The sequence below is a fragment of the Lutjanus erythropterus genome, chromosome 21, assembly GCF_056507025.1.
Source record: "Lutjanus erythropterus isolate fLutEry1 chromosome 21, fLutEry1.hap2, whole genome shotgun sequence".
NCBI classification, from domain to species: domain Eukaryota; kingdom Metazoa; phylum Chordata; class Actinopteri; order Lutjaniformes; family Lutjanidae; genus Lutjanus; species Lutjanus erythropterus.
Window position 1 is genome coordinate 12,618,276 of NC_139337.1, and position 72,089 is coordinate 12,690,364.

General features: G+C 39.0%; 1 protein-coding gene and 1 long non-coding RNA gene across 3 annotated transcripts; one reads left to right on the plus strand and one right to left on the minus strand.

The window, feature by feature from the left end:
• Window positions 1-16,680: 16,680 nt before the first annotated feature.
• slc35b3 (solute carrier family 35 member B3) lies at window positions 16,681-27,617 on the minus strand. Its single transcript, XM_084747452.1, has 10 exons — window positions 27,411-27,617; window positions 25,706-25,942; window positions 24,570-24,691; window positions 24,293-24,447; window positions 21,899-22,006; window positions 21,575-21,672; window positions 20,755-20,847; window positions 20,295-20,406; window positions 19,016-19,085; window positions 16,681-17,704 (listed from the first exon to the last, which is right to left on the minus strand). The coding sequence occupies exons 2-10, from the start codon at window positions 25,919-25,921 to the stop codon at window positions 17,554-17,556; spliced, it is 1,125 nt and encodes a 374-aa protein (XP_084603578.1). The 5' UTR covers window positions 25,922-25,942; window positions 27,411-27,617; the 3' UTR covers window positions 16,681-17,553.
• On the plus strand, window positions 27,582-47,758 carry LOC146307389 (uncharacterized). Of its 2 annotated transcripts, XR_014772725.1 has the most exons (4): window positions 27,582-27,711; window positions 32,515-32,620; window positions 43,180-43,283; window positions 46,563-47,758. It is a non-coding gene; the product is annotated as an uncharacterized LOC146307389 (long non-coding RNA). The 2 variants fall into 2 exon arrangements; XR_014772726.1 differs by lacking the exons at window positions 27,582-27,711; window positions 46,563-47,758 and adding an exon at window positions 27,736-27,840 and having other exon boundaries at window positions 43,180-43,687.
• The last annotated feature ends 24,331 nt before the right edge of the window (window positions 47,759-72,089 follow it).

Here is a 72,089-nt window from a genome sequence, read left to right on the forward strand (position 1 = left end):
TTTGAGAATCACGCTGTAAAACAAATGCACACTGGCACTTTAATGACAGTGAAGGAGGTAGACTCTGAACAATATATCACAATGCTTAATAATACCTTCAGTGAAGGCATGACGGCTCTGTCAGTTTTCCATTTTAACTTGATTTTACAGACATGAGCTTTGTTTTATGAAAATCAAAGTATGCGTGCTTGTTGACCTACATGTTACATGCATATTTTTACACTTTTCACATTATTCTGATTGAGAATTCCTTTACAAATGGGTGCAGTAATTACAATTCATGCCTATGATTCAATGAATCATTTAACTGTGTAGTTGTGAAGCCCTTGAAAGGGTGAGTTGCGGCTAATCCTCAGTAATAGGCATAAATTATGAACAGAAGATGTTGACCGATTCCTGAATTATCTCTGGCCAAAATGAGACGGCCTAATTGGTCATTTTGAGCTTCTGAAGACCTCCAGTACACCACTCCTTGTGAACATGCTTCTGGGCCTACATTTCCCATGAGCACCCAGGGCTATTGTGTGCAGATTCATAACAATTTCTCAAAGATTGACCCATGGTCATGGCCGCTGGCTTCTCCTCCCTCTCAGGCTTAGTGAGCATGTGAGGCCACTAATTAGGGCAAAGGGGAGATTCAAGTATGCCTCAAACTTTTGGGCCCATTTTCATTTTCATCTTTCTCCTCTTCCTCTCTGGGGATGTTCTCTCATGGCTGAATTAAGCTGGGCCGAGTTCAGCCGGCCATGTACAGTTAAATCCTTCCTGTGTCTTCATATCCCCCTCCGTTTATTCATTTGGTTTGTGGGCAAAAAGCGGCCTAGGTTATTAAAGCGTCCTCTCATTCCTCCTTCCATCCTTCTATCCTTGACTTCACTCTCCTCTCGCTGCTCTCTATCTGCCTTTATTCCCTCTTCCTCGCTGTGTCTCTGGTACCAAGGGCGCCCACAGCTTATAATAAAAGGCATAGGATTTTAAATTAGAAATTAATTTGGATAATTTGTCTCCAACGAGCACACTCCTCCTGCCGTTCCTGCCAGAAATATGTTAATATATCATATTAAGTAATTTCTGGGCCCAGATACACATGCTTATGAAGAGAGAGAGTGTGTGTATGTCTCCGTGTATGTGTGTGTGTGTGTGAGAGAGAGAGAGAGCACTCATCAAGGTTGGATCTCTAATTAGTTAGGTTGTCTCTTTGGGCATGCTCAGTGCAGGCGCTGCTAGCACCCTGCTAGCACCTTAGCACTGTCACCACTTAGAGCACCTTGGAACCAGAGATGACAAGCTTAATATAGGAGAGGGTGGTGGTGGGAGGAGAGGGGAGGGCACCACAGAGAGGTGGAGGGTGGGAGGAGCAGAGAGCAAGAACTGGGTGGAAAAAGAGAGGAGAGAGGAGGTAAAATTGGTGAAGGGGGGATTAGGGAGCAGCGTAAAACATTTTAATGACAGATGCCTGCCTCAGTAAGCAGACAAGTCACTTTTCTTTGTCGCACATACTGCAGTCTGAGTTTGGTAGTTTTGTTTTAAAGAGGAGCTCGACACCCTCCGAAAATCTTTAGCTGACCGCCATTGGTTGAACTTCTCACCTTGCTGCAGTGGCGTACATGTGTACTCCAGGGTCACTACTGTGGCATCACTGTTGGTTGTGGTTAAAGATGTGTTTATAGTCAGTCACAATCAGTTTGATTTGCAGGAGTTATAAGGTGACTGTAACATTATTTGACTATGTCTCAATACATTTTCACCATGCACTATAAAAGATTATGTCATGACCCGTCTTGTTGTCTATTCTAATCTCGCAATAATTTTGGAGCATTGGAACACACTGCAGTGGAAACAAACAACACTAACTCTATACACTGTAACACTGATATATTATAACCATTAAACCATTACACAACTCGATGCATTTAAATCCCACATTGATTCCTTATTAGCTCCATGTTTGGTCTCAACCAGCTCCTGAGGAAAACGTCTGGGTCTTTAGTAGGAAAATGCTCCACTATGTTTCTCATGTTTTAACTGACATTTGGTGCCGGACGAGTCGTTTTTTCCACTGAAAACCTGCAAGAAAATGATGCCACATGACCAGCGAGTGTGAAGCAAAACTTTACAGTTGTGGGCCACAAAATGAAAACAATCAGCTGAAAGATGCAATGAAACTTCATCAATGTGGGCTGATTTAAATTTTTGGATTCTTTGCTATGAATGACCTCTTATGACCCCATGCAAGCAGTCATGTGATCCATTGTTACTATAAAAATATTGCTTATATCTACTTTAATCTCAAACAGACTAAAGTGAGCTGAGGTTGGGCTGCTGGGCTGATTTGGACTGAGAGTCACTCTAGGAACATAAGGGAGGGTGAGGGGAGAAGAAGGCAGTGTTGTTTGTGTGTCAGCTCGTTATGTTGTGTTTTGGGGACCATGGCTTCGGCATGTCACCGAGCCAAAAAATCCTGAACACAGAAATCGGGAGCAGCAGTTTAACTCCACAATTCAGTGATATTTCTCAGTCTTTTCACATGTTTTCAGCAACTATGGTCAAACATGTATAATGTGTGTAGTAGAAAAAACTCTAACTTTCCTTTACATGGACTTCAAAAGAAGATTTGGTCTTTGGTCTTAGGGGAGACAGAACACAGAAACTTAACCAAAGGGAAGCTTTTGGATCAATCGACTGGATGCTTTGAAGTATCCTGGTCTCATCGAGGATATGGACTTTGTGGTTTTTGTAAAGGTTTTTTTTTTCTGCAATGATTTATTTTTTATTCTTTATAGGCCTCCCTGTTTTTCTCACATAGTATGTTTTAAACTTATCTATGGGTATTTATCCATCATTTCTGACGTATGAAAATTATTTCCACTTTCTTTTTCCATGTTATCTTATGTTTGTGTAGTATTTGTTTCACCTGTTATGTTCATGTGGGTCATGTGATCGCCTCCTATTGGCTGTTACTAAACAGTAGTGTGGTTGCACCTCTGATTGTTTGTTCAAAACCCTGAAGAAGACTTGCAGCAGTCATGTTGGCAGTTTAAATGATTTAGCCACTACAATAAAGGTCTTTTAATTTTTCCTTCCTCGTCATCACGTTATCACTATTTTTTTGGGTTGCCTGTACTGTCTTCTGCTTTTTCCCCTGTTTTCCTGGAGCTCTCAACATATTGTTCCTTTTATCAGTAGATTTGGTTGATACTTTATGTCCACCCCTAGCAGCGAGTCTGAATGTGTGATGGCGCCTGTTGGTGCACCCACAGTGCAGTGTTCTGTGTTCTCAAGATAATAAAAGGTAATGAAAGAGGAATCTGTCACTGATGCTACTCAACCTGCCTGCTTAATCAGCATTTGTGTGTGTGAATGTGAGTCTACACTCTGCTGTGTAAACTCAGTTGTGTGGCTTTATATAGACCTGTGCTGGTCCAGCATGTGTGTGTGCACTTCAGCCAAAAGTATATGAGCGTATTTCTGTGCTCTGATGAACTGAATCATTCCCCCACTATGCAGAGAGAGAGTAAAAAACGATGGACATAATACACTTTGCTACTGCTGCACACGCTGGGAATTGAATGGGGAGAGAAATGTCATGGCAGCAATGGGGGTGGAGAGTGTGCTGAGTGGAGCTGGTGTGTGAGTGTGCGTGTGTGTGCACGTGTAAGCGACTACAACCTGAGATCAACTTCACATTAAGAAGTGCCCTGTGGGTAGTTTAACAATGAGAGCACGGGCTGGCTGGGAAGAAATATGCATTGCAATGAGACAGAGAGCGCGGCGAGGTGATAGACGCACATATCATGCTGTGTGTTTTGACCAAACACTGTTTAATCTGTTATGGATTTTCTCGCCCTCTCTCTGTCTCCCACCCCGCGTGCTTGACACTCTTTATGTGACTCTCCTCAGGTCTAGCGACTTGCCATGCCTCGTGGCCCGTGATTAAACAGTGTGTCATGATTCAAAGTCAAATCTACCTCCGCCGTGCAGCGGGAAGCTGTCATCTTGCATGTTTTAGGAATCAAATTAGTTTCCAGAGTCTCCTGTAAGAAGCATGTCCCCTCCTCCACCCCCCCAACCCCTCTGCCACCAAATCTTTGCAGTTAGTCAAATGTTTTCAAGAGGAACCCAGCGGACTCTACACTCTTGGAAGTAAGGGTTACCGAGGAGTTCTTTCTGAAGGGCTGAAGTTCTACCAGAACCATTTGCTTGGAAAAAAACATTTTTTGAAATGATTCAGAATAGAATCCATCCATAAAAACCTTTTTGGAAGAAAGCGTTCTTCAAAGATTCTTGAAAGCGTAGGTGTTACAGCACATTTTCTCAATGGTATTTACCAGTTCTCATTGGTAATTGTAAGTTTCTTAAATCAAAGAAATATAAAAGGGTTTTCAGCAGAACCCTTTAGGTGGGTTCTGGATAAAACCCTTATAAATAATAATAATATATAATGCATAAATAAATAATAATAAATAAATAAATGCATTCTTGGTAGAACACCCTGGCTGTGTTCTAAATGAATGCTTTGGAATGTAAAAAGCTTCTTGGTAGCTTCTTCTAGATGAAACCCTTGGAATATAAAGATATACTCAGTAGAATTCCCTGAGTGGGATCCAGAAAAAAAAGGAATATAAAAGGGTTAATGGTAGAACCCTGAGGGTGGGTCCTTGTTAGCACCCTTGGGTGGAAAGGTTTTGGTTAGAACCCCCAGAGATGGTTCTTGGTGGAACCATTGCACCATAGAAGGGTTCCCAGTAGAACCTCTCATAGGGGGTTCTGGGTGCAAACCCTTCATAGATAGTTCTAGGTATAAACTTTTATGTTGGATTATAGGTAGAAGTCTTTGAAAGAGTTCCAGGTGGTTCTACCAGAAACCAAAAAGGGTTCTCCTATGGGGACTAGCCGAAGAACCCTTCATGGTTTTAGTTATCACTTTTATTTATGAGAGTGTATTTGAGGGGTGAGAAATGTGGCATTCCCAATTACAAGTTTTCTTTGAATCCTCAGTTGTGGAAAGACAAACTGCAGTTAAAAGGCCCTCCAAAGCGTCTTTTGCATTATTAACAACCATGATGTAACCACAAAACAAGTTTTAGGAGGGAGGGGGGAGCAGACAATTAGGCAGCCGTGCCTCATGATGAAAAAAAAAACAGTGCAGATAATGCATTTCACAAATGTTTAATTAGACCGTATTAATTAAAGGCTTTCCTCTTCCCTTTCTCTTTCTTTTCTATCTTTTCCTCTCTCCCCTTCTTTCTCTCTCCCCTTCCCTCCTTCTTTTTGTGATAGATCTGCAGCGTGACCCCCAGTTAATTGAAACCCAGGAGACTCTTCTTGCATAAAATCAGATTTATCTATCCATAAAAGGATTTCGTTAAAAATAGTCCAAATCCAGTGGCTCACAACTAAAAGCCTGCAGCTACCGAGGCGAGCCTGGCTCCAACCCCTTTCGCCCTCTCTCAGTCGCCACGCTGAAACAAGTGCTGCCTACTGCTAACTAGCTGGGGACCCATTAATTAATTGCAGGAAAACACAGACATTATGTCTGTGGGGCACATTTTTTTCTCCCCCCCAAAAGAAAGAAATGACTGTGTGTGTGTGTGTGTGTGTGTGTGTGTGTGTGTGTGTGTGTGTGTGTGTGTGTGTGTGTGTGTGTTGTCCCTCATCCACAGCTCTTCTGAACTGTCTCGAATGTCCCCCAGACTATAATAAGAGGAAAGTAATGATGGGCCATAGTGATAATGAAAAACCATGCATCAAACAAAACACTGATTCTATGAGACAGGTCAAATGAATAGCGAGCAGAGTGGCAGAGAGACGGTCCAGTGTTGCTGTTTTCTATCAAGGATGAGGGATCGGTCTGTCACTGGTAAACAGAATCTGTTTGTGGGCAAATATTTAAAACTTTTAGTGAAGATAATTCTTCTTTTAAACGCTCTGTCACTGAGAAGGAAGTAATAATTTGGTTTGTGGGATGGGCAACTGATACTTTTCTATATTGAAACTGAGAAAACACAATGCAGGTTAGCAGCTATGAAAACTTTAAAGCAGTGGTTTTCAAATAGAGGTACAGGGACCCCCTGGGATCTGTTGCACTCTGCCAGGGGGTCTGTGAAAAGTTGAATCTTTTCACATCTTTTCATGCCTCTTTATTTTTTTGCACCAAATTACAGGGAATAGTAAAAAATAAGAGCATCAATATCTGTAACAACAAGCAGTATCAGTATTGATATCTGTATCAAAGTCCTAATGATCCTTCCAAAGTTGATATGTTGCAAGTATTTAATACATCTGATATCTTTTTAATACATTTCTCATATGTTGTTCTTTCACATAAATTAAGTAGATGTGTAAAAATCTTTTGAAAATGGGAGAATATTTCACACCTTGTCAGGGATCTTTGCCTGCGACAAAAATTGAGAACTTTGCATTTAAATGACCAGTGTGTAGGATTTAGTGGCATCTCGTGGCGATCTTGCAGATTGCAAACACGTCGTCTCATTCTCGACTTCCAAGTGTGTAGGAGAACCTGAAGCATAAAACATCATGCAGGAATTTGGTGGAAACAACCAATTTTTTTTTTCTTGTTAACTGATGGTAATTATGTAAGTTTTAGTAATCTCAAGTTAAGTTAATTCTAGAAATCTAGATTGTTCATTCTGGCTGCAACATGGCAGTTTCCATGGATGAGCTCCTCTGTAGATATTAACGGCTAATTCTAAGGTAGCAAAGGTACTAATTCTTATTTTCAGGTGACTATATACTCATGAAAACATAGTTGTTATAGTCCATTTTAGCCAATAAGACCCCATAAATCTTGGTCCTTTAAGATCATATATTTGTTGGCTGTGGTCCCCTGCATGTTTATCGCCACCACAGTGGCCGTTTGGGACCAATGGTGGCTCCTGTCCAAATACCTTTGGATTTATAGCTCTATGGTCTCCCCCTCTTCCGCCCCCACAGTGAAAGAGGTGTTGTTGTTTGGATCAGCGCCAGTGATATTGGTGCTACCACGCCCTCTTTAGTTATTTGGGATGCAGGGGAGGGGTCGGAAGCCGGGGTACCTAATTAAAGCGGACTGGGATTTCCAGTGAATGCATAGTAGAAGGAGGGTTCTGCCTGGGGGGGCTATTATTGATGCAACACCCTAAGGACAAGAGTCACATATGGGCCTCCCTATCTGTAGGCTTTCCTTTTTAATTCACTATCATTAAGCATATATAGTGCCACCTCGCTCCCATGCAACTACTGTGGGAAACAACAGCAGGATTACAACCATGACGTGCATGTGTTTACTTGTGTGTGTGTTGTGTGTGCATTTATGCATCTATTTGCGTGTGAGTGTGTGTCTTGTTTGGCGCTGAAGTGATACATGATGCGGCTGTGTTGTCCCTCCAATCAGTGCTCCCAGCCTCCCCCCTTCTCCTTCTACAGGAAATTAATAGGCGGCTGCCACTGATGCGTTAAATTGCTTTGCGTTGGGCGCTGCAGACAACTGGATTATTTATTCTTTATATTCTCCATATTGGAACAACTGCCTTCTGCTTTGCTATTGTTTTTAAATGAGATCTTGTTTCCCAGTGTAGCGTTAAAAGATACTGTATGTAATTGTTCCAAACCGTCACATGATTGGAGGTTTGGTATTCCATCTTGTGATGTTTGATCAGAAGTTTCTTTTGCCTATTTTATGAATACCCTCTTTGAATAAAATTATGCCCAAAATATTGATTTAAAAATATAAAATAAAAATGCAAAATAAAAGGCCAAATTTTGCCTCCAGTTTAAAATGAAACTGGTGGATCGTCAAAGCCTTAGGGTTTCATAAACTACTGTAAAAAAAGATGAACAGAAGAAAACAGCTTAAAAAGGATCATATCTACATGAAGTGTCAGAAGCAGAGGCAACATAGAAAGAGTTTGTAGCACAGACTAGTTGAAGGCATCATATTTTAAAGGTCCATTACATAGGATTTACAAAGGTAAAAAGTTAATTTATGATTCCACAACACAGCACAGGGTTGTGTAATGAAATGAGAGTTGTAGTTCCTTCATACTACACATACATATAACAGATACAGATCAGAGTATAAAGAGGATAAAAATAATAAAATATAATAATATATACTGCTTATTTGCATATATAATTTTTTTTTTTTAATTTGTGTCAGGTTGAATATAAACAGCAGAAACAAGATGGCGATGATGATATGATTGACATCTTCACATAAAATCAGGGAAACATTGTCCATCACCTTTGACTGTGCTGTGAACCTTCTTGTCAGCTCGGAGGAAGATCTTCCAGTCCAGTGCAACTACTTGATTCAGGACGTGGTCGTGGAGCAGGTCTCTGTAAGATGTGGGAACAACAGTCTCTGGTTTCATGTTGTTTGCCCAGCTAGATTGTCCTCAACGTTGCACTCCTTACAGTTAAGTTAATAACTTATGGACAGAAAATGAAGAAGAATCACAGTTCATCAAAGGTGTTGCAGTTGTTCTCTTACCTTTTCACAGCAGTTCAGAGATTTTAAAAAACCCTCTCTGTGCACACATAAGTGATCCACGTAAGCCTTGATGAATGTGATATAAAAACAGAGCAAACATAGGATGGATTAATGCTTTATGGGTCTACTTTTAAGACTTGTGCCATGAAATATCCACCCTTCCAAAGTGCCCTTGAAGAACACATTTTCAGTCACACTGATTCTGGCTGCATGAAGTGTTGCTTTGTCATTAACATTTTGGGTAGGAGGCAAAATGATAAAAAGTTCTCGTTGGAGATCAATAAACTATCATGTTGTGCAATAGATTTGACCACTACAGTATTCTTAGACCTCAGCTCATATAAAATACTGCTGCCAGAGTCTTGATCAAAACAAGACGATTCAACTTTGTAAGTTTGATCACACTGGAGGAGACTTGCAAACTTAAGAGACAAAGTGATGGTGGCAAGACATGATTTTCTGCTCCGAGTTGATCCTGGCCCAAGAAATTTTAAACCAAGCAAATTTCATAACTACATAACACCATAGTTTGATTGTCAGTGACTCCCAAAATGACATATACGAGCACTGGAGAGTACTGGCAGCGACACTGATTACATTATTTAAGTCATGTGACATGGATCATGTGATTAATGATTAATTGGTGGAGATTTTTTTGTGTATATGTCTTTGTATAACAATGTTAGTAACATGGCTGAAAAAAAAAGATCACAAAAAGATAAAATATGTTAAACGTAACTGCATACGTATATTACTATCTCTATAGTTCATACACTCGCACACCAGCTGACATAAGCTGACATTTATTTTATCCTTTAGTCTTTTCTCTCATTCTCAGCTCCCATGCAGCTCTGCTCCTCTCCTTCTGCTCCCACCATGTAGTGAGGAAGGCCTGCTGTTTCATTTTACAGTGAAGATCTCCTCTACCCCCCCACTGGACCACTGTCAATGGGAATCTCCTTCAAAGCCCTGCTGCCGCCCGGCCTGGCATCGCCTCACTCTGCCTCTGCACATATGCATGTCATGTGGTGTCAGCGCCAAGGTGTACTCTGACGTTATGGGGCATGATGGTAGCATATTCCCTGCTGATAGCGATGATTGCCATGCTCAGGTATAGCTCTGACTGTGTGTGTGTGCCCTCTGAGCCTGCCCTTCACGTTATGGGTCTATGCCTGAGCTGACTGGTTAGCCCCCCTGCACCTACACGAGTCCGCAGTGAGGATTCAACATGGCAGCTGCAGGTTTATGAGGCTGCCGACTCTCCTCCCCTGTTCTCTATGCTCTATTTCACCTGGTTCTCTATCCTCTTGCCCCCATTTCTTCCCGTTCTTCCTCTAACCCTCCCATTTTTCCATGTGGCTGAGCTTCAAATAGAAGGGGGTGACTCACAAAATGTGCAAGGTATAGAGAGGATCAGTGCTCTGCTGCTCTATTTTGCATCCCACAGTTCAATTTATGTGGATGCCTGTTGGGAAGGGATGCAAAATGGGGTCTACCAGGCATCTTTCTAAGTCCCGCCCCTTCTGCTTTATGCTTCAATAACAGCTGAGCAAGCTTGGCATCTGCAGGGACCTTGATCAACAAAACTGGTAATTTAATGACATTGTAAAGTGGTGTGGGATCATGAGAGCTGTTGACTGAGGCAATAATCATGTTAATGGACAAGATAATATTAAAATTTTATTCACATAACAATTGGTCGCGTGCACCAACTTCTTTTCTCAGTCTCTGTGAATTACTGCAACTAGCTAGCAACAGCTAGCAGGAAACGCACTGTTACCTTAAATAAATGATTGATTTCTCTGTGTCTGAAGATTGATGGAAACATTAAGGAAAATGTAAGTACACAACTCAGCAAAATATAACAAATATTTAAAGCAGAATTGCTATGTATTACAGCTTCAAGACATACAAATAGTCTGTTTGGAACAATAATGTGTGAATATTCAAATTTTCTATATCACACTTGTATAAGTTGCAGATTGGACCAGGATTAACTTCCAAACTATTTGTGATGTCACAAATCATGCTTGTAGGCCCATCCCTTAAAATCATCAATGTCGGTGAGCACAAAGAAACTTTCCACATTCAGCAAATGAATGTGAACACAGACTTCTAGTGTCTAACTCTACACATACATCATTCTGCACAGTGTAGCTCAAACATTTAACTGTAGAAGAAGAAAATTATATTTTTGACTGGAGGCAGACTTTAAGTTTTCAAAATTTTAACAAAGTAAGACATAAGACATAAAGACCATCAGGTAAGATCCATGAAATCCACAAAACTTATTCAGATAAGGCCTTGGAAGAGTTTCTCCACTTGTATTAAAAACAGCACTGAGTAATATTCAAGTTAGCTGTGATTTAATATGACATTTAGTAGATTTTCCTCTAGCACACAGCGCAGACCAGGCAGCACCCATGGGAATCTTCTCTCCTGGTGCACAGTTAACATTCCGCATTTGTCCGGCACTCTGTAATTTATTGGATCTCATCTGTCCGGGCTTTGATTTATATATTGATTTGAAAAATAAATAAAAGTGATAGGAACCTGCATTGGGGTGTAATGATGGACTGTGTCGACATGCAGGAGTAGGGATATGAAACATTGGGAGGAAATTAGATATTATGCCCTCAAGACAACTGCAGCCAGCAGCACATTCATTATTGGCTGGATATTTATTATTAAGAATTTCTCTTCATGAGTGACTGCTGCAGAATATTTCGGCCCTGCTCGAGCTACCAAAACGGTGTGTGTGTCTGTACAGTATCTGGATGTGTTTGCATCTGTGTGCACAAATGTTTGATGTCATGTTGTCAGTGGATGTTGACAAGCTGAAGATTTGGTTTGTCTCGTGTTAGATGCTTTCTGGTAACACAACCCACGCACTCACATACGCTGAGCTCCTCAGGTGAAACTGAAAAATACATGCAGTACATGTATAAAAAGCACTGATTTTTGGTTGTGCAATGCACAATCACACCATCCAAGTCCATATTTCAACATGACAGGACCACATTCATGGAAACAGTGGGGTAGAAAAACACTAGACAGCTGTTAAAAACCAACAATCTTTGCCAGGACTTTCACCACCACTGCTCTGCACCAGTTTTAATCACAGCACAGTGAATTTTAAACAGCAGTATAGAGAAGGGCCGCTGTCCAAGCCTCCAGAATTTTTATTTCATTTTTTTCCCCCTCCCACCTCTCCGCTCTAATCCACTTCAATTATGTTTCCTCCCATTTCTCCTGATCACTTTACAGCTCAGCAGCACCTGTGCTAATTGTAGTGGTGATGATCGCTGATATGTTTTGCATTCTTAAAGGAGTTTGAGAGGGGGACGACAGATAAACATCTAGCCCCGGGGCTTTTGGAAAGCGTGGCTCAGCCTAGCAGATGGCCATCATATTATACGAGGAGAGCTTCTTGCTGAGGCTGGGGTACGGGTGGGTGGGGTGTAATGAGTCTGAGGTAGGAGGAGGAGGAAGAGGTGGGGAGGGGGCTGATGTGGAGATGGAAGGAAGGAAGGAAAGCAGGAGAGAGGGAATGAAGGTAGGGGAAGAAAGAAGAGATAAAAAGAAAAACTCCATGTACACGGACAATGGTCTGAGGAAGAGGGAAGAATGGAAAGATGGAACAGAAGGCATTCTTTAATTGACAGTAATTGTCAGTAGCTCTATTTTTAATAGTTCTTTAGTGCTGCAAGATTTTTGGAAATTATTTGAGGAAAATATGCACATTTGTGTTCTTCTTTAGAGTTACATGAGAATTTCGCTAACACTCTCATGTGTTAAGAGTCAATTTGAAGCTACTGCCAACAGCCAATGTGCTGAGCTTAGACTGGAATCAGGGAAACAACTAGCCTGACTCAGTCCTGTGGTGATGGCATGTTTCATTTACCTCGGACGTCAGAAGTTGGAGGTGGGAATGACGTCACACCTGAGATGACCACCTTACAGTACAAGTTGGGAAACAAAGTGAATTTCTCCATGAAAGCCTTTGTTATGCTTGATAATTATGCACTTCCTGAGTCTGACTTCAGTCGATGTTCAAGTTGAAATTTCCAACTGAGAAATCTGTCGTCCTGGTTAACCCGGAACGCACAGTAACAAAATCTGCCTAGCAGCACCAGTAGCTCACACATTAGCACTTACACTGTGTATTTTTGAGTTACTGTAAAGACGACGTGGTTGACTAATCTCATGGTAAAGTAGTGATAGTAAAATAGTAGATAGTAGATAGTAATCATGGTAAAATAGTGATTCCCACACACAACTTTGATTTTACGTAAGTGACATAATATGTTCATTTGTTATCTTAAGGTGCTGGTTTCCCTGTTTCGAGTCTTAAGCTAACCGGCTGCTAGTTGTAGCTTCATATTTATCCCAGACTTTGCAGATGAATAAGTTTCCCAATAAGTCTCCCAAAACAATGAAATATTTCTTAAAAAAATGATGACAGATTTGAAATGTTCTCATGTTCAAGAAAAATATTGATAATGAATCTCAACATATTCAAATACTGACAACTGCAGTTCATCACACAGCATACTACATCAAAGTCTACATAAATCTGTATCTACATCTCTATATTTGTTTTTGTGTGTACCCCCTATTTAGCCAAGGACGACAGGGATTGTGTGTGTGTGTGTGCGTGTGTGAGAGAGAGAGAGCAGGTGTGTGTGCACATGTCTCTGTGAGAGCGGCTGCGTATCCCTCACCTCGCCACCTCGCTGCCCCCACTGAACCGATTGCACCCATAATGAATGGGCTGCCAGCCCTCCCTGCTGTGGCTATCTGAGGTCGGACCACATATTATATGGCAACCTATCTGAAGTGGACCGCATATTATATAGCAGCCTATTTGCTGGGATGATGAGCTCCGGACACCTCCCATTATTTATTAGGAAGGGCTGCAGCCATGTGAGAGCAGAGGTTGGATGGACCAGGTTACCAGGTGTGTGTGTGTGTGTGTGTGTGATGGGGAATGGGGTGTTTGATGAGGAGGAGGCAGTGGGAGAAAGACAGAGAAAAGGGGAGAAGTAAAGTCGAGATAAAAGAGAACAGAAGGAAGCTTTTGTGAATATATTTCAATATATATTAAAGGAGCATTATTTAGCAATTATGCTTCCAAAAATGAGCATTGCCGTCTATATAGGGAGTTGGACCCATAGGTGGCATATTAAATACATTGAAATCCTATTTAATATATGGTCTATGGTAGAAGTTAGTTGTTCCCCCTGCCCCCTCCTCCCCAGACACAAGGAAGCTCAGGCAGGCATTAATTTGAACTCTTATTATTGTGAAATGGGCAAACAATGACATAAATTATGAACTGCAAAAGGAATTTCAAAGGGAGACACTGCGGCTGTCACATTATTGTGTGAGTTGCGAGCATTTTATCTTTTAAATGTTTCCTTAATTCCTGACGATATATCATGGTTATTTTATAGTTGATCACAGTAAATATATTTCAGCTTTCTACTGTAATTGTGAATTTATTGCTCCTACATATTATTTTTTTTTTTTTACAAATTTTCGTATATCAAACTATACTTCCTTTAATCATACAAAGAATTACACACATTCACATTTCATCCTTTTATAGCCTCACTAAAGACACCTGCACGCCTAAAGTCACTTATGATTAAAAAAAGAAAATTGTTTGTCTAAAACAATAAAAAACAGCTGACTTCACTGGATGGCAAATTCCTGTGTGGCTTTGAAAAATGGTCCAAATCCTCAGCGTTCTAACAGGGGTCAGCCTGCTTTGTTAGGTGCGTTCTCCTGGTGCTAAAAGACAAATGATGTACTTTGCCTTAGGTCAACTGGGCTTTCCCATCCCATAATGACCTTTCAGGGAGCTGGAAGAGAACAGCCATTCCCATAGCGATGAAGCAGTACTGTACGCTGCACATCGAAGGTGTATATAATGGCAAAGTAATGTTTTAACACTGCAACATGACCTCCCAACCTCTAATGGACTGTTTCACTGTTCATCCATCATATAAAAAACAGTTTAGCAAGGCGCTGTGTGTCGTAAAAATATTTTTTTCCCTTTCTGTGCTTGTGTGAAACGCGAATCTGCAGCCAAACAAGAATGCATCCAAAGCCATTTTCTGTTTTCAACTCACTTACGTGCTCCCAATATGTTCAACAGTCGCCACTTTGCTTTTTGGAGGAAAAACTCTCACTGTGTGTGTGTGTGTGTGTGTGTGTGTCTGTGTGTGTATGCTGCTGTACTGCCAAAGGTTCCCTGGAGGAGAGAGGATCTCTGTCAGTTTGTCATCAGACACAAGCTGCCAAATTTTATGAAATACCAAATTACTAATTGGCCCAGCGTTAGGTTTCCCGCCTGGAAGTGAGACTGTAATATCTGGGCCTCTATTAGGATCACAGAGAGAGCCACTCAGCCGCCTCCTGCTGAGCTGGCAAGTCTCTGTCATTTCACACCATGCTATGGCAGCGACACACACACACACACATGAAGCGATCATCAAGGACAAACGACTTCTCAAACATTTCCAATTTATTCCTAGTCTGCTTAAATATTTGCAACCAGATTTTCAGTACTGGACATGTGACTTGGATGTTACACTTTATTGACCTCTGTGGGGATAATCTCTTGCTACCTATACAGTGTATCTCCACTCAGAGGTCAACTTGCATGGTCAGCAGACACAATATTGGCGCTGGATTCCTGCTCCAGGGCACTTTGACAGGAAGGATTCTGGGTCTGAGGTTGAAGGATGGTGGCTCTAATCATTTGGTGAACCTACAGCATACAACCAAAGGTGACCGGTTAAAGTTCATCTTAATATGAAGTGTAGCATTATTTGCCATGCTCTATTCGTAATTATATTATATTGCCTCATTATGATGTGTTGGGTGTGGTATTGTTTAAAATATTAAGACAAGAGTACCAATATTAGTGCTCTTACTAATAGTATGATATCACTTGATACCTTTTTTTCAAATTCAGTACTTTCTAACATTTTGGTGACATCTCGGCAAACTGGACTGCCAGCTCAGTCAAATACTGCGCACGACTTCACCACACTGTAGACTGTACATGTATGTAGCTGCTAGCCGAAGCTGAAGTCACCTAAATTAAAGAACGCTTGCCGCGATTGGCTGTGAGCGAAACCATACAAACACTCATGTTTTTCTAGATCTGGATACAAAAAGGATTGAATGCAGGTATCATTTGATTTGAGAAGTTTTGGTGTGCGATGATACAAAATGTACAGAATCAATAATTCCCATCAAATGCATTAAAACTATAGTACCAAGCCCGATTATTAAATGTAATGAGTGTAAAGTACAGATATTTTTGTTAAAATGTTGTAATACATAAACAGTAGAGTTGAGAAAAATAAATACTTGTGGATAATTACACTCATAATAAAACTGTTACAATGGATTTCCTGTTTATATGAAGATTTACAACTATAGTCAAGACAACAGTGCCTGTCAGAACTGCATTTCACATTAAAAAGGCTCTGCTGTTTGCTGTACGATCAGCAGTTAAGAGGACTGGACAAGCACAGATCTCTTAGGCAGTCACTATCTACGCACTGGATTATATTTTCCCCATTAAAACCAGATGCACCATGATAAATGCAGAGATTTAGTGAAGTAAAAAACAAAAACAATGACAACAACAACAACAAAAAAAAAAACTATGCAAACACCCACTGTTACCCAGTTGTGTAAATGTGTTACTGGGTTACTGGTAGAAACAGTATCATCATTGAGGAATAGAGAAAAAATAAAAACTTGGTGTAAATCTCAACATAATATCACTGAATGGCCCAACAGAGGAAACTAGTGTTTTGCTGAAGAAGCAGGTGTGAGCTTCATCACATCATCATTTAGAGCGAATGGAGACACACACACACACACACACACACACACACACACGCATGTGCATAGGATGGATCCAAATGAATAGGACAGCCTCGGCACAGTGAAGACTGCTGTTTATTTTCTGTCTAGCAGTGCTGTCTTTTTTTTTTTAGGACTCCTAATCAAACATGCCTAAGGCCACTGGATGGATAAACACACACACGCGCGCACCCACATAGACACAGTTTGGCAACATTTCAACTCTTCTCTCAAGTGGTGCAAGGGGAGAGAATAAGGGTTGGCTGATGAGACACACACAAACACAAAACACACTGGACTTTAAGAGAAATGTCTCAGTTTGTTTTAATGTAAAAAGAGTGGTACCCTTTCACCCAAACGCATGGTTAGCAAATTATGGCAGTTGACATTTCTGATGTATTGATGTACACAGGAGTAAAATGTCACTGTATGATCCCATATTTTCACGAAATAGGGCACAGTCAGATATAAATTACCAATAAACTATGAAAAAAGACACTTTTATCAAGACAATGATTATGTAAAACAAAGTTTAGTTTTGTCTTCCTGGCACATGCGAGGGCAAATATGCCTTTGTCTATCAAGATGTATTTTTTTCTTCTTTTAGGGTGGGGGCACGAACATTCATTTTCAGATATGACAGATTAACATGTCGCTCTGTGCTCTTTTCTCCCGACATTTCAGTTTTTCCAACCACTCAAGGGTTTAAGTGTCATTTCCAGTGCAAAACTGTGCGATTTGGTTAGCTAAGGCGCTGGCTTCCCTTTAGAGAGTCTTTAAAATCCTCAGTGTTGTCCTCCATGTTGGGAATGTTTCTGTGGGGCTCTGCTTCAGAACAGCCCATTAGCTTTGATTCCCTTGTAAAAAACAGTTTGAGTTCCTTCAGTTTGTCACAGAGAGTCTGAGTAATTGAGACAGTTCTACACCAGTGCTGTACTGGTATACAGAGGCTCTATCAGCCATCGTGGTTCAATCGTGCATCAGCTGTTTTCGAGGCTGATTGGTGGTCAAACTCTGTACACCCATCCTTGGCTCAGTGTTGGTGGTGATGAGGCACGTAGCTCGGGGGCACGTGCTTCAGCGAATCCCCTGAGACAGGTGGGCCAACTCTACATCTGAACAGACGTGCGGTCTGCCAGAGCAGGACTTCCACGACGCCTGTGGGTGCCCTTCTATACGTTTTGTGAAAGGAATCGGACTTTCTTTCCTGTCAGCAGCCAGCTCCTGAGGTCCTTGATGGAGGGGAGCTTCATTTTCTCTCTGTTTTTACTGTAAACATTCAAGAAGATGCCGAAGAGCACCAGAAGGCCGCCCCAGATGTACCTTAGGAGGGAGAGACGGACAGGTTAGATATTTTTGAGGGACAGCAGAAATAAAGTGGACTGCAAAGTACAAACAAGGGCAGATGCTAACGCAGTAATTGGATATAGAGTATGAAGCAGGGTTCAACAAGATAGTCATGGAAAGACAGTTTTCTAACAGATTTCCTACCTAAAAGGTACCCTGTGGAACTTATGACCCCAAGCAGCACCACGGAGCAATGTTTTTAAGAGTGGGACCCTGTATTTTTATGCCTTTGTGCTGTCAATAGCTGTGGACAGAACTATAATGTTTTCAGGTTGCCTGTATTTACACATGTCCTGTTCTTGTGAATATGAAATCTCAGGAATTTCTTTAAATTTGGTACAAATGTTTAGTTGGACTCAAGGATGACTTGTGTGTGACCTCACGTTTTTGATCGTAGCTCAAGAACTAATACGCTAATTATGACAATATTACTCACAAAGAGAGGTCAAAGGTCAGCTTCACTGTGACATCATAATGTTCAGCTCTCTATTTGTCCTCTATACTGTTCTGTTAAAATAGTCTCTAGGTGAAGAAAGCTTGATTTGATGTAAATCATATGCTGTGGCCTTGAGAACTTGTAGGAGATTTTTGATGGATGTGCTAAAAATGATGGAATATCTTTTGGAGGAATCATGTTCTACTACATTTGTATAGCAGCGCATACTTATATGATCTACGGCAAAGAGCACTGAAGCTGTTGAGGTGTCTCATAATGGTTAAACACCATATTAAGACACTTTATGTTAGCTTAGGTTGAGTTAGGGTTGGTTTTCCCTTTAATTTGTCACCCATCTGTATCTAAATTACAGTTTCCAATAAAGATAAATAAGCCAAGTTTGATGTTTGGTCAAACTAGTTGTTTAGAGACGATACTGTACATATACTGATAATAAAATCTGGTGGTTTAAAAAGTGCAAACTGCAGCCAGGAAAGGGACTGAGTCCAGCAACGGTGGAGGGCACACACCAGCTGCAGGGAGAATGAAATTGGCCATGAAGATACAAAAAAGTTTTTTGTGTCGAAAGTCACGCTGGAGAACCAGAGCAGGAGAGGTACAGCAGCAGAAAACGAGACCTTTCTGACAGCACAGAGGAGTTGGAGGGTGAGCGAGAGTGGAGGACAAGGAGAAAGAGCAGAGGAGTAGTCAAGGTCTGAAAATGGACTGAGGACATGAAAACCAGGGGGCAGGGGAGCCAAATCAAGTTCTATTAGTCAAAGGAGAGGTCAGTGTGTGCTTACTTTAAACTAGCAGAAAACTGTTTAAAGTCAAAAGGTGGCAGTACTTACTGAAAAGTGAAAGGTTTTGCGAAGAACATGAAGGAAAGTACGATAGTCATGGCCTTTCTCCCGGTGGTCACTGCAAAGGAGGAAAACACATCTGTGCCTTCACTTAATTACAAACAGCAAATAAAAGCTCAACATGTGTGACTTTCAAGACGTTACAGGAGACATTTCTACTCTACAGCTGGGTAATTTACTGTTAATCGTTGTGTGTGTTTTTTTTAAATATATTGTGAATTATGCGACAATTTTCTGTCTGAACCAGTGGTTCTCTTTTTCTGGCATGCCCCCCTCCAGTTGCCAAAAACAAGTTTATGTCCCCCACCCCATAATTATTAGTGATCATTAACAATGATTAGGGAAGCAACTAATAAAAATGAAAAAAAGAAATAAAGGTCAGCACAACAGCACCAGTAAACTCTTGTTTGTTTTCCCTCTATAAATCATATTTATGCCTTGCAGTGGCTCTGCCCCCCCCCAGTCTAGACTAAAATTACAAATCAATTACAAGTGAGAAGAGAAGAGAAGTATCTGCACATCATTTTCCATTTCAAAATTCCATATTTCTCCAGACTCAAATTTCCAGATAGATTTTTCTGATCATATTTAACATCTTTTTACAAATAAGGAGTTTATTGTGTAAATAAATTGATTCAAACTGTTAGCATGTATGTTAGATTCTGACTATGTATGCTATTATGTTGCCAAATAACTGCCAGATGATTACTGGGTACTGAAGTTCAAACAAATTGATCACATCTACACAGAAAGTTGGACAATGTCCCACTGTCACATAGCTCTGTTGAAAGAGGAAGTAAAGTGACCGGTGCTACCTACGCTCATACTATCGTCTGTTAACATACTGAAAAAAAAAAATCCCCCATATTTTTAGTCTCTTTCATAAATAACAGATGCAAATGAGTTGAAATTAGATAAATAGTTCAATTTTCATGGCGACTGTGCAGCCTTGTTTACTCATGTTGTTTATTATGAACGCAGCCATGAAGGTTTGGTTTCGTTATGCAGAAACCGTTTTGATATCTACATCACTGCATAAAATACACACATCTTTACAAAGCTTAATATTTGGTGTTGCTATTCAAAGGTATTATCATATTTTCTTTCAAAAAGGCCTGCACGACAAAATAGGACCAATATTCTATTCTTCCATACTTTAATTTTGGTTTCCCATGCTCATTTAGACCTGAAAATTACTCAGTCCAAATTCCGCACATCTCCATACATACATGCGAAGGCTGAGAGAAGAGAAGAGAGATGCTCTGACCTGTCACTGCAACCAGGGCACCAAAGAGCTTGATCAAGGCCAGCACAAAAGAAATGCCAAAATAACCCGTAAGAGAGAAGAAGAATGCATAACCGTATGTCTTCACAGGATGCTGGAAGGGAGGAGAAAATATAATTAGACAATGCAATAACATCAGCACTGACAGTAAGCAAATAAAGTGTGCCATTAAATAATCTTAGTGGAGTATAAAGCCTAAAATAAAAAAGCAGAAGCCTGTCACAGTCCAGTTAATCACACTGTACAGGATCAGTGATTTTTATTGTACTATACATAAGAACTTGTTATTCTGCATATCTTAAAAAGAAGATTTGACTTCAGCAACAAACTTAAAGTTGAGCAAATACAAACACAGTAAACAACCTCTGTGATAATATCAGTCTGTGGGCGGCCACACAAAGTGCCAGTGGTGTCTAGTCTTACTGTCTTAAGGGATTCTCACCTCTGAGCAGAACGCCACTGCTGGCCCCAGCCCACCCACACAGAGCAGGCCCGTCAGTATGTAGACAAAACCAATGGAGTACGAGTACAACACCTACCAACACAACACCATGCGACCAATCAGTGACATCATAACACAAAATAATAACCATTATCAAAATTCTAACAGCCTCATCGCGGGAACCCAGCACTCTGGTTTGGATGACAGTCAAATCAGAGCTTGCCCTCAACACTGTCTGAACAAATTAGGACTGAATAATATGGGAAAATAATCTTATTGCCATTTTTAAAACTAATATTGCAATTGTACATGTTACTATGAAATGAGATGACGCCTCGAAGCCTTGTGAACATTAAAGCTGCAACTAACAATTATTTCCATTATGGAGTAATTTGCTGATTATTTTCACAATTAGTTTATAGAATGTCACAAAATTGTGACAAATGCTTATCCCAATTTCCCAGAATCCAAAGTTATTTATTCACATTGCTTCTTTTGTTCAACCAAGAGTCCAAAATCCACAGACACTTCATTTACTATCATAAATGACAAAGAAAAGTAGCAAATCTTCATATTTAAGAAGCGGGAACCAGTTTATTTTTCATACCTTTGCTTGAAATATCATGGTTAATTGAATATCAAAATAACTGGCATTGAATATCAAAATAACTGGCAACCAATTTGTGGATTAGTTGACTAATCCACTAATCGACAAATTGCTGCAGCTCTATTAAACATGTAAGAAGTTCATCATGATTTAGCTTTATACTTTATAGCTTTAAGAAAACCTGTACTTTTTTCAGTTAGATAAACAGGGTACCATTTCAGAGTTGGAACCGTTATGGAGTTTCATGGCCTTCTCCTGCACGTTTCCAATGGCGGCGTCTGCACACAACGCCAAGGAGATGAGGAGAACACCTGTATGCCACACACACACACACAAGCAAATCGATATCTGAACACGAGCTCAAAGTGTACAGAGATAAGATAGTGGGTCTGCACAAAACATCTCCACGTCATACACAATGCCACACATACCTGTTCCTAAAGACAAACTGACTATAAGGATATTTCATGAAGATGTGATTTCACTGCTTGTAGCACTTCCATGAAACAGTTTGCTGTGGGATCTAGAAGAAATTACCTGTCACATTGAAGTTGGGGGCCACTTTGCTGTCAGCTAGCGTAAACCAGATGAGTCCCAGACTCATGCAGAGAGCAGCCGACACATCAGCCAGATTATAACGTTTACCTGGAACACAAACACAAAGCACTAAATCTTTCCGAACGTCTATCTGCAAATCTGAAATCAGAATCACATTGTTTCCAACTTCAAAAAGCAAAACGAAGAATAAGCTTTAGAGGTTATACGAAATTGAAATCTAATCTGAAATGTATGCAACTGGTAAAACTTCCAAAACCTTTTGCAACATCACAAAAACAAAGAAACCAAACTGAGACATTTCACAGGCAGAGAGTAATTCCCCTCCAGCACAGTTTGCAAAGAAATCTTCAAAAGGTGACCGGCCTCTTTTTAAATAAAAGAAGTTGACACTGGACTCAGGTAAAAATGTAACTAAAAGTTTTTACAATGAGTATTCTTGACAATTCCAAGTTTTCTGAGGTTGTGCACATAACAATGCACCAAAAAAGGCTGTGTGAAAAAGAAAAAGTTGGGAAAAAAGACAACAGGATGAAGGAGTCTTCCAAAAACAGGCTGACGGATAGATGCCTTGAGGTTGACAAGGGGACGCAGCATCAGGTCGGCCGTGGTCGGCTTTGATTCCCCGACTCGCCTTTGAAGGGCCTCACATCAGATGCAAACCCACACCCCTCCCTCCCTTCATCCATCCATCCCTCTCTCCAACTTTCTTTCCTCTTTGCATTCTAAGTGAACAAATTCTGTTTTCCACTCAGCCCCTTAAGGTACCGTGGTCCTCACATCTACCCATCCAGAGAGAAAGAGAAAAAGAGGGAGATGCAGGAAGGCAAAAAAAAAAAAAAAATGCACAAAACCTGTCTGACGTTGAGGACGCAGAACCTTGAGAAGGCCGGTGTGAGGATGAAAGGACAGACAAGAAGCAAGAGCAGGGAGAAACAGTGAGTACGGACGACTGGGCTCTGACAACGAAAACAACAGACTAAGATAAAAAGGAGGTACTGAATGTTGAAAGGTGGTCATTGCTTCAAAGGAAACATGTAAGAGGACTGAAATGATGGGTAAAATGTTGTAAAGTCTCCAAACTGAAGAATATGGTTAAATCAGTAAGAGTTAAATAAGGAAAAAATGCCAGTTTTTGTTTAAGCAATGATGGAACATTTATTTTCAGAAATTCCTTTATATTTTATATAAAAATGCTGCTAGTTTAGAGATTTTTAATTCTGAGACAGTCCACCCTAATACTTTTGAACTGCCCAATCCACATTTTTTTTCTTTTAAATCTTAAAACGCACACTGCTTTCTCTGATGTGATTTGAAGATGTTATTTGTTTCATTCCAGTATATCTAAAAAATTGTTTAAATCTACTGAAATTCTACTCTTTGTTTGCTATTTCCCCTTTAAAGCCTTTTTAAAATAAATATTTTACTATTTATAAATTCTTCTATTTTTTGTGTATGTTTATGCTTATGTAAAGCATTTTGCTTTTGTGTCTGAACTGTGCTTTATGAATAAACTTGCCTTTCCTTTTGACTATATGAATTTGGGATGAATTCAACATTAATGTAAAAATTCGGATTGATGAAAAATTCTAAATGTGTGTTTGTCAACTGATTGCAATTAAAAATCTAGGTCCAGGGGTATTCAGGCAAGCAGGAAAGCCTGACTTCAGTAAATTTAAACCAGTGATTCAGATTTAACTACTTTAAAGCCCCAAATCATTCTAAAATAATGTCACAAAGTAGGAAATGAGGGAGCAAGATTCACAGCTACAGAACAGCAATCACAGTGTGAAAGATCAAAATATTGTGATGAAAAAAAGGCAAAGTAGTAATGTATTTGCTTGTGTAACACTGTGTCCTAATGCATTATTTTCTAAGTGAATGTATTAATGCAGTGCTGCGCAGCAGGGTGTGTTGAGTTCAACTTTTGATGGACATCCTGTTTCTATTTATTCCTGTTGCTCGCATTGAAAGTGTTACAATGGTTGATTAATGAAGTTAAAATAATTAGGGAATTATCCATACAATACTTGCTTACAATAAATGCTTATCAAGGTAACCGACCATCACTAATAAAAACCCACTTGCCGCTGGATATATTGTATGTAATTTCCAGTAATGAAACATCTAAAGATCAAATCAATTGCAGGAAGTTACATATATTATCACCATCACCATTCATATATTATATTATCACCATTTGTGTCTAAAAGCCACTGTCATATTTGACCAGCATTTGGCTGGTAACTAATTTTTCACCCTGGTATGTGTTATGTGTTGAGGTGCAATGTTCGGACACATTCATTCATTTGAATTCGATCAGGACACAGTGTTAGGCGTGTGTGTATATATACATATAAAGCAGAATCAGCTCACCTTGTATAAACACTCCTCCAATCATGACTGGGATAAGTTTACAGCACTTGAAGATGACTTGTGTGGGGTAGTTCAAGTAGCCCAGAGAGGTATTGGACAGGCCCATAGTGCCCACTGTTAAAAATGCTATGATCATGTAGGTCTTTCCTGGTATCCTGGAAGACGGGGAAACATGACATGACAGGTGGTTGGAAACGGTTTTCCACGGTTAACTGTTACAAGTGAGTGACAGTGATGAAGCTGAATAAATAAAAGAAAGCAGGAGATTATTATTTACCTTCTGCGTTTGTCCTGTGTGAGCTGAAGCTCTACGAGTCCAAACATAGAGTAGAAGCCAAACTGGACCAGAGTGAGGTACCAACCAAAAGGCTTGAATCCTTCAACAGAAAATATCAACTCCTGCATGGAGAGACAAATACAGAATCATAAAGTGGACTAAAAAAGCTTTCTGATGACCATGTTGTAAAATAAAAACTTTGTTTATACATAAAGTGGGCTGTCTGACAGACCATCTGTACCAGAACCTTTTTCCAATTACACAGGCAGAAACAATATATATATGTTTCTGACTGATACATCAAAATTCTTACTTTCACAAACATTCGTTTTGTTGTTTTTTATCTGACACTTTCTTTGGCAATGTAAAAGTCTATTCTCCATACCAATAAAGCAATTTTGAATTGAATTTACAAATAGTGACACACAATAAACACATGTAAACAAGTTTTGGAAAAGCTAAATTTGCTGGTCTTTTGTATTTGAACATGCAATTACACAGTAGCCTTCACAGTAGCCAATTTCTTTCACTGGAACAACCTTCAGTTTATTATTAGGGGTGTGAATTTCTTGGCACCTCATCATTTGATTTGATTCCAACTCAGAGGGCTACGATGTGATTATTAAATGATCCTGATAGGTCAGAATTTTTCATTTCCAGGCCTATAATTTTTTTTTTCTCACGGTGTGACTATTTGCTACTTATAGTGAATTTGTAATGATCCATAATTAGTTTAGTTAGACACAATTTGCATACAGTGTGGCTCTTGCAATTCCCTTTTCCTTTAAACTTTATTGAAGCCAAAATGCTTCCATACACAAGCTTTGAAGACAGGGGGTTGTGGTCAGACTGTATCAATCTGTAGTTGCTCACACTCAGCCACCAAAACTGAAAAAGTAGCCCAGCTTAATATAAACTATGCATATGTGTATAACCATCTTGTTTCACTATCAAATTGCTGAAGATGTACGGAACATACAGTCCAGTCTTACAAAATTGTTACAAGTAATCATAATGTAGAGAACTGAGTTTAACATTTCTGATTATTGATCGCTACTGCTTGTAAGAAATTTTACCATGTGAGTGCATGATTACATGAGTGCATCTTTCAGATTGTGTCTTTCTTGCTGTGTTACCTGCAGGTATCCATAGACGAGGTAAAAGACAAACACTCCAGCAACACAGATGAAGAACTGTGTGGGGGCACTGAGGCTGCTCAGGTTGATTCCCAGGACCCTCAGCTCCTCCACAGACTTAATGTGGGGTGACATCACCTCCGTGGACGACGGGATGGAAATTGAAATGTGCTTCCGTGAACTGTTGTAGCCCACCAGCCCATATTTGGCGCTCATTGTGTCCGTGGCTGCTGGGAGCTGTGGGAACATAAAGAGAAATGTTCTCCTGATCAAATGTCAAGCTCAGCCTGGAGCTTTGTTAGGAAGAGAGAGCAAAAGCTCAAAGTAGCATTGGATCATTCCTGCTGATTAGCAGATGCAGATACAATACAGATATGCAATACAGTAACATTAAGTAAATTAGCTGGTTCACATGTCTATAGTATAGTGAAGTGTATAGTATTTATAGGGTATAGCTAAACCTGAAAATAAAAGATGAACAAGATAAACTTAGCCCAGAGCTAAGCTTTCATCATCTGACAACAAAGAACTGTAGTGACACTGTCATGGAAAGTGAGACCTGTTCAAAAAGCCAGTTTCTTTATTATTTGACTATTATTGGTTATCTTGTCAGTATTGGCCATGAGGAGCAGATAAATATGACTTAGCGGTATTGGCTGAAAAAAAAAAAAATCCAGATCATGCATCTCTAAAGAAAACAGTTCAATAAAATGTTAAAAAGTTTTACTTAAATGCAAATTGCTACGAAAGCATGTAAAAAATATGCATTGGCTCATGAACAGCGTATCATATGCCTTGATTATGGAGTGCGTGACAAAATCAGCGCAGATGGTGAGTAAGACATTATTAAAAAAGGACAGGTCTGTCAGTTCTTTTATTAAATGTCCAAAAAGTACTTAGTCTAGTAAGTTTAATACCTGTGTGCCTTGATAAATAAAGTGCTTAAATTCAAGAGGTTAAATTCATCCTTTCATCTCCTGGTCATTAAATAGTTTTAATAATGACTGATTGACTGAAATGAAACATTTTCTAGTGATAAAGTTTTCAGCTATATCCTAATATTCAGCCTGGAACTGCATCATAACAACTATTACGACATATGTCAGGTATTCCTCGAGACCCTTTGTTAAGAAGGCATTTATGTTTTTATGTTGTTTTTCATTCTAAAATGTGTCTGTTGCTCCTCCTCGTTGTTGTTTTCGCAATACCGATTCCAGCCCTTAATAAATTGTAGTCAATATATATGTTGAGGGGGAGTGTTTCACAAATACTGTTTGCAGTGACACTCGGGATATTAGGGGACTTGTTAGGGGAAAACTATTAAATACCTGTGCTCTGTAGTCTGGCTCTAAACAATACATTTTTACGTTAGCCCAAGACTCACAACCGCTGAATCACATTCAGTGAAATATACACCATATTGAAGATTTGTAGTGACGTAAGTTAATGTAAAAATGTGATACATGTTATGTGTTTAGAAAAAGTGTTACAGCCAGTAACGTTAGCTAGGCTACATGAAGTAGCCGGTTGCTAATGGCTAAAATAGCGTTATAGAAACTGTTATTTTTACTGATGAGCATAGCGTAAGCATCTACTGACTAACAGTAATATTGCCATCTTACGGGACGACCATTTTTAGCGACTTATTCCATCCCTGACTTTGATTTCTCAGCCGAACATGCAGCTACAGTAGCAACCCCGTTACCTTCAACAACACTTCCGGGTTTCTTTACGTTAGCTTATCCTCTTCTTCAGAGGCGACTCCGCTAAAAATCATTCCCCTGGACGTGCCGGCTTCATCTCTCGCACGTTTTAAACGTTTTCATGCTCTTCCTTTACAGTGACAGACAGCTAAAACACGTCGAGAGGCGTGTTAGCCTGCTAAAGGTTGCCAACAGTTTCTGCTGCAGTGGCAGGAGCAGCCAACAACTTCCGCTCCGCTGCGACCCCTGAACTGCGATCCTATTGGTCCACATGGACACGCGCTCTGCAGCCGGCTGTAGCAGGTGAGCAACTTCATTCTAAGTCCGGTGAACAGAGTACGCTACTGCATCTTTGGCTACACTTAAATTTGGTCTTATTATGTAAAATTAAGTTAGCTTGTGCCATGAACAGTTAAACAAGACGTTCAGAAAGTGAGTACATGCTTGTATTTGAAGTAAAACGGCAGAGCTGCATGTCTTACCTGAGTGGAAGAGTCCATCTTGAGTTAGCTAAGTCACCACAGCAGTGTAAACACATGCTAGTTTTGCTAGTTTGTCCAGTTTAGCAACATAGTTCCCTCCTCTCATAGGTTTTTTTCAAGCATGTATGCTTGACTTGAGTATTTCAGCTTTATGCCATTATTCAACTACATTCTGCTACTTCATTAAGAACTATAGTTACTTGCAAATTAAAGTCAAACAGTTTCGATGCATGCATTGATGCACTGTTATTAGCCCAACAGGTTGCAAAGGTATCTCCCGTACACAGTCTAGGCCTGCATTCATGTGTTGTTGGACTAATTGGAAGAACATGTCATGTGAATGCTCAGGAGTTGCTGAGTTGTTGTCTGTTGACGTCCTATATGTAGGAACATGGAGGACGAAAGTAAAGATTTGATTGAGAACGTTTTATTAATTTACATAATACACATACATTTATTGTTCACATATAATTTGTAATATGTTATTGGGTTGTAACCATCGGTTCCTGCCCACACAGAGTGACTTGGATTAAGCAGAAAAGTTATTTATAAAGATCGACCCTGATAACTAGAAAGGTAGCCTTCAAACGGATTTATCATATAACATACTCTACCCTGCTCTTAGTAGCTGCCATATTGTTCTCACTTTCAACTTAAAAGCACATGGACACACCTGTTGGAATAATGGCTTCTCAACTTCTCATCTCAGGAAAATATACTGATACTGACATTTGCAAAATGTAATATTGCAAGTTAGATAGTGTGTGGGAATTTGTTCCTCCCCTGTGTCATCAAATGTATGTGCGAAGTGTTCTTATGTTCCCGTTCATTAAACCAACAAAATACATTGTGAAAGATGTGTTCCGTGTTGATGATCATGAGCAGTATTTCTTACAGTGTGATATTCATGTTACACAGTAAAGAATTTGAGTTCTGAACCTATAACAAAATCACAATCATAGTCAAAGAAATAATAGCCTGTTAATTAAAGACCTTCTTATTGGCAGCCACATATTGATATGAAATAGTTGGGTAAACACAGGTGTTGACAAAGATACAAATTAAGGTCTTGTTACATTTAGTGTAGCAGAGACTTTTCAGTGAGCCAACATGCACAAGAGCAGCTCCCGGACACCTGTGTTTATCCTACTATGTCATGTCAAAATGGCTGCTGTGAAAAAGCTTTATTGAAATATTATTTCACATGTAACTGCATCTGTAACAATATATAGAATATAATAATATATCACTGACAGAGGCCATGCTTTTGTGTAAAAAGTACTTTTATGTTTGATGCTTTAATACTTGTCTACATTTACTGAAGTCCAATTTTGAATATATGATTGTGTTTTAGCTCTTCGTATTAACCCTGTATGGATGTGACATGATTGCTGTCATTATTAAATGACCTGGCTCAGGTTAAAACCCCTTGTAAAACATGAATAAACACATACAGAGAGTGAATGCTTTAGGATATGTCCTCTCTATTTATGGAAGGGGGAGTATTAATAAGTTACGTGGTATCGGATCTTTCAACACTGGTATTGGTATTGATACAGTTCTAGTACTTTTCGATAACTAATTTGGGTTGATTCTGATCAGTTATTATCTTAATATTGTGGTTATCTATCCCTATAACTTCTCCTGCGGCTTCTAGCTCGCCTCCCTCATCTCCTCCCTTCATGTTATTTCCCTTTTTCTTCCAGACTTCCTCTTCCCTCTTCTTCGCTCTCTTTGTCTCTCTTTCCCATCAACTCTCCTCCTCCTCCTCCTCCTCCTCCTCCTCCTCCTCCTCCTCCTCCTCCTCCTCCTCCTCCTCCTCCTCCTCCTCCTCCTCCTCTTCCCCCTTGCAGTCATGTCCATATATGCTCTTTTCTCTCTAAATCCTTATTGCATTATTCCCTACTCTCCGGTCTTCTGTTCTGGCTCTGTCTCTCAGCCATCTCATATCCCTGTCTCTCCCTCTTTGGCTTCTCCCAGCATAAGGCATGAAACTCTCTTTAGCTCCTTCATTCCTCCCCTCCCTCTTCTAGCCTTCCCTGCTGTCCAATCTCAAATCCCTCCCTCTGCCTGCCTTCTCTCCCCCTCTCTCTCCGTCCTCTTTCCCCAGCCAGAGGTTAATACACTCCAGGATGGCATTATTTCCTCCCCGGCCCTCTGACAATATAAAAATTCAGAATGGACAGCTCAATCCCTCTTCCATCTCAGATTTGATTGTAATGGTATTGCCTCCTGTCCCTGGGAGGCCCCTGCCGCCTCGCCAACCCGGCCTTTATGACACTAAATGGCCAGGCTACAATTTTTCCATCTATTCAAAAAATTCTGTTAATAACTCATTTGGAATGAGACGTCTGCGCTCCCTGGGCCGTCTGTGGCCAGGTCTCTCACCCCTCTGCTCACAGGGGTCACAACATACAGAAAAAGATGCAGGGCTGAATCGCAAATTTAAAAGGTTAATTAATCTCTCTGAATTTACAGTCCCCTTCCCCCCCATTCCCCGTGCACTCCAATTGACAGTCCCAAAGAGACAAAAATGTCATATTTACAACCTCGCATGGAGAAAGTGCTCAGCAGTTGAGCGCAGGCGCAGGGCCTGTCCGACCACTTCCCCGTCTCCCCCGTCCAACTTTACAAGTGTGCCCATTCATCACATGTGATGGATTTATGTAATAAAACCCATTTCCTTTTCCCATACGATCCTATTAAATAATAAAATAATTATTTATTGATTATTCAAAAAGGTACATATGCGCGGGTAATGGCTTTGTACCACACCACTGGACCTGCAATAAATAAAGCAGGCAGAGAGAGGGCTGGAGAGAGACAGAGAGGAATAAAGCAGAGAGAGAGGGAGAAATGAAGGGGAATGAAATGACTTTTGAACCAGTGAAATCTGGATCCAATATGGCCTCTTGCAGCGCGGATCAGGAAGGACATTATTCAATCTTCAGGAGGCTCATATGGGAGCGCGACCTGTGAATGGTTTTGATATACTATATGGACCACAGAAATTAAAATAGACAACTGGGTGAGTGTCCTGCACAGAGTTTGTGTCTCAGATTTGAACATTTGACAATTATCCCTAAACCACAATAATGTTTGTTTTTTTTAAATCGAAATAAAAAATAAATGATGATAGGTAGCATTTTATGTATGTTTGATCCTCTTTCTTAATTCAAGTTGTATTGTGTTTTATTTTAATTTATATATATTTTTTAAATTGCTAAGATAATTAAGATCAAAGTAATAAAGATGAAGGCCCATATATTGATGTCCACATTTATTTACTCCCCATTATTGTTATTGGCATTGGCCCCAAACGTTCTCTATTGGTTGGACTCTATATAATGTTGGGTAGTTTAATCTACAACCATGCATCATATTCTACACAATCTTTTTTTTATGATATGCTAGTTTAGAGAAATGTGAATATCAAGTTAGATATTGTATGTGAGTCTCTCCACCCGACGCCTACTTTCAAAGAAGAATTTGAAGTAAATGTAAATGACAGTTGTTATGGCATAAAACCAGCTGATCTTTTCAAATCAAGACTCTTGTTCCTAACATTGGTATAACCATCAGTGTAGAATAAAGAAAAAGTTTAAACTGAAAAATCTGATCGTATTGTGACCTTAAAATCAAAAGTGGATTTGGAGAATCATGACCCCGATACAGTTTATCTGTTTAGATTCTTTCGGTGTAATTCCATAGAGATATCTGCCTTCTCTCAGATATAATGGAAGTAAACATTTCTCTCTACCATAGAAAGAAAGCAGTTTCTACATGAAGCTGCTCACAACAAGGTCTGTGGATTATCTTGAGAAAGGAGTCATGATTTCTGGAAAGTGATGTTGCTGCTGAATTTTTTCAAATCATTTTTTTGTGCACCATAAGCTGAGTGGCTACCAGTTCTATTATATTTGAGAGAAGGCAGACATCTCTACAGCTGATCTCTTCAAAACTCTGCAACTCACACCAAAACAATCTGGATGGATAAACAGCACTTCAGGCCAGAGGAAGAAATATGTATTTTTGATTTTGAGGTGAACTGTCCCTTTAATCATTTACAGGCATCTAAAATATTTGTTCTGGAGCTTTTTGTTTTAGAACAGGACTTCTTGGGGTTTAGTAAACTGTCCGGCAAGACACTGGTGATAAGATTTCTGTTTTTATTCCTTTAATCTTTTTTCCTAAAAGACACAGATCCACACATATAAACACCCACTCCCTTCTAATGATCCTTCATATTATTTATTCAACATGAGTATCATGAAAAGCCCCGTATCCCCAGCAGTGGATCATTTCAAAAAGAGACACTTTAATGTCAGCCAGATATTACATCGAGGGCTTCTTAATAACCCATTTGTGTTTGGTCTTATCCTCGGCTAAAGTGCACTCGCTCTCCGTTGTCTTTTTCCTGGGCTTGTCTCAAGCCTCCTGCATGCTACGGAAAACAGATGCTATCTCGGCTATATTACTTCTCAAAGCACTCATATCCTCTCCCATGTTATTTTCTTTGATCTGCTAGGCTTGCTGCTCTTACATTTTTCTTTCCCCCCTCGTCTCACGCCCTCCCCTCCTCCTCATACCCCCCCCCCCCTCCATCCTCTATCCTCTTCGCCAGTGACCAGAGAGCAGAGACAGACCGGCCAGACTGGTTCATAGTGGCTGTGTGGACGTTTGAAATTCAGCTCATCTGTTCTCTGTCATCAGAGGGCAAGGGGTGCACGGTGGGTCGGACCTCTTAGATTCTCCATTTAATATGCCTTTGCCATCAGAGGAGGGCTCCATATCAGGGCTGAGGGTCAATTTATATTCAGTAAACAGTCCATTCGATTCAAAACAGGAACTCAAACTGCAGTTATAAAACTAAACGCATGATAAGGACACTTTTTATAAAGATTTTTACCTTATGGACTGCATTTCTTTTATTACCTTATGAATTGAGAGTGGTGTTCATATGTTTTTTATTAGAAATTAGTCGATATTATTTGATTAGTTTATCGACAAAATAATTTGACAACAAAGTATGATAATTGAATAGTCTTTAGGATTATTTAAGTTAGATTAAGTTAAAATACCAAAAGTTCAGCTCCTCAAATGCTTTTCTTAGTCTTCTATGATAGTAAAGTGATTACTTTTGAGTTTTGACCTCTGGGTCCAATAATAAGCTGTTTGATATGTCAACTTGGGAAGTTGTGAGTGGCATATATGAAAATTCATAGACCCAGATTAATTGATAAAGAAAATAATTGTTAGTTACCTGCAATGATTAGTCAATTAATTGATTAGTCAATCAAAAGAAAGTTAGTTTCCGACTATTTTAATAAATGTTTAATAGTTTCAGTTATTTTTCAATCAAATGTGTTGGACATTTGCTGTTTCCAGCTTCTTAAATATCAAGATTTGTTGCTCTTCCTTGTCACTGATGATAGTAAATGAAAAGTCTTTGTGGTTTGAACTGTCGGTTGGGTGAAAGAAGCTACTTGAGGACTTTGCTGTGGACTCAATGTGGACACAATTTTTTCAACATTTTATAGACTAAACAATTAGTCAATTAATTGCCAAAATAATTGCCAGATTAATCAATTATAAAAATAATCTTTATTTTCAGACATAATTGGTTGCAGATTTTTTATGTCCCCCTCAGTATGCTGTTTTTGATGAGTTAGGAGAATTGTTTTAGTCACAAGTGTCTTTGGGTTTATGAAAAATTCAGTTTTTATATAAGTGAAATGTTTTTGAGGCATTGCAGTTCTATGCATCATAGTGGGACAGATAATAAAAGTTGATTAAGGTGAGTCTTATCAGTACCTTAGCTATACATAGGGACAATGTAAGCACTCAGGGGCCACTTTATTAGGTACACTTGCACAATCTAATACAATCCAACCCAACATCCATGCTATAAATTCAACCTTTTTAAGGATTGTAATGTTCAGTTTTTGGTGATGTTGCCAGACATTATATGTGTATTATTCTGGTCATAATGAGAGGCTGTGTTGTACTGGACTACATTATATTGAGAGGTGTTTCTGATTTTTTTGTCCCCAGTTACATACAACTGAATGTAAGAAACACCTCTCAATATAATGCTGTCAAGCACAACACACAATTAAGACCTCAATGCTAAGAGACTCTATTATACACATCATAAAATAGACTTTTTGACAGAACACTTGTATTGAATTGCATTAAAGTGTAGAGGTGTACCTAAAAAAATAACCACAGAGTGTATGTAATATCCTCTATACATAAACTATAGTTAGGAAGTGCACATCCTTGTTGGACAGTATTTCTTGCATGTATAAAGTTTAACTGAAGTGGAGTAAAGGGTGTGGGTCTTAACCACTTGGTCATCTGGATACTTCTTGAAGCTCTGCAGCTCTTGTCATGAGTTCCCACTTTTTAACTGGAGTTCACATGAACACTCTTAGATGTATCTTTAAAAATATAAATCATGAAGCAGCATAGAGCCCACATCTTATTCATAATCTCTTGTAAATATGTACCTGAGAATAGAGTCTCTTAATCTAGAAGTCAAACAATAAATCCTGAAGAAGAAAAGAAAAATACAGACTTTACAGTGAACTAAAAGTTAATGCTGTGGTTGCTACTTCTTTTGCTTGTTTTATGGGGAGCATTTGCAGTCACACACACACCCAGATACACTCACACAGACGTGTTACGCTGACATGTCTGCACACAGGTCATAAGCAGCAGCAACTGAGTGAATAGGTGGCACTTGGGGCAGGCATAGGAGATTGGGGAGTCTTTGGCTTTCTTATGAGCAGCCAGGAGGGGGAACCATCCCTCTTTGCATGTGTGCTCTAAAGAGAAGGAAAGAAAAAGTAATTAAACAAACAATTTACCAGGAATTGTGTGTCTGCTTATCCAATCTACCATACTCGCTTTTTCTCTAATATATATAGACAGAAAATGGGGGGGAAAAAGAGATTGTTTGTTGTCTCCTCAGAGTGACGGTAAATGACACACATGTTTCATTGCCCATTCATTTAACCTGCGCTGTGCTTATGAAGAGAAAGGGATTGAGAAACAAATTACGTAGTGTCATTTAATTAGAAGTTTTGCTGTGAGCAATAATCCTGTTTTTTCTCATAACCTTTAACTACTTAATGGATTTGAGAAGCTATTACCTTTCAAGATTTCTGTTTTTAATTATTTGGAGTATTGTCACAGATATGAAATGTCAATCACACGCCAGGATTAATGCTGCAGTTTATGTCTGAATATTATTTACTTATGGATTGAAGCTGGAGGAGCTCCTGTTGACAGGTTTGTGGAAAAAATTGTGCAATATGCAAAATTCTTCTGCTCTGTGGCCTATTTAGCGTCTCACATTCATTTATCCTTATGCACCCATTTACTATTTAACATAACCTCATCTTAAAGCCACGAGAGGCAGTTATTTACATAGATATTAACATTATATTTATGATAACGGCAAGCCAGGGTAAATCTCAGAGTAATTTTAGAAATATGCCTACTGTATGTGAGTCTTGGATCTGATTATAATAATGACTCAGTTTTAATATGTACAAACTCAATTTATAGTTTTCCTCCTTTGGCGTTTATACTGTAGGTGTGCTTGTGTATAAATATAACCCAGGATATGTGTGTGTGTGTGTGTGTGTGTGTGTGCGCGCACGGCAGAGGACCTACCTCTCACCCTGATCACGTTTAGGCAACACTGTGAAAGTGGCAGACAGAGTTTGTTTAGTTTCCCCTGGAGGACATTGCAGTTCTCTGCCAACAGACCAACCCACGTGCTGTGACATCAGGCCCAACTGTGTGTACATGAATACGTGAGCCATGTGAGGTACGCTTGATTTATTTTACTAGACACTCACAGGACCATGAGGGCATGTGTCCTGATCTTAAATTTGCACTGCTCGTATGACAGCGTGGACAGAATCGTATATTTTTAATGCTTAAGTGCATCAAAACATATATGTTAGAAGCACCTTCCAGCTTCTCTGGAAGTTGATGGTTTCACTTCAGTATCTTCAAATGTCTAGGAGGATAAATGAAGCACACCTCGAGCAGTTCAGATATTCAAAACCTTATTCAAATAGATGTTTTCACCCGGGTTTGACACGGCTCTTAGGCTGGTGTGTTGGCTCTTCAGACCCCCCATGGCACGGGGCATGTAATCATCCTGAAAGTCTCTTTGGGTGTCTGCACTCTCATAAAGCAGGAAAATGGATCGTGTGGCCCAGGAAGGGAAAATGAAAGAAAAGGAGAATGAAATTACAGACCTGGCTGACTGCACAAATCATGCATATCATGTTTTATGGCTTGCCAGAAGAATTCAACACCTGTGGATCACCGTAGCTATAATTGTACATGAACGCACCGGGATGGGGGTGGGAGGAGAGCTGCGGTTTGTGTGTCACTGAATATGTGTGTGCTTCGTAGGTGTCTGTGTGTATGTGAGTGTGTTTTTCTTGGCATGGCCACATCTCAGAGACAGAGGGAAGATGATAAAAGAAAGTTACGGGAACGCCTGTTGTTCACTTCTTCAGTACATCCTGGGTGAGCCGCCCACAGCCCACAGGGCTCGCTCACAGAGGCTTCATTTACCATTGTAATTACCCTGTTTATTTACCCTACCTGCTTTTGGTGGTAAAACGGAGGCCAATTCATCAGATCAGGACAATTTGGCCTTGCTTTGGCTTTGCCATTTACTTTAATTAAATGAGGCAATCAGTGAATCATAAATCACGACCTGTGTGACCACTGGCTCTGTTTGAACATGGTCCTCCACTTTAAATCCGACACACCTTGTGTTAAACTACTGTAGCTCCGGAGCCTGAGAATCAACCTTTCAACCAGATACGTGTGGGTTATTTTTAATCCATAGTCATGCAGAAAATATTCAAGCCCAACCAATACTGGATTTTTGTGGCAAATGCCAATAACGCCTAATGATGATACTAGGGAGTAAATGAATTCTGATATTGATATATCAAATGTAATTATCAAACACGTGTGACAAAAGATATGTAAATGGGGGCAGGATATCTTACAGGGAGGATTTGTAAGATTTGTCTTTACTTTTTGTAAATACGCTTGAAAGATGGTCAATTGTTGAGTCTCATTGTCTCAGATGCAGGTGCTGCCACACACTTCTAGTGGGTAATGGATGATAATTGAGAGGGATTACGTATGTATTTATGAGTTATTTATGTTATTTATGTTATTTATTGTTTTTTGGGAAAATCCTGCATATTTTGCCTTGAGAAAAATTAATTGTCAAAACTACATTGGGGCACTGAAACAGTAAAGGTTCACTGGTATTTTTAATGATTATGAATAACTATTAGGTATGGGGGAAATAATCAGTTCTTAGATGCATCGCAATTCTCTCTTGAAAGGTTACGAATCAATGCAGAAAAGGTTTTCTAAGACAGGCTGTATGTCACGAGTATTTGTGAGGATAGCTGAATGTGAGTAACTGCAGATGTATACAACTTGACCAACCCCCCAACCTTAAAAGTTTAAAATTTTGATGCATCAAGATGTATCGATAGTTTTATAATTGCATCATAGCCCTCTGAATTGGAATCGAATCGTGAGGTGCCAAGAGATTCCCACCTCTACTATACTATGAATTTAAAATAAATAAACAAAAAGGATTACATAAAATGCCGTAAGTAAGTAAAAAAATCTGCTTGAGAAAAAACAAAAACAAAAAAAAAAAAAAACAATATTTCAAGTTAGCACATCTCAAGCAACATATTTGCCAATACCAATATAATAATATAGGGCAATATTGGTATCGGTCTGGGTCTAGAAAATATACATATTTTTTTTTTTTTATCTTGTAAATGTCCTCTCTAAATGCAGTGTCTCAGTTCTGCTGCTTGGGGTCTCCGTCACATTAAAACAACAGACGTAGTTTGATGACGTTGTGAAGTAGCGCGGGATCATGGAAGTTGTTGTATTCGCTGTTAAACAACCATCATAGCTGATGAAAAAATATCTGACCTGACTGAAGCTGAAATCATGTTCATGGATGAGATGTTTAAAGTTTTATTTACGTTACATTTAGCCCCATGTGCCAACTTTCTTCCTCACTCCCTGATGTAACCGACTTTTCCCAGAAGTTATAGCAACTAGCTAGCAACGGGTGGCAGGAATCGTATCATTACCTTGACTAAATTCTAGATATCTCTGTTTTATCTTTGTTGGAATCATTTGGGCAAATTTAACTACACAACTTAACAAAACATAAAACATATGTCTTGCATTTTTTTTTAGACATTTTAACGTGTAAATGTTACATATTGTAGTTTTAACTCATTCTGCTTTTGACACTTTAAAAGTACAGATGGACGTTTATAGCATGTGTGAATGAAGGCTAAAACTTAAATAAGATGACAACACAGCAGATCGAAGTGTCGTCCCTTGCCTCCTCCCTCCCTCTCCCTCCTCTCCGCCGTGGATGCTGATGCTTGAGTCAAATTGATTACACCACTCCATCTGCATCATGACTGGCCTCCTCCTGTGTTTGCCGCCTCTGCCTACAGCACAGAGTTAGTGTACAATTACATATAGTTTAATATATCTGCCTGAGCACCTTTAAATAAGCATCACAAGTCCACAAGGTGATTTGTCTTCCAGCCCCATTACTCCATTGTACATCTTGATAGCCAGGGATCGCTCCTAGCTATGTTTAAGCATTAAATAGTGTATTATTATTTCACATAAATCAAGCTGAGATGTGAGGGGGGTATTCATAAATTTTGCATTTCTCACAGACAGTATTTTAAAGCCTCTCTTTCTCTCTCCCTCCGCCGCTCTCTGAATTTTGAGACTAAAGCAATTCTGCTCGCTGCACTTGATAGTACATTAAAGATAGGCATATCAGGGAGGTATATTCAAAACAACATGTAATGCAGTTTAGATTAAGTTTGAGTTGCTCTAACACATTCATCACAGCACTGTTTCCATAATAAGTACCCGTGCCTTGCTCTGTGATGCATCCACACACATGCACCATTACCACCGGAGAACATTGTATTGTTATTGTCATGAATAATGGGGGAAAATACTAATAAAAGCCCATTTATCATAATATTTTTCTAGTTAACTGTGGCTACTGAATCTCTTATCTGTGCTGGACGATGAAAGGGTAAAATTAAATTTAAAGGTGAACGTTTGCCGTCAGCCCCTTTTCTTCAAGACTAGTACCCCCTGAACCCCCCCCCCCCCCCTTTGGATATTAGTCCTGTGTTTGTGCAAAACGTCTACTGAGGAAATGACTTCACTCAGGAAACTGGATGTCAGCTTTACACACGGGCCGGAGAATGTTTTAGTCAGGCCGACAACGCGTTCTTTTCTCCGCTCTCTCTGCAGTTCAGTGTTGAGCTGCAGAACGTGACAAAGGAGGAAATTGGACTCACAGTTGTTTTGGTTACTCCGAGGACACCTCGCACATTCGTTTCTATTTCCTGTCTCTGGACTGGTTTTCTGATTGGTGCTGATGTACAAATCAGGGACTGGAGGGTGTGAAGTGGAACCTGGACGTTTGTCAGAGGCTGATGAAAGTCTCAGGTTATCTTCATGTGTCGCAGGAACTGTTCCTGTGTGCCAACTCGGTCAAAGGTCAAGGAAAAGACCCTTACAAATTTACGTTCTCGCTACACTCTTTGAAGTAAAGGTGCTAACTAGAACCATTTCGGGCTCTTCAGCTTGTCCCCATACCAATGTTGTCAATGAGGTCATCAACAGAGGACGCCCACTTTGGCCCAATTTTTTTTGGTCCCAGCTGGGAACCAACTTTTCAGGTTTCAAACCAGTTAATTTTTGGTGGTGATCAGAACGGTTCAAAATTAGGTTCTAAAAGTGCCAGTTCCATGTTGATAGAAAAGACCCATGTTTGGTTCCTGTCAGAGCCCTCTATAAAGGTTCCACCTAGAATCCTTTCAGACGGTTCTACCTAGAACCCAGCATGAAGGGTTATATCCAGAAACTCTCTGTGAAAGGATCTACCCAGAGAGTTCAATCCCGAGCCCTCTCTAGGGATTCTATACTGAACCTTTCCACCTTCTCAGGGGGCCAACAAGAACCCACCCAGGAGGTTCTACCAAAAAACATTTTATATTCCAAGGGTTTCACCTAGAATCCACCCAGGAGGTTCTGTGAAGAACCCTCTTACATCCCAAGGGTCTTATCAAGAACCTACGCTTAAGTTTCGACTGATAACCCTTTGACATATCAAGGGTTTCACCTAGAACCATCTCAGGGGGTTCTACTGAGGACTCATTTGTCTTACATGGGTCTCATCTAGAACCCACCTGGGGACTCTACCAAAAACCCTTTTTATATTCCAAGGTATTCACCTATCATAAAAAGGGTTCTCAGTGGATCCTTTAGTCTTACAAAGAACCCTTTATTAACTCCCTCTTCAAAAAAAGTGCTTTTCAGAAACAGATGGTTCTGGGTAGAACCTCAACACTTCAGGAAGAACCCTTTTGGAACCTTTATTTCTAAGAGTGTAGAAATGACAATCAAATGACAACCGTATTTAGAGGATGTGCTTCTCCTTTTCATTCCACTTGACGTGTGTGATCATGTAAAAGCATACAAAAGGCTTTATGAATGTTCCTCAGAAAAAATAAAAGGACGGTCCAGAAGTTAATCCAGTCATATTCTAAAATATGTCCAGAATATTACCTCAACCATCCCATAACACTGAAACAATACGAGTCCTTGACGATGATAGCCAACATAAATCATCCGGCCCAAATTGTTTAAATAATGCAAAAGTCTCATAAGTTTGACTTTTGTGATTTCATGCTCACATTGCAACCGTACACCACAATTAAACCTAATTTTCACTTTTAAAACATGCTTATCATTTCCTGCACATAATAATTATATGACCCACTGGCCCGGGGGCTTCAGCGTTGCAGCAAAGTCAGTAAAAAATCTTGTAAAAGTCATTGCAAATTGGAAATTGACTAGATGCCAGGACAGTAAGTTGAAGATTGTGGTAGGGGGGGGGGTGAGGAAAAAAAATGTCTTTGAACTAGTTTTTGCTTGCAGAAAATATCGCTTCTGGGTTGATATTCTTTCTGAAGTGTTTCATGGCCACGAGAATTAAGAAATAAAGCACAGCGCCAAATGATTCAGTGAAAAGATGGCACACACCCACAGGTATTCTGTTCACATGACATCACCCTGTGTAAAATTGACAACTTCATGTTTTTTTTAACCTTTTTTTGAAACTAGGTGGGTTCTTTGAGTTTATAAAAATCTCTTCAGAAAGCAGCATCACATGGAATGAAAGTTGTGGGTAATATCAGTCATCAAATGCTGTTTTTCTATGAAGCAACATGAGTATAAATTTAGCGTCATACTTTTATTATCTTATGATAAAATGCTGTAATTGATTTGTTGGTGTTTCTGTGACTCAGATCTTTGACATCCTTTGTTGTAAAGCACTTCAGAGCCACATCAAGGTACATGTGAACGAGATCTCTATCTGTCTCTACCTCTCCCTTCATTCCTTGGAAGAATGCGTCTTCTGACCTTGACATGTGCAGGCTGGCTGAATGTTTCCCTCTCAGTGCACTCTCACCTCAGCTCATGAACTGGAAACTTTGCTCCTGTCATCCCTCTCTGCTTCTTTATGACTTACACACTGCGCACACGCACACACAGGCAACAAATACCTGGGAGGATAAATGCTCAGTTAAATTGAATAAACATAATCCAGACATGCTCCATTCCAGCCTGTCTGTCATGGAGAACTTACACAGGGGTCCCTGATTCCATCAGCGAAGACGGCGGCGCACAAACAAATGCAAAGATTAGACGGCAGCTGAAAGGCCAGTGTTAGATAAAGGATTATTCACAGCAGCTCTCGTGATAAACAGAATTTTAATCAAACATCAGATAATCAGTGATTTTACTGAACCGGTTTCATTGCTTCCTTTGTTATCTTTTTGATGACAGATAGCAGTATGTATTGCATACATTCACACAAGTGTTTCCTCTATTTTTTTTTTCTTTACACATTCCAGGGTTCAATGTTAATGTTGTTTTTTCACTTGGCTGGTCAGTCAAGTGGGTCAGAAATCAGAAATCTCTCATGGTGATATCTTTAAATGTCTGTTTTGTCAGTCTAAAACCCCAAAATATTCAGTTATAATGATAAACAGAGAAAAGCAAGCAATCTTCATGTTTTAGTGACTGAAAACAGCATTTTAAAAATTAAACTGACAATCAATAATCAAAATAGTTTAATAGTTTTTCATAATATAATTTAAATTTTAGATAACTAGATTTACCAGCCTGACATGATGTTTGACTTGTCCTAGGCAAGCGGGCAATCCCTATTGTTGAGGCCTGTGTTCCTGTTTGCTTGTATTCCTCTTATTTAACAGGTTATTCTTAGACTTTTTAAAGACACCCTGTTAACTCAGCCTCGGGTTAAAAATTCTGTTTAATCCCAGAACACTGTATCACCTGACTTTTTTGGCATTGTGATAGCTTGCAAAACTGTTACATGACCGTCTGAAAATTGCATAAACACAAAAGTAAAGAGTAACCCGCCTCATCCCTCTCTGTGCTCCGTGCACTTCGGTGTCCTCTCATGTTAAAACAAAGCATCTGCCTGTCTATCATCTAACCATAGGCGCTCTGGGTGGGGCAGGATTCCAGTCTTTTGAAGTGAACTTGTCATGGGAAATCTGCATCACTGGAGCTCAGTGCAATCACAGGCTCAAGATTAATTGTTTGTGGTGCACCACTTCAAACACGTTTGAGACTCTGCATTATGGGATGAACTTTTGCAATGCCTGTCGTCACCTATGCACACACCTGCACACTCACAGACTCAGGAAAAATAGTAAATAGTATATGCTCACATTCCTGTGTGGCTGTAAAACCACACACACACACACACACACACACATGCTCAGATGTATACAGACACGTATTTGATCTCATAAATCTTCAAATACAAAACACTCATGTATTTACTTATAAATATGAACATTTACAGATGCAGTTACCCACATATATACATTTGCAGATGTATAAAATGACAGTTTAATGTGTATTGACAAGTAACACCCCCTCTCCCCTCCACATACACACACTGTTACACAAGCATGCACAACTCCAAACAGACTGCAGTAACACAACATTAAGCGGTTTTCTCTTCTCTGTTATCTCCAGCTTCCTTTTTGCCCTTTGGTTAAACATTCTCTTGGCATGCATGATCTCATTTAACTTTGATTTCCTCTTTTTCCAGGACGGCATCCTCGGTGGTTCCAATTTCCAGCCCATTCCCCAATTTTCAACCCCAATGACAGACAACACACGCTTGAATGGCTGTTCAGCTAAAGAAGGGAATTGGTAAGTGATGATTTTAAATGCTGTTTAAGATAAAAAGAGGAGTTTGCAGCAGATAAGGATTTGCCCGGGCAGCGAGCAGGAAGCTTGGAGATATACTGGTTTGAATGCGCCGTGGCTGTAGCTGCATACCACAAATGTGATTTATGTTATTGAGCTTTAGGAAACATCGCTGTAGAGTACAGTTAGTTTGACAGAAGTGATGTTTTTATCTCAGTGGGAGTTTAGTTAAAATAAGATAATTGTTTCCTTCAGCCTGGATGTGTTTGAAAATGTTTTATGTTGGTATTTAACACAAAAAACAAATGAACCTTATTTGATGTTACTTTTTATAGAAAGAAAATTCATAATGTTCATAAAAAAGCAATTACTTTACATGTAAAAATATTAATATAACATTGTAAAATGGGATTTAAAAAATCATTTTTTCTTTCTTTCTTTTTTGAGGAAACTAACATCCTGACCAAACTGACATCGAATGTATCTGGTTGTGAATTTTGCAAATTTTAATTTTGTTAAATAAAATGTAAAAGAAAACAAAGTTGTGTCTGGACCCTTCTGACTGATACATTGTATCAGTTATGGGATCATAAAAGTTTAGACAGGGCTACAAATAAGTGCAGAAACTATTCAACTTTTTCAAATAATTTTGCAACATTTTCTTTAAAAATTTAAGTTTTTGTGTATGTAATTATGATTGTCCACATTTCCTCAGCTTTTTTATTTGTTTATTTGTCTATGTCTCTCTCTAAATAAATATTGTAGTTATTCCCTGATATCAGTAAAAAATATTAAAGTAAAAACTTTCTGTCAAGACCATAAATCTTCAATCTTTAAAATTAAAAATCTATAATTTTAGCATCATTATATATCATCTTCTGTGAGTTGATGGCGCCTGACACAATCACAATATTGACTTAATTTGTTCCTGATTAACCTCTTGAGTGTGGAGAATGTGTCCAGCATGAAGGAGTTTTTTGTTGCTTGAAAAGAGCAGCTCATTGTCAAGCTTTAAGTGGTTTGTGTAATCCCCTATAACCAATACCATGAAGCCAAAGGATTGTGAAAATCTGGTTTCAGCACATTTTGAGTAGGAGCGAACCTGGGAATTCTCTCTCTGTCTCTCTCCCCAACTCTCTCATGAAACAGAGCACCCCATTTCCATATCAATCGGATTAGTTCCAAGACCAGGGAAGTAGGAGTAATGTAAGTAACCGTACAAATTTAAATATAGGACATCAAAAACATTGTTAGGCATTCATTTATTTTTGAAGCAGCCCTGGCTTCTCTGTGTCTCTCTGTGAAGATGAGATGAAAATGCATCTCTTCAAATTTTATTTTCATTTTATTTTGAAAGGTGCTGAACATTGCAGTATTTGAAACATTTCATGTACGCCGCAGCGTCCCGCTGTTCTTGTGTGCTTAACCTCGTTTGTGAAATGAATATGTCGCATCAAGCACATACACTTGTTCAAAATGCAACATGAAAATAGTTTCAGGTGGGCAGCATTCACACAAGCTGATTGTTTTTGAACATTTCTGCAGGAACCGACTGTAAAATGGTGGACTCCTGGCTCCTATGGTACTGGTGCCAGCTGGCACCGCACAGTCATGTTTTAACGTACAATTCATAATGTACTGGTACATATAGAGTTTCAAACTGACATGCTTTTGGAGTTGGTGTATAGAGGGAAAATAAAATATTAAAAACTTTAGACTACGGCCCAACCAATACAGATTTTTGGGGCCACTGCCAATGTCAGGGGGTTAAAAAATTCTGATATTGGTATATCGGCCTGTATTCTTTATACAGAATAAAATACAGAATATGGAATATAAACACAAACACATATTTTTTTGCAAAAATCCAGGATATTTCACAGTTTAGCAATAACCTTTGTTGTCCTAAATGATATCAGGGCACTGAAAGAGTAAACTTTCACTGGTATTAAGTAATAATTAAAAATAACTGAACTATTTTTATATGTTAAACCTGATTTAAGGAACTTGATCAAATGTACACAAAGAGTAATGCTCTGTTAAAAAAATAATAATAATAGGTGCATATCAGACATCATGCTGATGCAGATATATATATATAGACAAAGCTGTGATAGGTCAGCATCAGGCTGATTCATGCAGTTGACCGATATATTGGTTGAGCTCTACTTAAGACTCAACTTTATGACTCAAAATACAGGTTATAAGTGTTATAGATAAAAATAAATGACTGCAGATACAAATGGACTGACTGGTAGTTTAAATGTTTTGATCACAAATTTACCTTTGAATGTGAAAAGTGATGTTTATAATTTTCTAAAATAATTAACATTTTTGAGAATTTGTTAATTAATTTATTGTACAAATATAAAAGCCTTGGAAGCAATAGAAATTAATGTTTTAAAGACAACATTACTATATCATGTTAAATATTGTGTATCTTATATTTGAAGCATCTGGTGAAATGAGGAACAACTTAGTTGAACAGGTTACACAAATGGACAAATTATCTGTTTTCCTAAAAATGGACAATAATAGTTTTTTTTTTTTCAAAATTAGTTGAAATTGCAATTTCCAAATCTGCAGTGTTTTGATAAAGGCAAAATGTAGAGCTGCAGAGATGTCCTGACCCACAAATCTTGTTCTCCAGATGTAAGAAAACATGTTTACTCAGCACAGACCACAACAGACATTTTTTATCAGTGAAAATGACAATTATGATTCAAAATTGATTGTTCCCAGTAATTGTTACCTGTTATCCCAAAAACTGATGATAAAGTGATGCAGTTAATGTTAAAAATGTTAACATTTGTTTGAAAAAGTTTATTTTGAGCAGCATTTTACAGAGATAGTGAGGTTGTGTATGTCTCTGTGTGTGTGAGTGAGTCACAAAGAGATTATTCAGCAGTCTGTGACTTTGCTGACTGATCTGACCAGTCGGTAGCTCCGTGTCCGGATGAAGAGATGGATAGATGGATGTCTGCTGGTGCTTCCTCAGCCCTTTATGACTTTGCCTTTTCTCTCTGTAATTGAAAAACTAGCTTGGCTATGTTGTCTTGGGATTCCCCCCCCCTTTTATAATGCAGCTTCAAAACAGGAAAACCAATAGTGGGAATAGACCCCCGAATGTAATTAATTTTGTGGGGGCGGGGGGTTTGAAGGGGGGGCGGGCAGGCGGCGGGGGTACTATTATTGCAGGAGGAAGAATTCTAATCAGTTGCAGATTCCTTCCTGTTTGGTTAGCGTGACCGTGGCCAATTACAAGTGAACTCTGTGTTACAGTTTCACTTCCTGTGCTACCCAAAGAATGGACTGAGGCCGGCGCTGCGGAGCAACACGGCAGGACGGAGGGAGACGGAGGAGGAGAGAGGGAGAGGGGGAGAGAAAGACAAAACAAGACACGTGAAGATGAGACTGCTGGATAGTAAACAGAGCGGAGAGAAGGGGAAGAAAAAGCAGAAAAAAAAAGAAACGGGGGAGGGTGAAATCTCCGGCCAGATCTAAGGTGCACAGACATGAAGGCACATACGTCCTTTATCCAGCTAATATAGAACATGACATGTGGTTTACAAAGGAAATGAAAGGATTTTGGAGCTGACTTCTCTCGCTGCTCGAGCTGTTCTCAGGTAAAGCCTCAAACTGCAGAGCAACAGACCCAAACTTGAGTCACAAATGCAATAATGCATAACTCAATCATTGCAGCGATGTTATCGAAAGACACAATTTGGCATTGCTGTTTTCTCCCTAAATCGAATTAAACCACTGGACTAAACAACTGAATGACAATTGCGAAGGCATACCTGAATTTGCATAAAGTGTCCTTTTTTTTCAGCACGTAGAAGTAACTCAATATGCCATGGTACTTCCTAAGAAATTCTCCACGCTTATTAAGCCAAATGCTGCTTTTGCTAAAGGCTCTCCAGGACAGTAGTTTACACCATATTACTACAACATGCTCGAAACGTCACTCATGCTCGTTTTCTCTGGTCTTTTGCGGGATGTTTTTTCATTTCTACATTAGAAAAATCTGCAAAAACATGAAGACAAACTTGCCACCGCCACAGAGGTTTCCTTTGACAATCAATTACAACCTGACCTGCCAAAATGGTTCCCTTTGGCTTGATCCCGCTCCTCAATTCTCTCTTCTCCTCCAGAGGGGTCTATTCCCATAGTTTCCCTCTCTAATAGTTTTTTGGCATATTACGCTCCCCGATCCACCCTAGAGGTCTCCCATAATTCACTTTTGATATCATTGTTTAGTTGTAGAATTAGAGGAGGGGTGCACACTGGGATCAGGCAGTCAGGATTGGCAGTGGGACATTACTTGATTCATTCTACTGTGATGTGATAGGACCCGTCATTGCAACTATGTTTTGGATCGAGGGAAGTTGCAGTTGCAGTGCTGGAAAATTATTTTATTACTTATTACATCAAATATTTTACTGCCAGTTTGGGCTGGGCAATATGGCTTACAAATAATAGCTATCATTATATCTATAATAGATATTTTTAGGCTGTTCTGCAGTATACAATATGTATCTCATTAACACATTATCTCTAAAATAACATCCTGTAATTCTCAAATAGTGCAAAGATATGATATAACATAAGATAAATGACTATACATTTTTCTATAATACTTACTTTTACCTTAGTAATGTTTAGAATGCTTGCGTTAGGTAACTTGTGTGTATTACGATGTTTTGAAGGGTTGTGAAAGTGTGCTAGCTAGTTAGCTATGAATCAGGCTAAAGACAATGACATCAAAATAGCCTAAAGCCGGAAGTCTCCCAGATATGTTTTGGAGCTGGAAGATGCAGGTAGGGTAAGGACTTTTTACTGCTTTTCTGTGGCAGCAAACACAAAATACAGCAGTAACTATGATGCAGCAACTTGAGCTTATTTGTGCTCTTTATGGCCGACCAAAGTAACGTAACTACCACTCAGCGGCAACCAGGTGAAACACTGAAAACTTGCATGTGACAATATGGTCATCTGCAATATCGCACATTACTTCATACTCAAAAATATTGAATATATTTGATTAATATACATGCAAATATATTTGATATATACTTGATATTACTTGTAGTACATAAAGATGCAATTTCTTTCTTGTTTTCTGGTTGTTTATGTGCTTATCATGTTTTATGTCCTTACAGTGAACTATACTGCACATATACATACATATACTAATGTAGCTAATGTATTGATGCAACATGTGGTCTTTTTGCTAGCATGCTAAAACTCATGTTTTGGTTTAAAAAAAACCCGACATTTCTAATAAAAGTAATATTCTAACATGTATCATTAATAACTGGAAACAAATGAGCACTTGACAAAAACAGGAGTATAAATATGTTATAGTTATAAAAATGCATAACCAAAGTCACAGTTTTTTTTGCAACTTCCTCTGTGATTAGCAGGCACATATCACACATTTGCTTGATAATTCAATATCACTTGTCAAATCTGACTGGCTTACAATTAAAAGTGTCATTTATTTATAAGCAGCATCATTGGATGAAAAATCATGCTGCAAAAATTATGACTTTTTAAAAAACGCAATGACGCAATGGTTGCACGTGGGCATATACTGTATGGTACATGAGCTTAATGGGAAGTTTACCTTACATAAAGATGCAATTATTTACTTATTTCCTAGTTGTATGCAATGTTATTTTTATTTTGATGATTACTTACTTCAATTTTAATATGAGTTCTTTTATATAAGTCAATGACACCGTTGACAGATGAAATAAATGCTTGGAGTGATAAAATCATATAAATACTGGAAGTGATAAGAACAAATTCCTCTTCTCTAGTAAAATTCAGGAAATCTGTTTTATATTACCAAACACAAGACATGACATTTATTACCATTTTCCTACACAGTTGAGAACATCTCAGGGGGACCAGCACTGTAGCAGTTACAAGTGGAATAAACTGCTTAGAAGATGTTCGAGGGATGATGCACATAACTGGCAATATGAATGTGAATTCCCCGGGAAGCCTATTTTGCACACACAGACAGACACACACACACACACACAGTGGAGAACAACATGAGAAATGGGCGACGAGCCACACTATTCAGTGTGAACTGGAGGGTCCAAGTCGCTAAACTAATCCTGGTACCACAGGATCCCACTTCTTCTGCTGCAGCTGCCTGGAATCATTTCACAAACACAAGGTATTCCTGGAAGAATTGATTCTGTTAGATAGTGCATTGATCACACACATCGCCTGCAGACAGAAGATGGCTTTACAAGCAATAAGATGGGAGACAATTATATTATTTTAGTCAAATAAGACAGAGTACAAGCAGCGAGTGCCAATAGCCGAGGCAGCGGGGAGGGTGGGGGGGAAGCACGGGCGGCCCCCTCTGCGGCTGCCTCGCTGTGTTTGTGCTCCATCCTCAAGTGGCACGGTAATCCACTAAACTTTCCTCCACCCGCTCCTCTCAATGCAATCAGGATGCGAAGGCTCACCAGTGATTGCGTTCATTTGTAAAAGCATCCAAGCCAAAATTGAACCCCAAGGCTGATAAACTATAAAGATGCTGATCAGATCGCGGCTAAGGAGTCCGCACTTGAGGGCACAAGGTGTCAGGGCTGGAGCCAAAAGAGCAATGACTCTGTATACCTCACTCGGAGCCAGGCGGCTGCCCCGGAATACAAACAAGAGGAGAGAAAACACATAAAAACGACAACAAACTGCAGTCGGATTTTTCATCCCGCAGCATCTTTCAGGGGAGGAAGGTATTATCTGTTCAGCAGATTAGCAGTTTTTCAGATGTCGGTTGTTTTTTCCTCTTTTTTCTTTTGTATCTGGATTGGTAAATTGGGTGCATTTGTTGTTTGAGCTTTAGCAAATGCATTGTATTTTTATTGATGAGCTCTGAGTGAATTTCATAATGCATCTCAAGAAAAGTAGAAGCCCAAAAGAGATACTGTTCAGGGAAGTCATATGTTTTCAACCTCGCAACAGAATATTATAAGCAATTTATCAGAATGAAAACAATACATAACTCTGCAGTGCTCTTCAGGTCCAATCCATTCTTTTTTATGCCTCTGCCTCGGCCTCAGCAATGGCTGGAGGCAGTATTTTTTTGGGTTGTCCATACCATTCTTGTGAATGTGATATCTGAAGAACGCCTTGACAGAATTTCCTGGCACAAACACCCACTTGGATTCACAGATGAACCGATTCGATTTCGGAGGTCAAAGGTCGCTGTTTGTCCCATTCTTGTGAACGCGACATCTCAGGAACACCTGGATGGAATTTGTATGTTAGAATTATCCACTTGGACTCAAGGATTAACTAGTCAAAGGTAAGGTAGTTATAACAAAATTTCATGTGACTGTCCAATATAATAAAATGATGAGGTGTTGACATTTTATATCCAAAAGGTCAAAGGTCAGCTTCACTGTGACACCACAATGTTCAGCTCTCCATCAGTCCTCTGTTTAAAAAAAAGTCTGTAGGGGAAGACAGCTTGTTTGTCACTGGAAATTATTCACTGGTATCATATAAGTCAATATAATAATGGCAAAAAAATACTCTTCATAAACTCAATTCTCCCCAAATCAAAATTACATATTTTCCCCTCATGATTATAGTATTACGTATCAATCTAGATAGTATTAGTATGAGTTTCAGAGTTTTGATGTGAGCACCAAAAGCCAAGTGCCATGAAGTCCCACGACAGACAGCACAAAGTGCCAAAAAATATGTCATGAAATCAGAAATCATTACCAAGAAATCATCGCTCAATCATGCTTGCAGACCTTGTTGTGAGTAGTTTCATGTAGGAACTATTTTCTTTATTCAGTAGTATCTAAACTGCTCACAACAAGGTCTGTGGATTATCTGGAGTAGCCACTAAAATTTCTGGAAAGAGACATTGCCGATGAATTTTTTAAACATACTGTTTGTGGCTTTGAGCACCACCAGCATGAGTAGTTTAGTCCCATGATGTTGAAGAGAAGGCAGTCATTTCTATGGCTGATATCTCAAAAACACTGCAACTAACACCAAAACATGTGAAACATCTAGATGCATAAATAGCCAGAAGAAAAATATGTATTTTTGATTTGGGGGTGAACTGTGTCTTTAATACCTTATTATTAAATTCCATACAAATCACCACTACATATATGAGTCTGGACAAACATGGATGCAAACACCAGCTTGAGTGGTTTTGTGGAGGTAATTCCAGTTATTGCAGGCTGCCTGTTGTCACTGCACTTTAAGACTTACCATAACTTTTTCCTCTCCTTTACAGTTATTTCTCACAGCTATTGCATTGTCTCACGCTAAATGAACAGTGTCATTACTTTAAACACACAGATCTGTCTCTGCTAAAGCACAAAGATTGAGGACAGACAGAGAGAAAGAAAGAAAGAAAGGGAGGATCTGAGGATGTTTTTTCCCTCTCCATCCTCGTGGCCCCAGTGCGTTAAATGTCAAAGAGCAGTCAGCGGGAGAGACTGATTCCAGGAGGCGATGTGAATGGGACGATTGAAGACCCGCTTTGATTGACAGCTCTTCCTCTCTTGCTCTGCCCTGAGGGTGATTGACAATGTGGTTCATCTCACATTTTGTGACTGAGCTAATCCAGTAAATTCCTACCAGACGCAGCACAACTCAGCAGAGACCTGCCGCTCCTTTCCCAGGTGGAGTTTTTATTTTATCTCCTCTTCCCGAAAATAAATATGTTTTTCCATCTGTGGCACTGAAAACAAACCGGGGAGGGGGGGGGGGACTATAATTAAGTGTAAGTACATAATTAAGCGAGTTTAGAAAAGTGCTAGTTTTCAATGAATTAAAATGTAGACTAATTACATGTGGGAATTAGCCTGCTGTTGTGCTAGTGATTAATATTGTCATAGGTTACTGTCTCAATATGCTGCCAGTTGGAAATGGGATCACCTTACTGGAACGATTGATCTCTTGCCAAGTTCAATAATTAATTGGCTCAACAATCACTGACACACAACTATCTCACACGTCGTTCCGCATGCCCACAAGGTGCGCCGCTCGTCCTCTCGACCTTGCACCTGTATTTTGATGTGCGCAGGTTTCCCAGGAATCCCTTCCGCTGCACTGCAGCTGGCTTTTCAAAGAGGAGCGAAGACACAAGAACAAGAAAATACGAGGCGGAATTTAACTCACAAGAGCTTCTCCCCTGTTTTAGGGTGTGCGAGCAAGATCACAGCAGCGGCCGAAGGGTTACTGCAGAGTACTTGTTCTTGATAGCAGCGACCCACATTACCACAGCTGCCCAATAAGAAGGAGAATGTAAGAAATATTTGACGCTTTCATTAATCATCATTCCTAAATGATCACTCTGTGAGGCTATGCATTTAAGCGTGATTAATTGCAGAGTGGGCCTAATCAAGCAGTGAATTACCTGCCTAACCTTTTGCAGGAGGTTGGTGTTAACCTCAAGTCAAAGCGGTGGAACCCAGCGTGGTTAACTGTGTCAAGGAAAATTAAGAAGAGACAATAATGAGAATCAGGTAAAAGGCCCTTAAAGAAGGGACACCAAATGTAATAAGGTAATCTGAGACCTAAAAAGAAAGTAAAAACTACAGAAAATAAGTAGGTGAGAGTCACCTTAAAGGAGAAATTTTGTTACTGTAGTAAATCATAAAATGACCATGATATGTCAAGATTAATGAAACACGCAAGTACTCGCTACTCGGACGATTATATTACAGTTGTGGTGTTCTCCTTTGATATTTTTGTTCTGGGCTACAATTTTTGTTTTGCCCATTTCACGTTAATGATATCAAGTTCATGATGAATGTTTGCTGATTACTGTCTGTTTTGAGCTGTAAGATATCATCAATAATCATTTATAAGGAGTAGATGTTTATAGCAGGTAAATTGAGCAATATGTTAATGGAGTCTGGCAGACAGTCACTGAACTAGAACTCCAGAGTGTATTTTCAGAGCAGTGGGCTTTTGTTTTAAGGATATTGGGCTTAGCTTTACATTGATAGAGTTAATAGCTGATCAGTTTACAGTGTAGGATTCGTTGTTGTTTGTCATTGTTACAGGGTAATGGCATGATCGTCTTGTGCTCAGTGTTTTGTACATTAAATAGGGATTCAACACATAACTGTATTTAATATACTGTTTATGGCTCCAATGCACTGTTTGGACTGGAGTGCTCATTTTTCAGTGCTAGGCTGACATATTTCTCCTGTAACGCGTTACAGTCGTAACATGCATGTTTTGTCATCGTGACGTCATCACATCAGCATGTGGCCAGTGTAGTACTTAACATCCCTGAGACGTATCAACAGGATTTGTCCACTCTGCAGAGAATGGCAGCTGGAAACCCAGTTGAGCAAAGTAAGTAGGTTTTTCCAAATGTGAAGCTGTGTTTTGATGTTTTGGAACTGAAATCCACATGATTGTCAGCACGTTGCTGTTCTTTGTTAGTTTAGCATAGTTTCCATATGTCATGCATGCTGGTTCTGGTCTGTCAGGAATGGCAAAGCATGTGTGCGATCAGTGGCTCATTTGTAATATAATTTTTAAGGGGTCAGTGCACAGTGACAGAAACTTTCATCAATCAAATTCACAAACTCTGTGGGTGTAATCAATGTACTTACCAATAAGAATTCACCAACTTGTACATCTGATAAGTTTTAATAACATGATGCTTTACACAAATCAGTGCTATTGACAGGAACTAAAATATTGTTGATATGCCAGAAAAACTATTTGTTTAATGCTATTTTTTAGCCGTGTTACAAACATAAATCACAGGACTCATATGTGCTTCAGTTGTAACATCGGACAGCGTACACTTTCAGTTCAATTCCTTGTGACCTGTTATCTCCATTGAAAAACTATAAGTGGGTTAAGACACACATGGGTAGTTTGCCTGAAAATATTTTATATGTAGGTAAAACAATCTCTGGGTAAACAATAAAAAATGATACAATTATGTAGAGGTTTTCTCCCAGTAGAGGAGGTCAAGTGTGGTGACACTGCCGCTATACTACAAACCTCAATATTTGTCAGTGTTTCAGGATACAACATGTTCTGAATATAAATTCACAATCCTGGCTTTACTTCTTGAAAGCATATACTGTTTTCATAACTTGTAAGCTTCTTTATGTGTTTAGAGAACTGTGATTTATGAGGAAAACCAGCGAGATAAACTCTGATGTTGAAGAAATATGTTATTTTCACGTATAAACTTTTGTTTCTCTTGAATTATGAAGTTCTTCGGTGTCATTAATAATTCTCTGTTTTCATGCAGTTGACTCCTGTGTTCTGTCTAAGCAGAGCCCAGAGGACAATAGCCCAGTGTGCGCAGATCAGGTGTTTACTTTATAAGCACGATGAAAGCCTCGGCAACCAGTTGTGACAATGGCAAAGTGAGATAATAGCCCAGTGAGATGATTCGACAATGACTTGCACAAGCGCCGAGCTTGTGTGGGACATTGCACACTCTAAATGGTATGCTTTTGAAGTCGAACTGAAGGGTGTGGTACACTTTGTCTGGTCCACCTCGCTGTGTTGATGTTGATGCTCAGAATAATGCAATTTCATGTATAGTGCGGATATTTTATATTCATGACATTCAAACGCACAAAATGCGACCGCATCCTTGAAAAGAGAATAAATATTGCATTAAAACATACCCCATCATTTGACTCCTGCTTCAGAGTCAACACTCATTAGAGGGAAATATTTTGTTCACACACACAAATGAGGCCTCGTAATTGCACGATTTTATGCACAATTCAAATTCAAATCATTCCTTCTTGACACAGCCAATACATCTGTCATGCGGCTCCTCGTTTTTTTGTTGAATAATTAAAAAAAGAAATAGAGAAACATACTAATGAGAGAACCTTACTTGAGGGCTTTGCCGCTCCACTGACTATCATATTAATGTATTCCTGTGTGAATTAAACGCATCATCAAACACCTAAGTTCCCTCCATATTTTCCTCTGAAGACGAGGGCTGGACACTGGTGTCTACCTTGCCCTCTGCAAAAATGAAGGGCATTCTTCATTATTACACCTCTTGTGATTACTTGTTAATAGCCATGTACTAAAGGTCCCCCTTTCTAAATTGACAAAAACACTGGGAATTTGGCTTTTTATGAGAATGACATTGTTTCGGTCAATGATTAAGTCATTAAGATATGGTAAAGTGAATTTAAAGTGATATGGAGACTTATTGCACCTTACTGTCTTCAGCATTTGGATCTTTAGATGTTTAACATTTGCACAGATTTTATGATTCATATACTGTAAAAATCATACAGGAATTTTGTGGGATCAACAGATATTTTCTCATTAATGTAAATATACAAGTTTTATTTATTCAAATATATTAAATGTAAAATTTCTAGTATTTATTTTGAGAAGACTTCAGAATTTAATAACATGAACTTGAAGTCTTTTGATTTGAAATGATGAGTTGAATGAATGTACTGTACAGAGGTCAATAAACTCATTGATTACGTTTGTAAACAAACATGATCAGCATATTAGCAGACTTCCCAGCATGCATTGTTTGAGAGTCAAAACTCTCCTAAACCGTCTTTTTTATAGTTTGAAGAAAACTTGCTGTGTGTCTCTAATACACTTTAAGATAAGTCGTGGTTGTTTATTTTCACAATATTGAAAACTACTGCAAACTATGATGACATTTACAGTTAAAATTTAATAAATTCACTGGGAGCAGTTACACATATCGTCTTTGTGCCAATGCTGGAACAAAGTAGCTCCAACAGGAGCAGCTGCAGCTGTAAATTCTTTGTGTGAAATGAAGAACTGACTCTTCAAGTGTGACTGAAGAGTTGTTTGTTCAACTTAATACCTTAGGCTTATTGAACATGTTTTCATTAGTACAACTGAATTGCTATCAAGTTTATTTGGTGTGAATATCGCAACAAACATATTCCCAATCATTCTTTCATTATTGGTACTTTTCAACAGCCATTCAGTTTAGCATCAGCCTTTCAACAAACATGAAAATATTCCACATTGTTCCTACATTACTGATATTATAAAGCAGCACTTCAGCTACGTGCCCACGTTTTAACACACCTTAAAAAATTCCACATCACTGAAATGTTATTCAGCTTTTCAAGGCAGCAGTGTAGTTTAGCGTCAGCTTTTCAACAGCCAGCATCTACACCAGTAGTTTCTTTAAACATTTCCTGTTCTAGTTGGTTTTGAATCAGATTCAATCAACTTAAAATGTTAAGTCACCCCAGACACTAATGATTCAAGTTTAAATAAATAGTTTATTTTTACTGTGTTTTGTCTACAAATCCTTTTTTTCATGTAAATAGAAAGACAAAGTATCTACGTTATTTGCAGATTTTCTTGTGAACACCATCCGTTTCTCCTCCTTATTCTCATCCTTTCTCTTCTTTTCTGCCTGAAGCTCTGGTGACTGCCAGTGTAATCTGTGCCTGACCTTTCCCCACCTCCTTAAACCTCTCTCTGTTCCTCCCCTCCTTCCATCCATCCATTCATCTGCCGTCTTCCCTCTCCGCTCACCACAGACTGACAGTCATCAGAGCTCCTTTCTCTCTGTGGCTGACAGCTTGAACCGGCTCATTAAGGCAAATTGGGAACGGGAGACTAAACTGAGCATGCAGAGTTATTTTAGAGGCCGCTTTGTGACAGAGCAAACATGCCAGCTCATGCTCCATATAATGGCTTGTCCGGGGTTGAAGAAATATGTTCGATTTAATTATCATAATAGACCATTAGCGCTGTGCTACTAAATGGGCGAGGTCTTGCCGAGAGTGTGCCAGAAGAATTTAGAGATAAGTTAAGTTGATTGTTTTTAGAAAATTCTGAATATGTAACAAGAGGAAAATCAGGTTTTTAAAATTCTTACACAGGCGCCAAACAAAGGCACAGAAAGTACAAAGCAACAAAGCATGCAGTTAAGGTGGCACTGAAATGTTAGTTTGAATATTTTGAATAGATTTGCCCATAGCTGTTAGAGAGCAAAGCAGGCACTGTGTGATTGATCACGTCCCACAGGGGCGACAGCCAGCATGCCATTTATACACAACAAACGGTGTTGGCTACACTAAACTAAGCTCACACAACCTATGCAGATAGCACAGTCTTTCATTTTAACATGTGCATGCTAAACCTGGCTGATAAACGATTTGCCTAGCAGCACTTCCGTCCATATTTTATCACGGCAGACAATGCTCGGTGGCGTTGCCAGACTTGGTGTATATCCAGTATTTAGGCAAAAAAGCTTCTCCTCAACCCCTCAACAGCTTGGCTCCCATAATTAACTTCCACAGGACTGATGGGAGAGGCAACAGGAATAGAATATAATAGATTAGAAGAGAATAGGTGCAAAAATTGCTCAAGAAGTTAAAAAAGCAAAAGTGCACAGACAAAGATTACATTTGACAGACAGAGGTCTTGGGTCAGTCATGCTTGAAGCTTATTCCTCGTTGCGCAGATAACCTCCGTCATACAGTGAGCTCCTGTCGAGGGCAGAAATGGCTGAAAGGATTAATGAATGTTTATACTTAAAGCTCTGCAGTTGCTAAACACGCTGAAAACCTTTAAGCCGTGGCACGCCGGCAACATTTTAAGCCAGTGTTCTGAATGTGGCAATTTTTGCCAACAAATATGAGCCGGGTAGAATGTTAACTGTTTTATCCAGAGGCAGTAATGTCTGGTAAATCTGGAGCTCCAGTGATTTTCACTTTTTTTTCTTTCTTTCTTTTTTTTTTAGAAGAGTGCATCCATTTTGAAAGAGTCAGATGAAGTAAACAAATGTTGAGCTGAAAATACCTTGTTATCAGAATTTTTTTGTCATATTACAGGGTTCTTTTTGCTTTAAAGGAGTAATTGGGCATCCAAAAATGAGAACTGCAGTCCAGATAGTGAGTTGAAACCTTAGATGGTTGAAATCCTTTTTAATAGACAGTCAAGATGAACACAACATCGTAATTTGACAACAACAAGTGTTACAACTTTCAGTTGTCTGTAAAGTGTAACCTGAAAACAAACCCCTGCTCCTCCTAAAATACGCATTCTGGAGTCGGAGTTCAGTGACTGGCTGCCAGACTCCATTAACATTTTGCTCAATTTAACCGTTAAACATCAACTTCTTCTAAAAGATTACTGATGATTTCTCACAATTCATTCCAGCCAGGAATGGAAATTTCCAAGGATCACAGCTGCAGCATTGTTGTCAGAGATGTTTCCTTAATTTCTGATGACATATCATAGTCATTGTATGATTTAGTACAGTAAATATAGTAGAGATTTCTTTTTAAAAACAAAAGTATAATAAGTAAAATAAAATGTCCAAATGCTTGGCTTCCCAAATGTGAATATTTTATGGTTTCTTTACTTTTCTGTGATAATAAACTGAATATCTTTTGGCTGTGGGCAAAACAAGACTTTTGAGGACGCCACCTTGGGCTTATGGCAACAGTGATGAATATGTTTCACAATTTTTTGGATCAAACAACTAATCGATTAACAAATTAATCAACAATGAAAGTTGCAGCACTAAAATTCAGTGACAGATAGAAACCAGTGTGTTGCCAAACATAACATGCTGTAAGCCATTTAAATGGATACAGCACAATATCAAAAATGTAAAAAGGTATATCACAGTTTTTCACACATGCGTTCACACACTTTGATAGACAGTTGACTGACCTGTTCCTTGTTTGCACACACACTCTCTCACACACATATGCATACAGAAACATCAGAGCAGATCGCTCAGCCTCTGCTCTTCCTCAGTCTAACCTTAACCAGACAGATCTTCTTCTTGTCGAGGCCCCGGGTGACTTCTCGACTCTCTCCGATTGGACGGATCCTGTGCGTGCTTTTTGTTAAAGAGGGATCATTAATAGCCGGCATACGACCTCTGACCGTCCCTTTAAATCATTAGCCGGCCAACTGATGGTTTCTATTTACCGTCCCCATAGGAGATCTTAAAGAGGAGAGGAGGACTTGCTGTTATGAGGATGTTGTGACACTGGAGTCGATGTGTCGTATTTAGTTAGTCCTTGGACCCTGTAAAGCCTAACAGAGGATAGATGAACAACTTTAATAAAAGAATATTTTAAGTGTGGCTCTTCACTTCTATGTTTTTTGAGTCAATCACAAAAAGTACAAAAAGTGCATTTAACGCATCTAGATGAACATAGATGAAGCAGATTCCAGGACAATAAACAAAAAACTTTGACTGGTACTTTTCATAATAAATATGAATAACTATTAATAAGTTAAAAACAAATAGCACAACTTGAATTGAGAAAATGATCAAATGTAAAACAGTCCCTCCAGGATTTTGCTGTTTTTTTGTTTTTTTTTGTGATTATTGCAGCCTAAAATGGCACATTTCATGGCAGTATTTCTGACAAAAGTGTCTCATATTGCAGTGTGTTTATTGCAATGACATTTTGGGAGCATGAGAAAACTGCAAGAAAAATGTAAAAGGCAACTTGTTCCAGCGAAGAAGTGGACAAACTACAAAAATAAAAATAAAATATTAAGTCCATTCCTTGAGACATACATGTATGACATTGGATTGCTATGATTGGGCAAAAAATTATGATGATTGGACAAAACTGCACGGTCATATAGACTTCACAGGAATTGGTTAAATTTGTGTTAACTGTTGCAATTGCAACATCACAACTTCCTGGAGCATCTGATAAAACTAAAAAAATAAAATAAAAATAATCAGCATAATCTTCTGTAAAAAAAAATACTGAACAACATTTATGCTGATACTGATAAAGCCTGATATAGCTGTGACAGGTCAGTACTGGACTGATAATACTAGCTAACTGATATATCTGTCCAGCTCTACTTTTTCAATGGTACAATATTTTTATTTATTTGGTAATAAGAAATATATATTTGGTTCCGTGTGTGTATACAATAATTAAATAAATAAAAAGTTAAATCCATATATTTTAATCATGTGACAGAAAGTTTCTTTAAAATAAATAAATAAATAACGTGAATAATTAATAAAAGTTACTTTTTTTATATCTGCACACAGGCCTGTTTGCATACAAGTGTCAGTGTGTTCATCCACACATGTATTGGTGTGTATGTGTGTGTATATAAATATATAAATGAGATAGGAGGGTAGCTCCCATTCAGTAACCTATCACTTAAATCTGGCTGCAGGGCACAAAGTCCATTTGTCACGTCACGCTTTTTGTTATCGCGCTGCTCTTCAGAGAAAACAAACAACAAAGCACACAAAAGACCTCCGCAGAAAAACCGCTGCCTCATCCAATGAGAGGTTTGCATTAGATATGATGGAGAGAAAGGAGGAGAGCTGCAGAGGAGGAGGAGGAGGAGGGAGATGTGTGATTAAATGTGTTTGAGTGTCACTGTGTGAGCGGGTGTATGGCGTGTGTTTGTGAGTTTTCATAATGTGTGTGTGTGTGTGTGCGGAGGTGTGTTAGCAGGATACCCGGAGCCTTGCCGTACCGTCCTGTGCCTAAATCATGTGTACAAGCTGTTTCCAATAAACTGTTAAATTTGATAAAGAGGTCTGGTATTATATTACAGAGCCCACAGGGCACTCGGACCTCTGCTATCATGAATACATTTTGCCTGATAATAATGCTGTGACTTCAATCGCCGCCACAGGAAAAACTGCTGCCCTTCTGGAAATCAAGTTGCGAGGCAGGGTGACACCTGTATAAATGGACAGGTGATGAGATTATAATATATTTATGCTTTCTGGGTTAGCGTTAAGGGACTTCTACAAGTGAGCGTGAGTAACACAAGGGACCGGAGGGGCCGACTGGGAGTGCCATGGGGGGCAAATCCTCTCACCTCGCACAGAAGGCCTTTTATTCATGAGGAGAAGCTGCAGAGATATATATACTGGCATCCTGTTATAAGTCATTGTAGTTGCAGTGGGGTGGGAACGATAGCAAAGATCATTTCGAGTTCTTTTTACAGGATTTATTGTTCAGAGGATCCTTATTTTTTTCCAGAAAAACAAATCAATGAGTGAAAACACATTCATGGTGTCATTACTGACTGTACATGAAGAACATGTCCACACTCATAATCTCTGGGTCAAATTTGACACAATTTGGATTTGGATGGGTTATTTACCCAAGTGAAATATGATATGTTTGTTAACTTTTAAAATCTACTCTACTACTAACTAACTTACATGTCATTAATTGTTACTGATTGTTAAATGAACAATATGTAAATTCAGCCACTTGGGGTCTCTCTCACATTAAAACATTAACAAAATACATTGTTTGACAATGTTGTGAAGTGAATCATGGAATTTGCTGATGATAATCTCTCATGACTCTGGCTGAAATCATGTTCATGGACGAGGTAATACTAAAGTTTTATTCAAGTTGTATTTAGCGACATTCACTGACTTCCTTCCTCACCCACTGATGTTTCTGATGTGTCCTGGAAGTTGTAGCACCCAGCAACTAGCTAGCAATGGCTAGCAGGAAAAGCAGCGTTACCTTGAATAGATTATGGTTTTCTCTGTGTTTGACCTTTATTGGACACATTTGGGATAATGAAATTAAACAACTCAACAAAATAACGTGTAGCATGTTTTAGACAAATTAATGTGGAAATGTTACATATTGTAGCTTTAGAAATATCTGCATCTTCTACAGTTCTCCATGTCTTACGTGTTTTCTACTACAAACATTAAAATTTGACTGCTCCCATGATTAATTGATTAGTTGTGAATAATTAATCGGCAACTATTTTGAGAATCGATTAATCATTTTGAGTCATTTTAATAGAAACATATATTGAGAGTTGCTGATCTCAGCTTTTAAAATGTGATTTTTTTTTTTTTTTTTTTTTAAGTTCTGGCATGTTTGCGTTGTGAACAAAACAAGATATCTGAGGATGTCACCTTGGGCTTTGGGAAACACTGATTAACATTTTTAGGAATTTTATGACATTTTATGGACCAAACAATTAAACTAACTGAGAAAACGAGTGACATATTAGTTGATAATGGAAATAACCATTAGTTGAAGCCATATTGGTGACAGTTTTATGTTAAAACTTGAGCTTATTGAGTTAAAATAACAGAAGTATAAAAAATAACACCATTACTGGGTCAAAACAACCCACTGGGTAAAGTAAACCCAGTATTGTGTCGTTGCGAACAGGCAGCCAAACTGGGTCAATTTTTGACCCAGGCATTTTTAGTATATAATATCAATATTTCAAATTAAATGATTTAAGATAATGATAAATATGGGAGCTCAAACCTCTCAAAAACTTTACACAGCTGGAAAAACATACACTCTCACACACCAAAACAAGACGGAAAACCCCCCCCCCCACATTCCTGCCATCCCAGAATATAAGAATTCATTACTGTGTTAACAGCAGTGTTACTTGGTATTCCCGACTGCACTAGTCTGCCCCATATCTCTGGTCTCCATACAGTATCTAGGTAGCTAAGAAGGTAGGCAGGTGATGAATGTTCAGTAATTGTAAGAGTTCAGTGGTAAAAAGATTCAAATCCATGACAGTGAGAAATGGAAGAGAGCCCCGGGGGAAATTTCAGGCTGTGGGGAAGTGCATCCAACCTGTCTAAATAACAGATCACACCTCAACTTGGTCACTTGCTCAGAACGTGCTCTCTGATATTAGAAATGTGCCTTTATTGCAAATGAGTGTGGCTGTGCAATCCAGCACAGCATTTTGTGTTTGTTACACAAGTATAAAATAGTATGAAAGCTATTACACACAAATAAATCATGTAAAACTTTAGTAAGGCTTAGGTTTTTAGCAAATATGCAACAAAAAACATGCCATTTTAATCCAGGGCATCCCAAATAAAAGGACACAACTGAGTATGACTGTTATATATAATACTGATAATACTTAAGATTTGCTTTGGTCCAAATTCTTCATTGTATGCATCCAAAGCAAAAGTCTATTTCTGTTTTTGCAGAAGAGTAGTGAAATATTCTAGATGCAACTAATTTAAATTATTTGAAATTGAGTTAAATGTAATTTTACATATGAATTTAGTGAAATATGTTCATTTTCTGACAGAAGAATATATAAACTCGGACAAACAGGGTGCTTACATTTGGCTTGGGAGCAATGGCTGCCAATCTTGCAGCCATGATTAAATCTCATATGTTAGCTAGCAACACTGATATTACTGTATTTTATTCATGTTCATTTTTAATAAATAGCAGAGTTAAAATTGATGAAAGTTTAAATTCACAGTCATCTAAACTTTAGACAGCAGAAGAAAAATACTGTACATCCAAATGAGCATGTGCAGAGAAAGTGTAATCACTCAAGCTTGTTTCTAATTGGAGTGTGTTACAATTGCCCGCTTTTACAATTGCATCCAGTCTCCCCTATAGGAGAGAGAATCTGTGTGTGCATCATGCACATAACTCTTTGCATATATAATGTTTGTGTATATATGTTTATGCACAACAATAAATAGACATGTACACTTGTTATCCAGATGACTGATGTTTCTTGTAAGCCTTTGGCTGATGGTCAGGCCCGTGCAGAATGTGCTTGCTCAACACATAACTACATAGTGGTCAAATAAAATTCTAATCACATTAATTTAAATCTTAACCAATAATCTGCACCTTATTTAGACAAACAGTTTTAAACCACATCCCACCAGGCTCAAGACAAACACCGCACTCATTACCAGTGGATGTAAGATTTGGCCAGCGTGCCTCCGATTCTGACTGGAGATTTTTATGACTCACTGTAGAAGTCAAAATTAAATGCAACAAAGAACGGATTTTGTTTGGCAAGAAGCTCAATGAATAACTAAGGCTGGTTTTTATGAGTGATTATGACTGAGCTGTGATTATTATCAGCATTGTTATCAAGGATTTTGTAAGATCAGAACAAATATTTGTGTGGGTGTTTGTTCATGTGCTTATGATTGTGTGTGTGTATGTCTGCATGCATGTGCACATGGATAGTACGGGAGACCAGGGGCAATTGTAACATGGGGACACTGTAACTCTCAAGTCCTCCAGTCAGACAGAAGCTAGAGTGATGACACACTGCACACGCTCAGTAGTTTTGTAATGTTTGTTTATCTGTGCTGACATACTTTTCTGTTAGAAAATGAACATATTGCACTAAATTTAAATGAAAAAATTACATTTAACTCAATTTCAAATAATTAAAAAGTCTAAAAGAATTTGAAAAACATCTTTACTAACATTAAATACTATAACAGTAATGTGATTCCCTTGTGATTCCTTACCCCTTCAACAGTTAATTTATCACATAATTCTTCTTTAACAATTTATTTGCAAAAACTTAAATCTTACTAAAGGCTTAAATGATTACTTTTTCAATCGGGGCGCTTGCCACACTCTGACATCTTGAATGAAGTCAAAAGATGAACACTGTGTTTGAAGTAGTCTATGAGTTGTTACAATTGCCCCTGATCTCCCCTATTCACTGCACTTTTTGTACATGCTTGTGCACTTTTTTTTTCAGAATCCTCTGCAGGTTTCATAATCTGGCTGTCATTATTTCATTCACCCTCTGCTTGACACCGCACCACTTAACCAGTCAAACCTCAGTCATGAGGCTGAACATGCCGTATCTCATCCAACATGGAATGTCAAGTAGCATTTCTGAAGCTAAACAATCTTAGCAGGAGATTACTGACAGCAGCACACACACATTAATTAAACCAGTTCCTCCACCCAATCAGGAGTTAGAGAGCAGAAAACCAAGACTTGAAGCATAGCAATTATTGAGAAGTCGAGCTGGCATCACTTTCTCTTTCCAGCTGGAATAATATCTTAATTCACCTATCGAGAATGGACAAAAGAACAAAGAACATTATTTTATCAACAAGTGGCTGTCGCTAACTTTTACAGCCAGTCTTATCTCTAATGAGTTTCCACAGATGTTGTATGATACTGTAGATATCCTGACAATGAAAAATGAAGGCTGATGATAAATAGGTTCTGTGGGTATGGCACTTCCAACAAAGTTTTATAACTTCATCATCAAGGATGCCGCCTTGGTAACAGTTACATTGCATAAATCATCAACACAGAGCAGCGCCTGCGGGTATTTCCCAAAGCGTGAGGATAAAACTTTTTACTAATAATACGGGAAGACTTCATCAGTTAGTCACAGCAAAACTGCATAAGACATCAAATGACAGGAGGGAGAAGTTTGATGCTAAAGGGTGATCACTGTCGTCAATTCAGAACTGCACATGTGGAGAGCACCTCCCTCAGAAAGGACACACATCTGCAAACAGGATGAAATTGGAGAGACAGCGCAGAGACAAATACCTACGCACCTACTGTATGTAGCCTCAAGCTGTTGTCCATGAACAACAACTTTACAATAACCTAAAAAAATCTAAGTTTTACTCAGTGGTCAGATGGTCAAAATATATTCAAAGAAAACAGGTCTCACTTTATTTTACAGTACACTAATAAGACGTGACAAGCTGTTGTTGCATTAAATTAAACAAAAACTGGAATATTTTCCTTATTAGAGAGCATTAAACCCTTTATTAGACCCTTATTAGAGGTATTTAGGAAATTAGGAAAGCATTACAGAGCCGTACTGTAAACTAAAGTGGATTATTTTCCACATTTAGACCCTTATTAGATTTTTTAGTTTGCATTATCGCTGTAATATGTGCCTAATTACCCTCTAAAAAAAGTCTAATAAGTATCTAATAAAGAACATATTATTTCTAGTTTTTTGTCTAATTTGATACAAAGTTTGACTTGTTACGTCTTATTAGTGTACTGTAAAATAAAGTGTGACCAGAAAACACAAAGGGTCGCCTGCTGCAGGGTCATAAAGAGTTGACCTCAGCAAACAACAACAAATGAGGACCCTGTCGACTTCCTCCAAAGTTAAGCTGTAGAAATACAGACCGGACAACTGGTATTAGCGGGACAATCATTGGGCCCTCACATTATTAATGAGATAATGACTGCATGCAGACAGAATGAGGAAGAGAGAGGAAGAAAGAGAGAAGTGAGCGTAAAAAGGAAACAAAGACAAACTGAGTAAAAAAAAAGCTAAAAATGAGGTTTTTAGAAAAAGAAAAGAGATGGATTGACATCTCCTTCAGGGCCTTGTAGAGAGGACATTTTCCCTCTATTTTGGGTGGCTGGACCCTCCCTCATTGTTAATTGGAGTCCTCGGCTGTATCCCACCGTCCCGTACTCTGGTGGCGCCCCCCAAGGTGCAGGGAATTACCGTGTCTGCCTCCCCTCCTCTATATTTAGGCCATTTAAGGTTGCACGGTTTTAAAAGGGAAAGTCAAAAGATGCCATTCTTCATGAATGTCTGAGGATATGAATAGGGTCGCCACTCCTCTCCCTCCATCCCCTCAGGAGCTCACCTTTTCAAATATAACGAATGCCTCAATTAAAATCCCTTTCAAACACCATGCTTATTTTTCGATAACAATCGTCCGCCGCTCCCCTTTAGTTCCCTCTACCTCTGCTCTCTCCGAGGAGGAGGCGGGGTGTGTGTGTGTGTGTGGAGGGCAGGATGATGCTCCTGTGTAAAGAGAAATGAAATGAAGAGACAAAGACAAACTTAGTAATGCAGAGGAAGAGAAACAGAGATGAAGAGAGAGAGAGACAACTGAAGGAAACAGCGAGGGAGGGATGCGTGTGAGTGTGTGTGTGTGTGTGTGTGTGTGAGAGAGAGGTGTAGTTATGACGGAGGGATGGATGCAGGGCCTAGAATGATGTGAGCCAGCAGATGGCAGGGTAAGAACAGTAATATGGCCAGTTCCACTCTGGCTGTCTGTAGCCAAACAGCAGGTCAGTGGGGAGTCCTCAGCCTACACACACACACACACACACACACACACACACACACACACACACACACACAATGGAAGCAAAATACACAGAACAAAACTAATACCTGTACACACATAAATGTTTCCTACTATATTTTCCTACTGTAATGTACAATATTACATTCCATATCATGCGTTTTTACATTGATTACCTTGAGCTATGCAAGTTTAAAGCTACTAAAAGGAGTTTTTAACTGGTTATGAAACAGTCTCAATTTAATACCGATGCTCTGTCTGATTTAAGACTGGCTATTTATATATGGTTATTTTTGTCACTGGGCCAGACTCTCTGAAATTAGATGAAACAAGCCTGCGTTTACATTTTTCCAGGCAGAGTCACAGTGAGTAGTATGTTAGCCACTTAAAAAGAAGCAGGAGATTTGTATTTGGATTATTTTATTTTTTATGTTACATTTTGTGGTTATTGTGGTGGGAAAACTACTGCTTTTGTCCACAGGGGCCTCTAAAATCAACACTATATGAGAGTTCCTTGCAGTAGCTTTAAATATCACTGGCAAAATTCAGAAAGCTGCTATGTTGTGATTGCAACCGTTAATGTGAATTCAATTCGCTGTGACTGAGTTTGAGCTCCAAAATTTTTTTTTGCTTTTTAGTGAATCTCCTCCAGGTGCACATCTCCATTTACAAATAAAGCATATTTTTATTTGCTCCTGCAATTTCATTGCAAAAAAACATCTAAAAACATAGCAACATGCATCTTGATTTTTATAAAAGCTTCTGTGAAATCAAGCATTTAAGGCCACAACAGTCCCCCACAAAATTTACTTAATACCTCCTTATTTTAGTTTACTCTTTTTTACTTAACTTATCTTATTTCCATTATTATTTGATTAGACACTGTTTTTTTGCATTTACTTCTTGCACACATATTGTATATTTCACTTAATATTCAATTAAACTTAGGTATTAACAGTGTTCCATCTTATCTTATTTCTTGCAACTGCATTCAGATTCACTCAGGCACAAAAGTACATACAAGCACATCGTGTACCAACACATGCTCACATGCCTGCATGCATTTCCTTGTTAGACACATAAACATAGTAAGACACACAAATGTAAGTACCCAAGAAAACACTTTAGAGCGGGTAGAGGAAAACTGCAGATTCTCCAAATCCTTTGGCTTCAACTTGCAAACATGTCCTTTGTTTTTCATCTCTGTCCTTGTGGGACTATCTACTAATATTTTCTAAAGTGACAGATGTCATGATTTTATAACACTGAAAGTTGATGTGTTTTCTTCAGCCGCTCGCTCCTTATAAGTAAGTCGAAATATTTCCACTGTCATTTGCGCCGCGTTCTCAAAAGGTTTGCGGGTGGCGTGCCTGATGCAAGTTAAAGCTCTAATGGTTACAAGACAGTTTGTCGCCATTTGAGGCTCAAAGGGAAATGAAACTAATGCTGAATAATGCGTTCTTAGGCCGTCATTAGCATTGGAATAGTGAAATGCATTAGGGCTCTATGGAAGATGGCTGGCTTTAATAAAAGACCACTTAAAGATGGCAAACAACAGCAAACAAGTAAATCTAAAAAACATGGGCCCCGCTCGCTCACTTAAGACCCGTGGACATTATCAGCATCTGAACTGTACGGCAGTGGAGATTAACTGCCTGCTGTTGTTTAGCTTAGCTTCATCTTGGCTGCGTTCGATTAGGCTCTAGGGAGGAAACCAAAGACAGACTTTTTCCATTCAGTAATATCAACTAATTAATAATTATGTCAAGTCCTCCTCACAAGCTTTTGGTTACATGCTGGTTTGTGGCCATGATCGCGACCATGTTCTTCCTTTTTTTTTTTTTTTCATGAAAGCATGTGCAGCAATTCTGTTTATTGTGTCTTAAAAACGTGCCTCTCTGCATGCAAATACACACAACTAAATTAGACTGGAGTAAATGATGGTTTACTGTACATGTTGCACAGAGCACAGAGTATAAAAGTGGATCAGTCGCTGTTAGAAACTAACAAGCGGGCTTGTTGTGGAGTTCAGTGTGGTTTTTCATGGAGCACTCCAGCTGTTTCGCATAGAAGAGGCTCAAAGCTATCTGTGCCTTTGCTAAGAGGCAATATATTTGAACATTCCCTCTCTCTGTCTATATGTGTCTGCCTCGCGCCCCCGCTATCTGTTTGTGCTGGTCTCTGCCTCTTCCTTTCATTGCCAGTCTAAACCAATAATGTATGATATCTTTATCTTGAGAGTCACGGTAATATCATATAGCACACAGACATCCCCACTTGCCTTTTGGGGCTTTTCTGCCTTTGACTCCGAGCGGATAGTCATCGTCGAGAGCGTCTCCTGACAATTTCCAAAATGCGGTGTAATGGTTTGTTTATGATTATTTTCTGTAGAATTTGTCCCGTTTCTCCTGACTGATGTTTATAGAAGAGTACGCTGGCAAATTGGATGGTGAGGTCCCTGGTGATTGTGTCCCTTACACATCCAGCACAACGCCAGTAAATAAATCTCTCAGACTCCAATAAAATATGTTATTTCTTCCCTATGAATCATACAACATGGCCGGGCTTCATTTCTGACCATAGTGCTGTGCTGGCTGCAGGCTCTGAGATATTTCACAAAGAATTATAAGATATATAGTCTAAGACAGTGGTTGTTAAACTAAGTCAGGGAGTCTCAAACTGTTTCTCAAAAACAAAAATGATTTTGCAAACTGATTTGGAAGCCTAACTGGTACATTATGCTGACTTTATTATATTTGACCCATATTGTATTTATTCCCCCCTGGATTGCAGCATTTTAGGGCAGACTTGATAGTCTTCAGAATCATTTTGCTTCACATTTTAATATTTTAGCTTCAGTTCTAATTTTATTTTAACCTTTTTCTTGAGATTTCCAGAGGTGAAACCTTTTTTGAGTAAAATATGAACATGTTTAAGTGGTTGACAAAAGATGAAACAAAGAGCCGTACTTCTTTCATGCAGCGTTGAAGCATTCACACCTGTGTTGACTGCTTGCGCATTGTTAAAAATCCCCTGTCTGTTCTATTTACCCACTCCAGCATCACTCACCCATCTTTTCCTACCAGTGTCGGCCTAATATTATCCTCCCAAACCCCAAACAGCAGTTTACTCCGCCGCTTTTCACCTTGCCGGGTCACAATGCGGCAGGCATGTCGAGGCAGACCTCTATTTAAAGATGGTGAAAATGTTTGGGTGGCTCAACCCTTTCAAATTAAATGGATGGCATCCCGGGGAGGCCTATCAAAAATGATTAAAAAGGGTGGAAGACAGCATGTGTGTGAAGTGTCAAGACGAGTCGGCACAGGCTAGCCGACCTGCACCGAGAGCCAGGAAGCTTATTAGCATTTCAGCGCATAGCAACCTGCCTAGCCCCGAGCACTGATCTTAACACGGTCTGTCCAAAACCGCACCGCTCTCCCTCCCCTCCCTCCCCCTTCTCCCATTCCTCTTTCTCCTCCTGCATGTGCAAAAAAACATTCATGTCAAGTTGGTGGTTCACTCAAGTCAGGAATGTTTCTGTGTTAATGTCAAACCAGAGCTGCAGCCTGACAGAGAGTGTTTGTACACGATAGTCTGAGAAGTTTAATGCCGTCCAAATACTGCGTGGGGGATAGCAAAGGTGATAGCGAGTTCTCAGTTATCAGATCGTGGCATCAGATCGGAGTGTTGAAATACATTAGAGCTGTGGTTTCAAACTTTCTGAGGTGGAAATTGAATTTGACTCAGACTCATTAAAACACTAAAATTCCTGTCATGTTTGGACCCAGCAGAAATGTCAGTTTTTACAGTGTATTTCTGCACTCACGAAGCCAATATATTTTTTAAGCAAATTTAAAGTGCCATCGCCAACTTTTACCCAAGTTTAGACATTCATTTGGAAGACCTTTTAACTTATGGTGATCTGTCTGAGGCGTAAAGTATGTTTAAGTTTCAGTTTGATCAAATGCTGCAAGAGTATCTCAGTTAGAAGGTGCTGCAGGCTAAAACCACAATCTGGACAAAAAGTGGCACTCTCTTTCATTTTTAATCTCTTGTCATTCCCCTTTCTCATCTCACCGTCTTTGTCTGAGTCGGTATTGACTTCACGGCTGAAAAAAAAAAAAACCCTCCATCGCCAGACATTTTTCAGACAAAGGAAGTCGAGTTGAAGTAATTGGTATGTTTTAACCATGGCAAGATCGCATGGAATTGCCCCGATATATTTCATCCTTCTTAGTCGATGTTATTATAAAGATACCATCCGTAATTCACAACACTGATTACTGTAATCAAGCAAAATGATAATGTTCCAGTCAAATATCAAGTATTATACCAAAAAATGTAAGGCTTAAAGGAGTAATGTGTAACAACTGCATATACAAAAACGAGTACTGCAGTCCAAATAGACTGTATAGCCATAAACGGTATATTAAATAGGTTGAAATCCTATAAATATACACTATATAGTTGAAGTGAGTTGTTTCCACCTGCTCCCTCCTCCCCAGACTCGAGGAAGTTCGGGCAGGCTGTAGCAACACCGCAGGAGTGCAAGACGAGTGCAACAAGCAACACTGAGTCCTACACTATAAGTCAGCCATTTATTATCGTCAATTATCTGTCAGTGTAACGAAGCCCTAAAAAGAAAAGCCCACTGCTCAGAAATTACACAGTCTCTAGACTCCATTAACAAATTACTCAATTTAACTGTTATAAATATTTACTTCCACCTAAAAGATTATTAATGATTTCTTACAACTCATAAAAAGACACTCATTCAGTGGACAATCGGCATTAATTTAAACTCTAATTAATGTGAAATGTGCAAGCAAAAACAATAATTCCTGCCCGGAATAGAAAATTCAAAGGACACCGCAGCTGTAGCTTTGCTGTCAGAGAAGCAAGTATTTCAACCAAGCATGTTTCCTTAATCTCTGATGGTAAATCATGGTCAT

What these genes read in the sequence shown, in the direction of transcription:
- slc35b3 (XM_084747452.1), bottom strand. Translation starts at nt 25,921, where the DNA reads ATGAGCGCCAAATATGGGCTGGTGGGCTACAACAGTTCACGGAAGCAC. An exon ending in TGGAGGAGTGTTTATACAAG is followed by an intron (nt 22,007 to 24,292) that starts GTGAGCTGATTC and finishes TTTGTGTTCCAG; the next exon opens with GTAAACGTTATAATCTGGCT. An exon ending in CAGTGGCGTTCTGCTCAGAG is followed by an intron (nt 20,407 to 20,754) that starts GTGAGAATCCCT and finishes CCTCCCTTCCAG; the next exon opens with CATCCTGTGAAGACATACGG.